The sequence below is a fragment of the Callorhinus ursinus genome, unplaced genomic scaffold, assembly GCF_003265705.2.
Source record: "Callorhinus ursinus isolate GAN/ISIS: 27379988/994484 unplaced genomic scaffold, GSC_fseal_2.0 scaffold24, whole genome shotgun sequence".
Taxonomy (NCBI): Eukaryota; Metazoa; Chordata; class Mammalia; order Carnivora; family Otariidae; genus Callorhinus; species Callorhinus ursinus.
The window spans coordinates 5,003,988-5,066,618 of record NW_027397086.1 but is presented as its reverse complement, the minus strand read 5'-3'; the positions used below and the strand labels follow the sequence as shown (position 1 = coordinate 5,066,618).

General features: G+C 43.6%; 2 protein-coding genes, 1 long non-coding RNA gene and 1 other non-coding gene across 10 annotated transcripts in view; 3 read left to right on the top strand and 1 right to left on the bottom strand.

Moving 5' to 3' along the window:
* Positions 1-5,222: 5,222 nt before the first annotated feature.
* LOC112836801 (U6 spliceosomal RNA) lies at positions 5,223-5,329 on the top strand. The gene has a single exon (XR_003211569.1). It is a non-coding gene; the product is annotated as a U6 spliceosomal RNA (small nuclear RNA).
* Positions 5,330-7,492: 2,163 nt separating this feature from the next.
* Positions 7,493-9,730, bottom strand: LOC141369950 (uncharacterized). Its single transcript, XR_012373559.1, has 2 exons — positions 9,651-9,730; positions 7,493-7,830 (listed from the first exon to the last, which is right to left on the bottom strand). It is a non-coding gene; the product is annotated as an uncharacterized lncRNA (long non-coding RNA).
* A 9,244-nt stretch (positions 9,731-18,974) lies between these two features.
* Positions 18,975-44,661, top strand: ZBTB43 (zinc finger and BTB domain containing 43). 3 transcript variants are annotated; one of them, XM_025888228.2, is made up of 3 exons: positions 18,975-19,098; positions 22,866-22,987; positions 39,230-44,661. In XM_025888228.2, the coding sequence occupies exon 3, from the start codon at positions 39,253-39,255 to the stop codon at positions 40,654-40,656; it is 1,404 nt and encodes a 467-aa protein (XP_025744013.1). In that variant the 5' UTR covers positions 18,975-19,098; positions 22,866-22,987; positions 39,230-39,252; the 3' UTR covers positions 40,657-44,661. The 3 variants fall into 3 exon arrangements, with proteins under 3 accessions (XP_025744013.1, XP_073761840.1, XP_025744015.1); XM_025888230.2 differs by lacking the exon at positions 18,975-19,098 and adding an exon at positions 19,107-19,399; XM_073905739.1 differs by lacking the exon at positions 22,866-22,987.
* A 10,255-nt stretch (positions 44,662-54,916) lies between these two features.
* Positions 54,917-62,631, top strand: part of ZBTB34 (zinc finger and BTB domain containing 34) — a 33,029-nt gene continuing 25,314 nt past the window's right edge. For 2 of the 5 annotated variants that reach the window (XR_012382197.1, XM_073905737.1), the window contains exon 1: positions 62,550-62,631. The gene's annotated coding sequence lies outside the window, so the exon portion shown is untranslated. Of the gene's footprint in view, positions 55,222-61,988; positions 62,010-62,379; positions 62,460-62,549 lie in introns of those variants that run through there. The other 3 variants (XM_025888225.2, XM_025888227.2, XM_025888224.2) reach the window with 3 other exon arrangements.

Sequence of the window (62,631 nt, the reverse complement as noted above, 5' to 3'; positions counted from 1 at the left end):
CCCCCCCCCCAGTCAACTCATGTGAGGAGGTGGCATCTGGCCCAAGGCCTTAAAGCTCACCATAAAAAGAAGGTGGGGGGCAGGAGGACCCTTCCTTTAGCAGGCTATCAAGGTTTATCTGCAAAGTCCTGGAAGCCTAACCCTGAAAGCTCCCCACAGAGCCCAGATTTTTACAAAACAGTGTCCTGGAGGGGATATGGTCTCGCTCCTCCCTCTGGGAGGGGTGAAGAATGGAAGGCAGGTTTCCAAGCCCAGGACAGTGCTCTCCTGGCAGGCGATCCATGCCCCTGCCTTCTTCCCTGCTCTGTATTGCCCTGGTCGCTGGTGAGCAGGGCCTCACCCAAACCCGGAAGGGCCCTCCATCAGCCTCTGAATGTTCTCCCACCCCAGCCTCACTGGCACAAACCGCTCACCTGTCCCAGACCCGCTGCAACAGCGCCACCTTCAGGCCATCCTGGAGAAATGTATTTTCCGAACCCCACAGGGATCCTGGATTATAATCCTTCAGGCAGGGAGACAGGATAGCGGGGGCTGGGTTTATGTTGCAAACTGATGGTGCTCGGCACCACTCTGAGCCCTAACTGTAAAATGGGCATGGCAACAGCTCAAGGAGTGGCTCTGAGGATAAAGTGAGGTAGTCACATATCACATCTAGAATGCCCCTGACACCCAGCCAGAGCCCAGTGACTAATTCTCAGGTTGGATGACATGCTTATTGGCTTGGTTTTGAAAATCACCAAACAGCCAACAATTTTGGGGTCTTATAAAAAACTTATAGAAGTCCTTGGCCCCCTTTTCTGTCATTCCTTGCTTTTTTTGCTTTGGATCTCAGAGGCACAAAATTCGATTGCTCATGTAGTCAGTTCAGCTCAGTCATCATTGTCCACACATGGGTCTTCTTGTGTATTTATTTGCTTTGTTTTTGTCTTTCTCATCTCCCTTTTCCAAATGCCTCCCCTCCCTTCCCCATCTCCCCACAGGCAGACATTCTTATGTTGTCAATGTGTGAGTGTGTGTAGCATGAAAATATGTATTGCAACATATATAAGCAGTATTTGCCAGACATCTTTTTTGGCATTACATTTTTACGATCTGCCTGGGTTAATACACGTCATTCTAATTCATTCCATTGAACCGCAGCATGATGTTCATCATTTGCATATGCCACCTGTGATTTGTCTATCCCTTTATGAGTAGGCATTTCAGTTGCTTCCATCCCTTGACTATTACCAGCAGATGCTTCCAGGAATATCCTTGGGCAAGTCTCTTTGTCTACCTGTGTGAGAAATGTTCTGGAGTGTTTGCTCAGAAGTGGAATTGCTGGAGTGTGGGGTATATGCTCTCCACAATGGTCCCATCAGTTCATATTCCTCCTAGGACAAAGGTTCCTTCATCCCCACATCTTCACCAGCACGTGCCCATCTGATGGTTATAATGTAGAGCTTACTACCACCTGCCTCCCCTTTCCCACCCTGCCTGTTCCTCCTGGGTGTGCTGCAGAAGGAATTGAGGAGGCCTCCTGTATGCCACCGACTCTGTTACCTTTTAAGGCAAGTGGCTCCAGCTACTGAATGTGCCCACACCCCATCACTGGCTGTCATCCATGCACAAGGCACCAACTTGGTCACAGCCAGCTGAATAAGGGATGTTGCATGAGCCCAAAGACATAGGAAGATGAGTGGCCAGGCCCAAGATGGCCCTAGAAACCCCATCCATATTGAGAGTGCCAAATTAACCTGTCAAATGCAGCATGCATGCCCACTACCTCTCTCTAGAAAGTAGAAATGTGGGCCAAACAACAGTGGCATGGGTGGTTTCATTTGGACCTCTGTCCTGAGTCCCCATTAGCAATTTTCTTGGTTGTCTCTGAGACATGAGGGGCCATGGAAGTATAGGACAAACTAGGGTCTGGGACTGGCTGGCAGTGTCCCCTTCAAGCTCACATTTCTCCAAATTTCTGAAGTGCTTTTACATATAAGCTTTGAGAGTCATTTCCTCGGGAGTCAGAATGTCCTGGGTTCAAGTCCCAACTTAGCCACTTCATAGGGCCGTTGTGGGTGACAAAGGCATGGTACGTGTAAGGTTCTTAGCAGGGTTCCAGCCACTTATGCAAAGCCTCAAAAATGTCCATCTATTATTAGTAACAATTCATAAATAGGAAATACACCCTCCACTTTTAGAATAATACAAAGGACTCCCAGAGAGGCTGAGCCACTTGCAGGAAAGCAGAATTCAAACTCAGGTCTGTCTGTCTCTACTTGTTAACATCTTCTCAGCTGCCTGAATTCACTGACTCTGGTTCTCTGCCAGGACCTTGGGCCGGGTCCAGCACTAGATGCCTTCGGGAGTCCTCCTCAGGGTGGGGAACGCCCCTCCCCCCTCCCGGGGCCATATTGGCACGTGTCCCTCAGGGTGTGGGAGGCCCAGGGCAGGCCTGGGCCCAGGCTGAGCTATAGGAGGCTCCCAGGTGTGGGGGAAGGAGGCAGCCTGGCTGTTCTCCAAACACATTCGGAGCCAACCCAAGGGAAACCCCAATTCTGTCAGTGCCTGTATGCCTGGGGCACAAGTATTGGAGACATTAAATATTAAACATGTCGGCTGGCTTCCAAGCTTGGTAATTAAAACTCTTATTTCATATTTTACACAGGATGGACGGGGAGGTCATGGGGCTGCTCTAAGAGGCTTCATAGCTCCCTTGCTCACAGATGAAGTGGCTCTTCTGAGGAAAACCTCCCGCTCACTCGGGACCCATGCTGCCCTATTTATAAAGTGATTTCCTGAGAGGGTGGGAGTGGAGGTGGGGAGGTCTCCAGGGCATAGGAACCATTTGGGGCTCTCAGCAGGGTCTTTCTACTTCTCCAAAATGGGTCTGTGTGCCCAGGACCCTGCAGAGGGCTCGGCCTCAGACCCCTCGCCCCTGCTGCAAAGGCAGCCTGAGCGCTGGAGAGGACTCTGGAGATGGGGAGAGAGATGAGCTCCGAGGAGGGAACTGGAGGGAGGGCCGGAGGGAGGGGAGCCTTCCCTTAGCTTCCAGCGCCATCTGCTGACCATAAGCTGAACTGCAGCTCTCCCAGAGGCCGGCTGGAGACCAAAGTAGTTTGCACAAGAGGAGGGAGAAGAGGGATCAAGGAAAATCAGACCCGGTGCTTCAGGGAACAGTTTTAAAACAAAATTTAGATTTGTGAATTGTCCATGCCATCATTCTCTGGAGTCAAGGAATAAGCAAGACTCAGACTTGGACCTCTGGGGACCCAATCCAAGCATGATAACAGGATGTACGTGGTAATTGTGGCAGCTGGTCCTTTGTGTGTTCACTGTGCTGAGCCCTAGCCTACATGATTTACACTGGTTATCTCACTGCTGCATGCCCATTTTACAGATTCAAATACTCAGGCTGAGAGAGGACACCAAAGCGAGATTACCTCCCTCGCCCTCACGCCCAGAGTCATTCTTTCTTCAAGGCTCCGCCTTTCCACCTCCAAACGTATCAAAAGCCCTCTTCCTTGTCCCATAGTCATTGTTACCTCTCAGCTGTCCCTGGACCACTGCAAAAGCTTCCTACCAGGATCTTCCCACTAGCATTTTGGTGCCTCTCACCTTGCCTTCTACAATCTATTCTTCACAAAGAGCCAATATGATCTTAGGACCCAAATTGGATCACATATGTCCCTGGCTCAGAAACTTTGATGGCTCAGGCTGCATGGGTGGCTCAGTTGGTTAAGCATTCGACTCTTGATTTCAGGTCAGGTCAATGATCTCGGGGTCTTTAGATTGAGCCCCACATAGGGCTCCACACTCAGCGTGGAGTCTGCTTGAGAGTCTCTCTCTCCCTCTCCCCCTGCCTTCCCCCACCCAACTTGCACTCTCTAAAAAAATAAATAAATAAATATAATCTTTTAAAAAATGCCACCAGAGCCTGGAGGATCTGGAATCGGGAACAACAGATCCACTGGGAAATGAGTGGTGTCTCCTCTCCTTTCTACACCCCTCCCCTGTCTAAAGCCTTTCGGTGACTGCCATACACATAGACATATAGTTCAATGGACTAGAATTGAGAGTCGAGACATAAACTTACATATTTATGGTCAAATAATTTCAAATGATGGTGCGAGGACCATTCAACGGGGGAAAGTTGAGTCTTTTCAACAAATGGTGATGGGACAACTGGATATTCCACATGCAAAAGCATAAATTTGTACCCCGACCTCACACCATATACAAAAATTAACTGAAAATTGATCTAAGACCTCAAAAGAGCAAAAACTTTTAGAAGAAAATGTAGGTGGGTGCCTGGGTGGCTCAGATGGTTAAGCGTCTGCCTTCGGCTCAGGTCATGATCCCAGGGTCCTGGGATCGAGTCCCGCATCGGGCTCCCTGCTCCTTGGGAGCCTGCTTCTCCCTCTGCTTCTCTCTCTCTCTCTCTCTTGCTCCCTCTCTCTCCCCCTCTGTCTCTCGTGAATAAATAAATAAAATCTTAAAAAAAAAAAGAAAATGTAGGTTTAAATCTTCATGACCTTGGATTAGACAGTGGTTCCTTAGATATCACACCAAAGCATAAACAACCAAAAGAAAAACATAAATAAGACTTCATGAAAATTAAAGCTTCTGTGCTCCAAAGGACACCATCAAGAAAGTGAAAATATTTGTAAATCACGTAAATGATAAGGACATAGTATCAGAATATTAGAATTTTTACAAATCAACAAAAAATGCAAATAAATCTCTTTTAAAATGGCCAAAGGATCTGAATAGACATTTCTCCAGAGAAGTATACAAAGGCACAATAAGCCCATGAAAAGATGCTCAACAACATTGGTCAGCAGGGAAATGTAAATCAAAACCACAGATTACACCCACTAGGCCGGCTACCATAAAAAAAGACAAAAACAAATGTTGGCAAGGATGTGGAGGGATTGGGACTCTTCTGTTTTGCTGGTGGGGAAGTGAAATGGTGCAGCCACTGCAGAAGCGTTTGGCAATTCCTCAAAAAATTAAACGCAGAGTTACCATATGACCCAGCAATTTCACTTCTAGGTGTATAGCCAAGAGATTTGAAAACATATGGTGTCCACACGAAACTTGTAGGTGCCAGTGTTCATGGCAGCATTATTTATAACAGCTAAGAAGTAGCCAAGCGTCCATTAACAGATGACTGGATCAACAAAATGTGGTATGTCCATGCAATGAAATATTATTCAGCAATTTTTAAAAAAATACCAATAGTGCTTGTTTCAGCGGCATGTATACTAAAATTGGAACAATACAGGGAAGATTAGCATGGTCCTTGCACATGGATGACATGCAAATCCATGAAGCATTAAAATAAAAAATAGTACCAATATATGTGACAACTTGGATGAAACTTGAAAGCCTTATGCTAAGTGAAAGAAATCCGACACAAAAGGCCACGTAGTGTATGAGTCCATTTATGTGAAATGTCTAGAACAGGCATGTTCAAAGAGACAGGAAGTAGATTAATAGTTTCCAGAAGCTCGAAGAAGGAAAGGATGGGGAGTGATCGCTAATGACATGGGGTTTCTTTTTGGGGTGATGAAAGTGTTCTGGAATGAGATAGTGGTGATAGTTGCACAATTTTATGAATGTGCTGAAAACAACCGAATTGTACACTTTAAAAGTGTACTTAAAAAAAAAAAAAGGATGATGCTTATAGTATGCAAATTATATCTCCATTAAAAAAAACTCCAATGGCCCCCATGACTTTTCACCATCTAACACTTGCTTATACTTCTAACCCTACCTCTTGCTAGTCCTTCCATTGAACCCTTTGCTCAGAGAGGCAGAGACGCTAGGAGTGATTTTTTTTTAAGACTTTATTTATTTATTTGAGAGAGAGAGAGAGCTTGAGTAGGGGAGGGCAGGGGAGGGACAGAGGGAGAGGGAGAAGCATGACCTGAGCCCAAGGCAGATGCATAACCCACTGAGCCACCCAGGCGCCCCAAGAGTGACTTTTTTCAGGAAAGGATTTCACTCTGGGATTTGACCTTAGACTGCAGGTGTGGGTGAGCAGTTTTCCTGAGTCTGTGGCCGGCATCCTCATGGGAGCCAGAAAAGTGCCTGAGTAACCTGGTAGCTGCTTCATCTCCGCCCTTCTAACTTCACAGAAAGTTCTGGAGGAGCCGGCCTTGTCCCGGAGAATGCAGGGAAGGGCATCCTGAGAAACACAGCTCCAGCTTAGCTAAGCCAGCCGGCACGAAGCCACCCAGCTCTCTTCTCAGCCACTCATCTGTACTCAGCCTTCAAATCTCAACTGCCAGCACATAGTGTCTCCAACCCTTCCTCCAGACTTAGGCAGGACCCTGCTCCGAACGCCATTCCATCAGGGATATGAATCCTTATGTGACCGTTTTCCCAGGACGGCAGTAAAATGGCTGGAGCAATGGACACCTTTTCCTGTTCTGACAAAGGTGTTCGTTCGTAGCCTGTCACAGGGCTGGCTGCGCTTCTTTTTCCTCTCAAGGCAGGGTGGTACTTGACTGCTCAGCTGTGTTCCTTTCCGGACAGTGGCACCCATTGGCAGGGACCACATCGGGACAACTCAGTGTGGGGTCCCCAGCATTTGATATAGGGCCTAGCATACAGCAGACACTTAATGTTCATAAAACAAAGGAGTAAATAAATACCTAGGAGATGAGCCAGGAGCAGCAGAAAGATGGATGAGCTGGGGGCTTTAGGCAGATAGAAGAGGCAGCTCGGCAGGGTAGTTCAGAACAGTTTTCAGAGCCAGGCTTCTATCTCCATCACCTACCAGCTGTGTGATCTTCACCTCTCTGTGCCTCAATTTGTTCACCTTTGAAAAAGAGGTAAGAAGGGGTGCCTGGGTGGCTCAGTTGGTTAAGCGTCTGCCATCAGCTCAGGTCATGATCCCGGGGTCCTGAGATCAAGTCCCACATCCGGCTCCCTGATCAATTGTGGAGATCCTGCTTCTCCCTCTCCCTCTGCTGCTCCCCCTGCTTGTACTCACTCTCTCTCTCTGTGTCAAATACATAAAACCTTCTTTAAAAATAAATTTAGAAAATAAAAAAGACATAAGAATAGCACCTCCTTCAAGGGGTTAGTAGAATTCATCAGGCTCATATTTGCAAAATACTTAGCAGTATGTAAGTGCTTGTTGATAGATCAGTAGATAAAATGAAAGAAAGATCAATCATCCTGTTTCTCTTTCAAAACCAGGGTGAAAGGCAATCCCTCCAGAGAAGCCACTGCTGGGGGTCCCCATTTGAGTAGCTGGAAGGCAGTGTGGCACATCTACTGTAAAAATATGTAGGTTTAAGAGCACCAAGACAAATGCCTGCACTGGTGAGACAGTCTAGACTAGAGGGGAGTGCATTAGCATACTGTTAGTTAAGGAATTATAGCGCTTAGGGTACCAGTTTCTGCACAATAAAATGATTTTTAAAAAACAACATTTTAAAAAGCTGATTAAAACGTAATGCTCCGTTTAGTTACTGCCACAAAATGTTTCGTTCGCAAATTATAGCCTAGCGGATTTAATTTACTTTCTGCTGACACCCATATTAGATGTGATGGACCGGGCAGGCTCAGCAAGGCTGCAGGCTCCCGAGAGGCGGCAACATAGGGATGTGAGCTTGTGGCCTCCACCGCTGAGCGTTTTTGGAGGAGGTGGCATGACTGGGTCTCCTCCCCACCCCCAGGGACCTGAGGGTCTCCCAGAGGCTGCACACAGTGGTCTTCCCCATGGAGAACCTGGGGCTTGGCAGAACACCGTGTGCTGAGAAGAGAGTTTGAAAACTGGTGCTCCGACGACCAAGTTCAGCCAACTGATGGTTAACCGGGCTCACATTGTGATTTCTGGGGGAAAAAAAAAGAAAAAAGAAAAGGCCAACATTTACAAATCAGGAGATCGCACCTAAAAATCTGGTTGTTTTGCTACTGAAATGGGAGGAACTAGCAATAATGGACTGGTGTTGTCATGGCAACAAAAGGCTGGCCTTTGAGAGGTCACGTGCTTTCCAGTTTCTCACAATCCCTGCCATTCCCTACTGCCTCCCTGGCCTCCAAGCCCAAGTGAGGGGCCTCCTTTCTGCTCCCACAGCCCTCAGCTCCCTCCCTGGACTGAAACTGCCTTTTTACCTCTCTTTTCCTGCTGTACTACAAACTCTCTTGAGGGCAGGTACAGTGACTGTTTCATTCACCCTACATCCTGTAGGCTGGCTTGGGGCCTGGAATACTGCAGGCCCTCCAAAAACATTTACTAATCGTATTGGTTTCCTTTTGCTGCCACCACAAATTACTGTGAATGTAACAGCTTACACAACACAAATTTATTATTTTACAGTTCTGTAGAGCCATCCTGTAGAGAACGGGTATAGGTCAAAAGTCTGACGTGGATCTTGCCCTTCCTAGAGAAGTTCAAGGGGAGAATCCATTTCCTTGCTCACTCGGGTTGTTGGTGGGATTCAATTCCTGGCAGGTTATGGGACTGACTGTTTCCTTGATGGCTGTCAGCCAAGGACCATTTCTAGTTTCTGGAGGCCACCCACATTCCTTGGCTTGTGGCTGCCTTCCCCCATCTTCAAAACTAGCAAAAGCAGTTTGAGGCCCCTCTAAATGCTGCAAATCTCTCCTTTTTCTTCCATCTCATCTCAGACCCAAGCAGGAAAGGTTTTTCGCTTTTAAGGGCGCATGTGATTAAATCAGGTCCACCCAGATAATTCAGGATAATCTTCCTACCTCTGGGTCTTCAACCTTAAATCACATCTGCAAAGTTCCTTTTTCCATGTAAGGTAACATATTCACAGGTTCTGAGGATTTGGACATAGATATCTTTAGGGAGCTATTATTCTTCCTACTATACTAATGAATGAAAGCTATTGACAAATCAGCAGGATGGAGAACAAGCATGGGTGAGGGCAGGCCACCCACAGCTAGAGAGGTGTATCTGGCAAGGTGTCTGCCACCTGCTGCCAGGAAGGTGGAGAAGCTGAGTTGGTGGTCCACAGGGAGGGGGGTCCTACAGGAGGCAGGAGGGAGCTGGAAAGGAAGACTTCTCCATCAAGGGAAGGGTTAGGGTAGAACACTTTGGGGCCAGTGAGGATGCTGGGTGGGGAAGAATTAAAATCCCAGGCAGAAGGGCAGGGGTGTGGGTTTGATCTCCCTTGGACTAGAAATTGATCTTCCCAGTTATAAACCGGATTTCAGCTAGCCTCCTGACCCTTTAAATACAAATATGATCGGCGGAGAAAGCACCACCTCTTCTCCTGAGGAGAGCTCAGTGTGCCACCAAGATGCCTGCAAGTAGCCAGGGTATACCTCTAACTAGTAACCTCTGGATCGAAGTGCCAGCTTATGCTGAATTTATTCTCTTTCTGTCCCTGGACCTCACTGTCTCTAGAGGAACTTGACGCTTCCTTTGATGTACACACACAACACAGACACACACACACACACACACACACACACACACACACCCCACTCCTGCAGGGCCTCTGTGTGTATAACAGCCTTTATTGAAAGACCAGGATGCCAGAGGGTGGGTGAACATCACAAGCATCCAAGCCAAAAGCTCCTTAAATGCATATATTAAATATCCTTTATCTTAAGTGAACTTTCATGCTTCCTGCATCAGAGATTTCTCACCAGCCATGCCACAGATCCCCCTGGGATCTCACCATCTTGCTGGCTTCTCTAGTCTTTCATTCTTGCTCTTCACCCCCTCTCCCGATGGGCCCCTCCAAATTCTTCTCGTTCTAGGATACAGAGTAATGACAATATATTGAGTGCTTGGCCTTAATTCTTCACCCCTCCCTTACAGTTTTACCAGGTGACTCTGCAGTTGCCCTCGCTAGAAGGGGAGTGTACTTTCCTTCCCCTTGACTGTGGGCTCAGCCACATGACTTGCTATGGCCCGTGGGATGTGAAAGTAGAGGATAGAAGCAAAAACGAGAAATGTGCTCGCACAGTGCAACTTGATCTCTTGCACCTCTGTATTTCCTGAGAAGAGTTTCCCCTGGGTCGCTCTTCTCCCTTCGGCCAGGTGCAGAATGAAAACACATGGGCAGACCTGAGCCCAACCTGTAATGAGGAGCCAAACCCAGAGGGACCCACAGCTTGAAGCAGAGTTGCCCACTTGAGCTCAGCTTAAATCAGCCACCCCACTGTTGACTTCGGACACACGAGTGAGAATAAATAATTGTTGTTTTAAGGTACTGAGTTTTGGGGTGAATCATTTTTGCAATAATAGCAGACCAATACAGTAATTAGTGCTGGAGGTTGGGGGCAGGGAGGTTACCAACACAAAAACCTCAACTCCGAGGCGTTGAGTTTGGGACCAGGAATAAGCAGCAGGGAAAGGTTTACAGGGGGCTTGAAGGTGGTGGGGAAAGGGCCGTAGGGGGCAAGAGAAGACACCCTGTGTTAAGCAGAGAGAAACAGCTCATAAAACGGTTGTGCATGACGATGCAAATAGCAGCAAATTTGTCTAATGAACTTTTAGAGTTGGGGGAAGACATCTAGGGGCAAAATGTTGAAAATATGATTTTCTTGCTACTAGATAAGTGTGAAAAGGTACTACTACAAGAAAGAGACACCCAGCAGCCTGTGGTGCATCCATATAGTGAGATACCACTTAGCAAAAAAAAGGAATAAACTGCTGAAGGCACAGCAACCTGGGTTAATCTCAAATGCATTATGCCAAGTGAAGGAAGCCAGATCTAAAAGGCTGCATACGCTATTACATATGATTCCATTCTGGAAAAGGCCAAACTATAGGGATAGAAAACAGATTGGTGGGCGCCTGGGTGGCTCAGTCGTTAAGCGTCTGCCTTCTGCTCAGGTCATGATCCCAGGGTCCTGGGATGGAGTCCCACATCAGGCTCCCTGCTGGGCAGGAAGTCTGCTTCTCCCTCTCCCACTCCCCCCGGCTTGTGTTCCTTCTCTTGCTGTGTCTCTCTCTGTCAAATAAATAAATAAAATCTTTAAAAAAAAAGAAAAAGAAAACAGATTGGTGGTTGCCAGGGGTAAGGGGCCGGCTACGAAGGGGCGCCAAGGAATTTCTCCAGCTGCTGGAACTGTTCTGCATCTTGATCTTGGCAGTAGTTACATTACTGTATGCATTTGTCAAAAATCGTAAAGTGAGGGGCACCTGCCTGGCTCAGTCAGTAGAGGATGCAACTCTTGATCTCGAGGTCGTGTCATGAATTTGAGCCCTACGTTGGGCATGGAGCCTACTTAAAATTAAATTTAAAAAATTTTTTTAATCATCAAGCCATATTCCAAAAAGGATAAATTTAACTATAAGTTGTACCTTCATTTACAAATGAAAAGATAGGGACGTCTGGGTGGCTCAGTCCCTTAAGCATCTGCCTTTGGCTCAGGTCATGATCCCAGGGTCCTGGGATGGAGTCCTGCATCGGGCTCCTTGCTCAGCGGGGAGCCTGCTTCTCCCTCTCCTTCTGCCTGCTGCTTCCCCTGATCATACTCTCTCTCTTTCTGACAAATTAATAAATAAATGAAATCTTTTATTTTATTTTATTTATTTATTTATTTGACAGAGAGAGACACAGCAAGAGAGGGAACACAAGCAGGGGGAGCAGGAGAGGGAGAAGCAGGCTTCCTGCCAAGCAGGTAAACCAATGCGGGGCTCGATCCCAGGACCCTGGGATCATGACCTGAGCCAAAGGCAGACGCTTAATGACTGAGCCACCCAGGCGCCTCAATAAATGAAATCTTTAAGAAATAAAAAAATAAAAATAAAAATGGGACGATATATCTGCACTAGTCATGGTAACGTAGGTTCTGCTAACATAATACCCAACTCCAAAGTCTCAAAAGCTTACAGCTTTCAAAACATATCTCTTTATTTTTTTTTTAAGATTTATTTATTATTTATTTTGAGAGAGTGAGGATGAGACAGAGAGAGAGAGAGAGAGAGAGAGTACATGAGAGGGGGGAGGGTCAGAGGGAGGAGCAGACTCCCTGCTGAGCAGGGAGTCCGATGTGGGACTCGATCCCGGGACTCCAGGATCATGACCTGAGCCGAAGGCAGTCGCTTAACCAACTGAGCCACCCAGGCGCCCCAAAACATATCTCTTTATTACTCTCTGTTTTTATCTCTGGTCAGCCTGGGGCTCTGCTTCATGTTACACTGAAGGACTCTAGGGCTAATTTTGATGGGCCAGCCACCTTCTGGAGCATCGCTGGTCTCTGTGGCAGAGAGAAAGAGGAAAGAGGAAAATCATGCCCCAGCACTTAAAGCTCCCACCTGGAAGTGACACATGGCACTTCAGTTCCTTTTTCTTGCTGGTCAAAGAAAGTTGCATGGTCATATCTATGTTCAAGGACAGGCTTACCATACACCCAGGAGAAAGTCTGCAAATATTTGGTAGATGGCACTAATGAATTCCACAGTCTCCCCTGATGGTGAATTTGTCAATTCCTTTTTGTACTACCATGAATTTTTTCTCTAGACTATCATTTGAAGCTATAACATTATGTGGATACAATTTAGAATTATTATGTACTTCTGGTAAGCTGAAGTCTTCTCATTATAAAATAGCTTCATTTTATTAGTCATCTTTTGCTAAGTTAGGCAAAAAGATAGCATGATGGCATGAATCACACACTCACTCTTAAAGTTACCCACCTGGAAATGACACTTTTCATATGACTTGAGTCAAAGAAAGTCACATGACCACACCTAACTTCAAAATGTCTTACATCACAATAAGGGTTACAACAATAAGGGTTACATTCCACACTCAGGTTCCATGTCCTTTGTGGGTGATGGGTAGCACTACCCATTCTTCCTTCTGTATCTTCATTCAAGGACCCAGGCCACAGCATGCCCATCTGGGACATAATCTTGTGACAGAGGCAAGGAACAAGGGTTCATAAAGCTCTACTCAGGAGTGCACACACAACTTCCATTCACATTTCAATGACCAAGCCTGAAGTCCATGGGGTGGGAAATACAGGCCTCTTACAGGGAGGGGCTGTAAATTATTGAAAACAATACTGCAGCCCATAACACTATTTTTGGCAATGCCTTTGCCTTAAAGTCTATTTTGTCCAAAGTTAATAACCAACAGACTCAGCATGAAATCTTTTACCGTTCTTTTAATTCAAATTTTCCATCTTTTTGTTTCAAATAGTATATACCTTAATGTTTTATTTATTTATTTATTTTCCATGATTTCCCATCTCAAGTTTTTTTTTTTTAAGATTTTATTTATTTATTTGACAGAGAGAGAGAGACACAGCGAGAGAGGGAACACAAGCAGGGGGAGCAGGAGAGGGAGAAGCAGGCTTCCTGCCAAGCAGGGAACCCGATGCGGGGCTCGATCCCAGGAACCCGGCATCATGACCTGAACTGAAGGCAGACGCTTAACGACTGAGCCACCAGGTGCCCCATCCCATCTCAAGTTTTTAATGAAACAAGGAACTAAAGACATTTATGGAACAATCTGTGAGCAGAATCCTTCCAGACATTTGCAGACTTTTTCCTCAGTCATTTATAGATGCTTTACCTAAAATTAAACTGGTTAATTTTTAGTGACTCTCCTTTATCAAGTTTTTTCAATAATGTTACATAGCAACACATTTTCTTTTTGCACTTATATGTAATCAGTTTACATATATTTTTTATTTCACGTTTTTATTTAAATTCCAGTTAGTTAACATACATGGTAAAATTGGTTTCAGGTGTAGAATTTAGTGATTTATCACTTACATATAACACCCATTGCTCATCACAAGTGCCCTCCTTAATACTCAATCACCCGTTTAGCCCATCTCCCCTCCCACCTCCCTCCATCAACCCTCAGTTTTGTTCTCTATAGTTAAGAGTCTCTTATGTTTTGCTTCCCCATCTCTCTTTTTCTCCTTCCTCTATGTTCATCTGTTTTCTTAAATTCCACAAATGAGTGAAATCATATAGTATTTGTCTTTCTCTGACTGATTTATTTTGCTTAGCACAATACACTCTTGTCCCATCCATGTTGTTGCAAATGGCTAGATTTCATTCTTTTTGATGGCTGGGTAATATTCCATTGTATATATATACCACACCTTCTTTATCCATTCATTAGTCGATGGACATTTGGATTCTCTCCGTAATTTGGCAATTGTTGATAATGCTGCTGTAAACATCAGGCTGCATGTGCTCCTTCGAATTAATATTCTTCTATCCTAGTAGTACAATTGCTGTGTTGTAGGGTAGTTCTATTTTTAACTTTTTGAGGAGCCTCCATACTGTTTTCTAGAGTGGCTGCACCAGTTTGCATTCCCACCAACAGTGTAAGAGGGTTCCCCTTTCTCCACATCCTCAGCAACATCTGTTGTTTCCTATGTTGTTAATTTTAGCCATTCTGACAGGTATGAGGTGGTATCTCATCCTGGGTTTGATTTGTATTTCCCTGATGATGAGTGATATTGAGCATCTTTTCATGTGTCTGTTAGCCATCTGGATGTCTTCTTTGGAGACATGTCTGTTCATGTTTACTGCCCACTTCTTAGCCGGATTATTTATTTTTTGGGTGTTGAGCTTGATAAGTTCTTTATAGATTTTGGATACTAACCTTTTATCAGATATGTTCCCCATTTGCAAATATCTTCTCTTTTAGTTTTGTTGATTGCTTCCTTTGCTGTGCAGAAGTTTTTTATCTCGATGAAGTCCCAATAGTTCATTTTTGCTTTTGTTTCCCTTGCCTCCAGAGACATGGCTAGTAAGAAGTTGCTATGGCTGAGGTAACTTGATGTTTTTTTAAAAACTTGGTGTTAGGGGGCACCTGGGTGGCTCAGTTGGGTGGGTGTCTGCCTTCGGCTCAGGTCATTGTCCTGGGATCCTGGAATCAAGCCCTGCTCGGTGGGGAGCCTGCTTCTCCCTCTCCCTCTGCCCCCCAGCTCGTGCTCTCTCTTTCACTCTAACTCAAATAAATGAATAAAATCTTAAAGAAAAAAAAAACAACTCGGTGTTAGACTCTCCTTTAACTAGAAGGTTTAGGGCTTTTAAAAATGTATTTATTGTGATTACTGATACATTTGAATTTCTTTTTCCACTTTATTTTGTGCTTTGTATTTTTTCCATGTTTTATGTTTTCATTTCTGCCTTTCCCCCCTTCTCCCTACTTGCCTTCTTTTTTAAAATGTTGTTTTTCAGGGTGCCTTGGTGGCTCAGTCAGTTAAGCATCTGCCTTTGGCTCAGGTCATGATCCCAGGGTCCTGGGATTGAGCCCTGAGTTGGGCTCCCTGCTGAGTGGGGAGCCTGCTTCTCCCTCTGCCGCTCCCCCCCCCACTCATGCATGCGCTCTCTCTCTCTTACTCTCTCTCTCTCTCTCAAATAAATAAATAAAATCTTTTATAAAACATTTTAAAATGTTATTTTTCTTCTTCTGGTTTGGTCTGTAGCTCTATTTTTATTCTTTCAATGGTAAGCCCCCAATTCTAATGTTCATATTTAATTAAAGTCTAATGCTAATCAATATTTTTCTGGACAGTACAAAGACCTCGAATTAATTGAACCAACGGCTCCAACTCTTCGCTTTCTCTGTATGCAAACCCTTTGCCGTGATCCTTCATAGCTCCCTCCTGCTATAACACTGGACTCAGTCATGTGATTTGCTTTGGCTAATTAGATGTAAAAAGAGTCTTGAAAATGTGCTTGTACATTTCCATTGCTCTCTTTTGTGTCCCTGCCACTGCCAAGAGAACTTATCCTGACAGCCTGGCTGGTGAGTGAGACACATGAAGCAGAGTAAAGGCCCCAAGCCAAGACCATTCTAGATTAGCTGAGCCCAGACATGTAAGCAAGTCCAACCAAGCTCAGTAGAGCTTCCTAATCCACCCCCAGCTGACACCAGATGTGTGAGCAATAAACAAGTATAGTTGTATCCCTCCGAGGTTTTGTGGCTGTTTGTTATGCAATAGATAACTCATGCACACTTTATAACACTTTACCTTCAGTTATCCTTTTATACTTTATATACAATCACTCCATTATTTCTGTTTTGCCTTTCTGAATCCCACAAATTATAAATTGTTCTTATTTCTTGTCCTGATATTTGTTCATATTTACTCATGTTTGCCATTTTATTTGCTCACCAATCTTTATTGTTCCTCAGGTCTTCCTCCTGGGATCATTTCATTTCTTCCTGAAATATATCTACCAGAAGTTCCTTCACTTAAGTTTTGTTGGTAGAAACTCTTAGGATTTTAACTTTTAAAAAATGTTTATTTATTTTTGAGAGAGCACGAGCAGGGAGAGGGGCAGAGGGAGAAGCCGACTCCCCGATGAGCAGGGAACCCGATGTAGGACTTGATCCCAGGACGCTGGGATCATGACCTGAACTGAATTCAGATGCTTAACCAACTGAGCCACTGAGGCACCCTGAAACTCTTAGTTTTTGTTGATCTGAACGGTACTGTGTTTTTATTCTTGAAAGACTAAGTATAAAATTCTAGGTAGACAATTATTTTCTCTCATCAGAGAGAATAATCATTAAGGTGATTATTTCATTAATGATATTATTTCACGCAACTATTATTATCACAGCTCCCATTAGTGCCACTGAACAATCAGGAGTCATTTCTCGTCAGTCCATTATAGATTATATGACTTTCCTCTCTGCTTTTAAAATCATCTCCTGGGATGAACCTGGGTGGTTCAGTCGGTTAAGCATCCACCTCTTGGTTTCGGCTCAGGTCATTATCTCATGGTCGTGAGATCGAGTCCCATGTAGGGCTCCTCACTCAGGTCGTAATCTACTGGAGATTCTCTCCCTCTGCCCCCACCCCCCCAATGCTCATGTGTTCTCTCTATCTCAAAATAAATAAGTCTTAAAAAAAATTATCTCTTGTGCTTTGGTGTTGTGCAGTTTCACCAGAATGGATCTAGGTTTCTATTCCCTTATCATACCTGGGAATTCAGTGTGTTTCATGAGGATTCTTATCTTTCATCAATTCTGGAAAATTCTCACTCATTATTTGACAATTGCCTTGCTCACATTCACTTTATAATTTCCTGACATAAGTAACAAACCTCCTCACTGTTTTCCATTTCTTTGTCTCTCTGGGATGCTTTTTGGGTTATTTTCTTCAAATCTATCTTTTAGGTCACTAATTTCTCTTCAGCTGTATCTAATTTGGTGCTTAAACCTTCCAATGAGCTGTTCGTTTAAAACAGATCTTGGGGCACCTGGGTTGCTCAGTCAGGTAAATGTCTGACTCTTCGCTTCAGTTCAGGTCATGATTTCAGGGTGGTGGGATCAAGCCCTGCATCAGGCTCGGTGCTCAGAGCAGAATATGTTGGAGAGTATCTCCCTCCCCTCCCCCTCTCCTCCTCCTCCTGTTTGTGCTTGCTCTCTTACTCTAACATAAATAAATAAAATCTTTTTAAAAAGAAAAAAAAGAAAACAGATCCGTCTCTGCTGCTTGACGTCTCTGCTTATTTCCTTATGGGTTCTGTGGTTATTGATTGTGAGTTCATATTCATTTGGAAGCCTGAGGGAATTCTTTGAGACCTGGGTTGACAGTGAGTTCTTCTAGACAGGACATGTGTTTGTTTCAGCCAAGTACCATAGGTACTATCAACTCAGGTCCATTTTAAATTGAAATATTCAGCCTGTGGGCTTTTGGACCATGCAAACATTGTGGCCATGTAATGGCCAGACTTTAACCACGCATCCATTAGGGGTAAAATGCATTGCCTCTCTACCTAGAGCCAAGGCAGAGAGAGAAAACTTTCCTTGCTGCCTATCTCTGCCGGGCAGATTTTTTTCCCCTCTAGTTTATCCTTCCCCTAAAGATATATCATTTCTTGGGTCCCAACCTGATATTCCAATTTGGCTCTCATCTTGCCTGGACCTTGGTAGATGCCCCTACAGCTAGTAGCAACATCATTGTTTACCTATCTCCAGAGATGATTTTTTAAAAAATATTTATCAGTATAACACACATGCTAACCATTCAGAACAGATGCAAACTGTGTCTCTGCATAACTTTTGAACATCAACTCGATCTAACTTCCTAGGCTTGTATTTCTGCTTTCTTCCTGGTCTCAGATGATTTTTCCTGACTTTCTCACAAGCTTATCTATGTATTGAAAAGGGTACTTTCAATATTTCTCCTAGCATTTTAATATATTTTGTTGCCGTTATATTTGAAGAGACTACAATATTGCTAGAAATAAAGTCCAAGTAAGAAATGTATTAGGCTTATCCAACGAAACATCCAGAGGTAAGCTAGAACTGTAGCTTAATGTCATATGAGACCTAGGCTCTTTCAATCTTCTCATTTTGCCAGCTTTAGCATTTGCTTGTCACATTATAGGCACATGATTGGGACTGAATTTCCAAGCTTCAGTCTGTTTAGAGGAAGGAAGAAAATAAAAATGGCAAAGCACTTAAGGAGCATACTCAACCAGAAGTCTTAGTGGACTTTGCTAAAAAAAAAAAAAAAAAAGGGGGGGGGCCAGAAGTTGGTCACATGACTATGCCTCGTCTAACCACTGGCTAATGAGATTACCATGAATAGTTTGTACTAATAATGAGTCATTCCTTCTAGCAGCAGTGAAGATCTACCTCCCCTGGGATCGAAGGATCTCCTCTGGTACCTGAATTCAAAATAGGTCCTTGGGGGGACCCAGCACAGCGCCTGCCACACAGAGGGAACTGTTCCTTTCGTTGTACATTGAGCATCCACTACGTGCGAAAGGCACTGTGGAGGCAAAAATGGATCTGACACGATCTCTGCTGGGCAGCATGAGAAAGATAAAGTTTGAAGGGGGTTGGGACTTGGTATCCGCTCCCTCACGCCCAGCAGCGGCCTCACTCCTAGTCCCCAGAGCCGATTGACCTGCGCCAGGTTACCACTGCGCACGAGCCTGCTGCAACGGCGCGCTCTCCTGACGCCCCGCCCCCGAAAGCGAGTCCCGCATGCGCACACCGCTTTCGCTCTGACGCACCCCCGGAAGCACTGGCAGTTTCGGGGGCGGAGCCGGGAAGCGTTTCCGGGGGCGGGAGGCGCAGGCTGAGGCGGTCGCGGCGGCGACGGCTTGAACGGGCCTGACGCCGGTGGTGGAAAGTGTCCTGCGGGCGGGTTATGTGAGCGCGGAGCCCTTAGCAGGTACGGCGGAGTCGGGACAACAGGTAGCGAGAGGGCAGGGAGGGAAGCCGGAGAGGTTTAAGGGTTTCTCTGCAGGTCCTGGCGCGTGCGCGGCGCCGGCCCGGCAGGCCCATTCCGCAGACCGGGATGCTTAAGCCATGCTCTGGCGGTTGGAGTCCCGGCACCCTGGTCCGACTCTTGCGGTCTCCAGCCAGCCCGGTACGCGGACCGCGACACCAAGGCCCCCGAGGCAGAGTCTCGCCCAAGGTCACCCCGCGGCGGCGGACCTCGGCGGGCCAGAGCGCTTAGAGATCCCGCCCCGGTACGTCCGCCGGCCTTTCGGGGGCGCAGTGTGGGTGCAGCGTGGCGGCCTCGGGTTCGAGCCAAGGCCAGGAGAAGGGCTGCGCCCGGACTTTGCTGGTATCTGCCTGTGTTTACTTCTAAGTAGTGTTTCACCTCTGTTGCGGTCTCTTGTCACCTGTTGTCACCTGCCCTTTCTGCCTCTCAACTCTGCCCCTGTCAACTTTGTATTTCTCTCCAGTTTATCTCTCTTGAGCCCATCTCTATCTGGACCTTGTTTTTATTTCTGTCTCTACTTTGCTTGTGTTTCTTAACCCTGTGTTTCCCTCTCAATCTTTACTCTCATTCATGGCCTTCCTGTCAGCCCTGCTCTTTGGCCATCCGTGTTTCTGCCAGTTTTGTGTCTTTCTTGTTTGTGCCTCTCCTAACTGGGTTTGTCTGGGCGGGGCAGGGCAGGCTTGCCCGGACCTCTGAGCCATGCAAAGTGACTCATGACCCCGTGAAGCTTCCTGCACTGGTGACATTCTCAGTGACTAGACTGCAGTCTAGCCTCAACTCTGACAGGTGTCGCCCAACATAAGTGTCTGGGTGCAGGAGCTCCTCCTGGCAAGCAAACCAGAGACCATCTCAGGGCCAAAGTAGCTTGATAAATCCTTGCCTTTTCATACCCATGGTTTTTAAGCCTCCACTCCACTTTAAGCCTCCATCCACTTACTCCAGGATGGCCTCCAGGGCTCTCAGGAGCCAAACTCTCTTTGAGTTCCAGCTGTTTAACTAGGCCTGTCTGCAGGCAAAGGAAGGGTCAGTCTGAGAGTCTCTGCCTCTTGGGGCTCATGGAACAGCAGGATTTCTGGGAAAGCTGTATGCTTAGTTCAGAGATTGTATCAGTATGTGCAGTTAAATTATTAAGAAACCTAATAATTTGGGATTTCATTCTTTGCTTTACCAAAGTACTCACTGGAGAAATAAGCCAGACACATAAGAACAAATATCGTATGAGTTCACTTATGTGAGGTATCTAAAATAGGCAAATTCATAGAGACAGAAAGTAGAATATAGTTTACCAGGGGCTGGTAAACTATATTCACAGGAGGAGATGGAGCGTTATTGTTTAACCGATACAGAGTTTTAGTTTGGGATGATGAAAAAGTTCTGGAAATGATAGTGGTGATGGTTGCACAACGTTGTGAATGTGCTTAATGCCACTAATTGTACACTTTAAAATGGTAAATTTTATATTAAGTGTATTTTACCACAGTACAGGGAAAAAAAACCCTGCTCATTGGAGAAGCTTGAAACTAACCAGATCTTTGGAAAATGTGATTTTAAAAATTTATTTTGTGGATCTTAGAACATTTAGTTGCGCCTACATTAGTTGATGCCTGCTCTTATCACAGCTGATGTCCTTAGAAAAGGAGTTCGGCTAAAAAAAATTGGCTAAAATCTTCCTTCAAGTTTTCTACTTGTGGCAGATTCCTGCCCTGGCTCTTCTCCCTCCATGTTCCTTGGATTTGGTGCAAAAATCTGCATACCCATGGGAAATTTGAGGAAGATTTTGCTTTTTACATGAAGAAAATTCTTAGGGTTGGAAAAACAACCCTTTTATTATGATAATGCAAAATTATGTGTCATTTCCTGTGTGTTTTCTGATGGAGGAGGCTTTTGTATTATGTTCTGTTATTTAAGCTATCAGGTTGCGAGTATGGTAGTTTATCAAGCTTTCTTGCGGGATGTAGCAGATGAATTACTACTGTATTGAATCTTAGATACCATCGATTGTTTTCTCTACCACCAAAGGAGGAGAAAACACTGCCAATTAAGCTATGATAATGTGCTTTTTTAATCATTTAGGCTTCTAAAAAAATTTTTTTTAAAGATTTTATTTATTTGAGAGAGAGAGTGAGAGAGCGCAAGCAGGGCGAGGGGCAGAGGAAGAGGGAGAAGCTGGCTCCCGGCTGAGCAGGGAGCCTGATGTGGGGCTCAGTCCCCCCACCCTGAGATCATGACCTGAGCCGAAGGCAGCCGCTTAACCGACTGAGCCACACAGGCGCCCTAGGCTTATAAAAGTTCTTATTGAGAAAACATTTTTAGACTTATTTAGACATTTTTAAATGACATCATTCTAAAGCCTAAATAAAAAGAAGAAAGTGAAATAAATTGGTTAAAGTGTTTGTTAAACTTTTAACATTCCTACTCTTGAATACTTTTCAGTTCAGAGTTGGGTCCATACTTTTCCACAATGTCCTCCTTTGTGCCTTCAGAAACACTGATGAGGCTCTCAGGAATGCTCTATCATTGTCTCAGGCAGTGACAAGCATTAAAATTTCCACTTGGCCATCACATCCTGATTGCAGAAATTTTGAAATATGCCTCTTAAAATCAGTTGAATGTACTCTTATCATTTTCATGAACTTTTCCTTTTTACCTTATTTATATTTACAGTTGAAATAGAAAGATTTTTGTCTTATTTGTAACATGTTTAGGACAAAAACTTTATTTTGTCCGTTTGTAGCTAATCATTTTCCTGAAACTTAGTGCTGTTTCTGCCTTTTGCTTTTCTTGATTTGAGCTTCTTACCCCGAATGCTAATGAATATGAGCATGCATTTAAAACCATTTCCTTGGCTATATTGTAATGTAATGGCAGGATCACTGATAAGTGGGGAGTTAGTGGTTAGAACAATACCTTCTCTTTTGAATCTCAGAGTTTGCCACAATGGAATGTTTGCCCTGAAGCTTTAAGTAAAACATTCAGCAGTGGCTTAAAATTAAAGGGAGACAAGAATCAAACCTCTTCAAGTAGCTAGCTCATTTTTTAGAAAATGATAAAATAGGTTTTACTGAGTTCTTTGGCTAAAGTCTTCCAATTCGAACCTGTGGGGTGCTGATTGGCAGTGGTCTGGAGGCTGAAAACACTTTTCCAAAGGATATTTTAATTCTGTAAAGTTACGTAGACATTTATCATTGTTGGTTTTCTATTTTTAACCAATGTGCCATGGTATTGTAAGATGTTATTAAAACTGGGCGAGGGGTTGAAGGGTGTTCAGAACTCTTGGCATTTTTTGTAACTTTTCTGTAAATCTAAAATTATTTCAAAATTAAAAGTCTATTTAAAAAATACAACACAGGGGGCGCCTGGGTGGCTCAGTAGGTTAGGCGTCTGCCTTTGGCTCCAGTCATGGTCCTGGGGTGCTGGGATCGAGTCCCACATCGGGCTCCTTGCTCACCAGGGAGACTGCTTCGCCCCCTGCTTAGGCTCCCTCTCTCTCCGTCAAATAAATAAAAACCTTTTAAAAAGTAAATTAAATTAAAAATACAACACAGAAGCAAAGAAGGTACAGAATAGAAGTTAATATAACCAAAAATACTAGTGTTGGTTAGTTTTCTTTCTGCTGCTCACACACCTGTGGTATTTATTAGCAAGGCGCATGGACACGGTAAATGTCACCAGCATCTCTTTTACATTTTGAACACAATTTTTTCTTTCAGAAGTCAGTGCAATTTTAATTTGAAACAAAACTGAGAATGGGTTCCCCTTCCTCATTCATCCATACTGCTTTGTGATGGCCATGGCATAACGGGCTTTTCCCAGGAATACAGCTTTGCATTAGGTAAGCTATGAACTTACTAAAAAGACAGTTTTTTAAATTGTTTACTAAAATGGTTTCTTTTTCAGCAGAAATAATGATGTAGTTGTATTTAATTGCTCTAGACCACAGTTTCTTTTGCTTCTCTTCTGGGAAGGAGCTCTTGCGTATTTTAAGACCAATCACTGCTTTCTATCATACCCTTACAGCTTTTAACTTCAGAGAAATTTCTCTGCTGAGTTACTTTTTTTTAACTTAGAAAAATAATAGAGTTAAATTAAACTGATTTGAATCCTGACCTACCACTTCTGAGATATATGACATTGGGCAGGTCTTTTAACCTTCCTGAGCTTCAGTTTACTCATAAATGAGTATGAGGATTCAGGGTTATTGCAAGACCCAGGTTTCCATAGTCTGCTTTGTGAACTGTAAAGCATTTGACTAATACAAAGAATTTTGGTAGGCATGGGGTATTGGTATTTTTGTACATTTGTGCCAGTCTTTAGATTTACTAAAGTGGTATTTACTGTGTTTAAATGTGCTCCCTACAGTAAGCATGCAAATTACCCTCTGTTCTGATTAAGAAATCTCTGGAGGGCTTCAAGACTGATGGGTCTGCTTCCCCTATTATATTGCTATCTGTGGTTTTCAGACATGTAATTGTGTTTAAATAATGTGTAAAACTTGACATACTGTTCTTTAGCTGTGTAATAATTAAATACAGGCTACTGTTAAACTCATCAAAGTTGGAAGAGACCTTGAAGGTCATCTAGAGCTTGGTGATTCTTCAATATTTCCCTGTTTTTCCCTGCTTTTAAAAAAAGCCAAAGAGCCGGGGCGCCGGGGTGGCTCATTTGTTAAGCCTCTGCCTTCAGCTCAGGTCATGATCCCAGGGTACTGGAATCGAGCCCTGAGCCCTGTGTCGGGTTCCCTGCTCCGCGGGAGGCCTGCTTCTCCCTCTCCCACTCTCCCTGCTTGTGTTCTCTCTCTCTCGCTCACTATATCTCTGTCAAATAAATAAATAAAATCTTAAAAAAAAAAAAGCCAAGGAGCCTCCATAAACTATGGAGGGAATGAGCGGGGATAGGTGTGCATGTTTTAGAACTGTTACTGTTGGGTTGGTTTTGTTTTGTTTTTGTTTTCTGTTTTTTTTTCTTAACTATGTGCAAGATAAAATCGCTAGTACCTCATTAAGTCTGAGGATGGTAAATAATTTGCTCAGGAGTTTAGGAATGTGTTGTATATTATAGATTACTTCAGTTGTTTATTTCTGAAAATAGTATTCACCTTTACCTTCATACCAACATCAGGCTGTATTGGGCCTGAGCAAGTGTTTTGAATTTGAATTCCAACTTCACCACATTAAGTAGTTACATGACCTTAAGCAAGTGTTTAGCCTCTTTGTCTGTTTCCTGTTCTATACAATAGGAATGAAAAATACCTATCCAGTGGTTTATTTTGAGGACTAATGAGATAAAATACATACAGTGCTTTCGTACAGATTTTGGTACAATGCACACATTTAATAAATAGTAGATGCTGTTATTATCTCTACTAATTACAACATTTTCCTAGTTACCCAGTTTGGAAGCTTCATAGTCAGTATAGGTAACTAGTTTACTTCACATCACTTTATTTTTTCAACCACTTTATTAAGATATAATTCACGTGCAATTAAAAGTTTTTTAGCATATTCAGTGGGTTGTATAACCATCACCACAATCTAATTTGAGGATTTTCATTCCCCACCACCACCAAAAAAACCCCACAAAACCCCAGTTAGCAGTCAGTCACTCCCGTTTCCTTTTCCCATGGTTTCTGGCAGCCACTGATTTACTTTTTGTCTATAAGTCTTTCTATTCTGGACATTTCTTATAAATGGAATCATACAAGATGTGGCCTTTTGTATCTAACTTCTTTCACTTAGCATAATGTTGTCAAGGTTCAGCCGTGTTACCATATCTGTCAGCACTTCATTCTTTTTTATTGCCAAAAGATTGCAATAAAAATCCAGGTATAGAATATAGGTTGACAGGTTTTTCTTTGAGTACTTTGAAGACATCTGTCTTGCATTGTCTACTGTCTCCTGACTGACATTGTTTCTGACAGAAAGTTTTAAGAATAAAGAATAATATTTCATTGTATAGATATACCACCTTCTATTTATTCAGTCATCAGATGAGGACCTTTGGGTTGTTTCCACTTTTGGCCATGATGGATAATGCTGTTGTTGATAATCCTGTGTAAATTTTTGCGAATATCATATGTTTTCAATGCTCTTGGGAATATATCTATGAGTAGAATTGTTGAGTTACATGGTAGCTCTATGTTTAATTCTTTGAGGGACTGCTAAACTGTTTTCCAAAGTCGCCACATCATTTTATATTCCCACTAGCAATGTATAATGGATCCTTCTACATCTATATCAATACTTGTTTTGTCTGTTTTATTTATCATAGCCATCTGAATGGGCAATATCTCATTGTGGTTTGAATTTGCATTTCCCTAGTGAATAATGATTTTTGAGCATTTTTTGTGTGCTCATTTGTATATCTTCTTTAGAGAAATGTCTGTTAAATCCTTTGCCCATTTTTCAGTTGTCTGCTACTAAATTTTAGGAGTTTTTTTTTATATATTCTGGATATAGGTCACTTAACATTTACGTGACTTGCATATATTTTCTTCCATGTTGGAGGTTACCTTTTCACTCCCTTGATGGTATTATTTGTGCCTTGCACTACCTTGCATCTTCCTGCTTACCAATTCTACCTTTTCCATACTCACTGTTATTTCATTGCCTCAAACCTTGATTATATTTGCTGACATCTTTTTTTTTTTTTTTTTTTAAGATTTTACTTATTTATTTGAGAGAGAGGGCAAGAGCTGGGTGAGGGGCAAAGGGAGAAGCAGACTCCCTGCCCTGGACTCTGGGATTATGACCTGAGCCGAAGGCAGATGCTTAACCAACTGAGCCACCCAGGCACCCCTGCTGAAATCTTATAATTAAGCCTGTACTTCACACTTACTCCTGCTTTTAAGTGCATCAGCAGATTGTCTTTCCTGAACATATTTCACAGCATATCACTGAGAAGTTTCCAGTGCTGCCCCCAGTGCCCACATTTAAAGTTCAGATTGAGCCTTTAGCAGGGTAGTCCCAGCAATCCTGTCCAGGTTTATCTCCCACCACACTGACACTTGTAGAAGGAAGCGCAGGAGTGATCTTGAATGGAAGAGAGTGCAGAGAGAGCTTGTGAGCTGGCATTCTAGTGGTAGTTTTACCATAGGTGAGGACCTTGCCCTCAGTGGGATGGGAGCAATAACTCAGTTTTTTCAGTGTGCCATACTCACAGTGCACTTGACCCACAAGAGATTAAAGAAAACAAACCAGAATGCCATGTGATTTATAATTTTTCTTTCTATGTTAGTAAGTGAGGTGGGCTTACAGTTTTTTCATGTCTAATTTTGATACCAGGGTTTAAGTAAAAGTAATTAGTAAGTTTCCTCCCACCATTATTCCCTTGCTCCTCTTACCCTCTGAAACAGTTTATACAGCATAATAATTTGTTTACAGAATTTTCCCATAAATTATTCTAGGCCTTGTGTGCTTTTGGAAATCATTTGAACTGTTTGGTAATTTCTCCACAGTTACTGTTTAGATTTTTTTTTCCTTCTCAGGTCAGTTCTGATAATTTATATTTTTCTATAAAACTTTTTATCCGTGAGATTTTAAAGTTTCTTAATGTGGAATTGTCTAGGGTGCTTGGGTGGCTCAGATGGTTAAGCGTCTGCCTTCGGCTCAGGTCATGATCCCAGGGTCCTGGGATCGAGTCCCATATCGGGCTCCCTGCTCTACGGGGAGCCTGTTTCTCCCTCTGCCTCTCTCTCTGTCTCTCATAAATAAATAAATAAAATCTTTAAAAAAAAATGTGGAATTATCTAATTGTCTTCTTTTTTAAAAATTGTTTTATTGTTATGTTAATCACCATACATTACATCATTAGTTCTTGATGTAGTGTTCCATGATTCATTGTTTGTGCATAACACCCAGTGCTCCACGCAGAACGTGCCCTCCTTAATACCCATCACCAGGCTAAACCATCCCCCCACCCCCCTCCCCTCTAGAACCCTCAGTTTGTTTTTCAGAGTCCATCGTTTCTCATGGTTCGTCTCCCCCTCCGACTTAATCCCCTTCATTCTTCCCCTCCTGCTAATCTTCTTCTTTTTCTTTTTTCTTAACATATCTTGCATTATTTGTTTCAGAAGTACAGATCTGTGATTCAACAGTCTTGCACAATTCACAGCGCTCACCGTAGCACATACCCTACCCTATGTCTATCACCCAGCCACCCCATCCCACCCCGTCTAATTGTCTTCTGTCTTAAAGTTTCTATATGTCATTATATGCCATTTCTTATTCTTAATTTTGTGAATTTGACATGCCAGTTTTAATTTCTTCATTGTTTTAGAATTAAGAATTTTGTTTAATTATTGGGTGGGGTTTTTAAGATTTATTCTTCAATATTTCTGGACTTATACATTGTGTAATCACACGTAATCACATGTGCTCTGTGTGTGCATTTCTGCTTTGGGGATAACTGGTGCTCTCTGTGCCCACTCTTTTTTTTTTTTTTTTTAATGTCCTATAAAAACCTAATAAAAGATGTGTTATTTGTAGACTGTAGAGGTTGTATGTTTCATTTAAATTAGCATTACCAGTGATACCAATCTAAGTTTCTATATCCCAATTATCTTTTGCCTACCTGATTTAAGGATTAAAAAAGGAAAATTTATATTTCTTACTACAATTAGTTTCTGTCACTCTTGTTTCCTGAAGACTATATTACATTTACACATAGTTTGAGAGATAACTCTTACTGTGAATTAATGGTATTCATCGACTAACAATAAACTTGGGGAAAAAAATAAGAACAGTAAGCTTTTGTCCCATTTAGTGCTATTTACATCGAATCTTATTTTGATATTAATAGTGTTGCCTGGTTTACTGTTGTTTTCATATACCCATTCTTTTGACTTTTGACCTTCTTGGTGATGAATTCTATTATTGTTTCTGTATCTAAACAAGTATTTTGCCTTACTTTGAAAGCTATTTTGATTGGGTATAGAATATAGGCTGACAGGTTTTTTCTTTGAGTACTTTGAAGACACCTGTCTTGCATTGTCTACTGTGTCCTGACATTGTTTCTGACAGGAAGTTTGCAGCCTTTTTATCTGTGGTTCTCTGTACAAAATGGCTCTTTTTTCCTCTGGCTGCTTTTAAGAGTTTTCTTATTACTGGTTTGAAGTGATTTGATTATGGTATGGCTTGGTGAAGTTTTTTTTATGCTTCTTGTGCTTGGAATTTGTTGAGGTTCTTGGGTGGGTGGGTTTGTTGTTTTCATGAAATTTGGAAAGATTTTTGATATTATTTCCTCAAATTTCAGTTTTTAGACCCTCCACCTCCTCTCCTTCAGGGATTCCAATTAGGTGCCTTGAAGTTGTCTCAGGGCTCACTGATACCTTGTTTCCCCTTCCCCTCTTTTTTTTTTTTTTGGTCCCTTTTTTTCCCCCTCCCTGTTTTATTTTAGGTTGTTTCTATTGCTGTGTTTTCAGGTTCACTGATCTTTTTTCTGCAGTGTTGTTATTCCTCAGTATTTGCTTATTTGTGTTTAATCTGTAGAAATTTGATTTGGGTCTTTTTTTTATAGCTTCCCTGTTTACCTACTATGCTTAATTTTCCTCTATTTTCATAAACATATGGGATACAGAATTTTCTACCAGTTACATAAATTTGTCATTTCTGGGTTTGTTTCTGTTGATCAGATTTTTTCTTTCTTTATTATGAGTTATATTTTCCTGCTTCTTTGCATGCCTGGTGATTTGTCATTGGATGCCAGGCATGAATTTTACTTTCCTGGGCTCTGAATATTTTTGTACTATGTAAATATTCTAAGTAGTTTGATCCTTTTGAGGCTTGTTTTTAAGATCTGTTTAACAGGACCAGAGCTGCATTTTGTTCGGGGCTAATTTGCCCCCACTACTGAGGCAAGACTTCTGAATACTCAAGATTTTTCACTCAGAAATTTTCTATTAAATATTTTATTTGATTGCTCCTTGTACTCCATTCAATTCTGTCTTTAGTACACTAACTAGCCGTACTTTGGATCTCTATTCCCTGTTCTCCTGTTCTATTCTCTTCTCTCTTGCTCTTTTCATATTTTTATCCTCCTCCTGCATTCTGATAGAAGTTCCCCCAGAGTGCCTTCCACATCACCGATTCCTTTTCTGCTGTTGGAGTTCTGCTCCTGATTGCCTGTTTACATTTCTCCTGTGTTATTAGTTTCTATACATCTTACTTTAAGTCATCAGCTCGTTTTTCATAAAGACCATGTTTTCATAAGTTTGTGGAAACATCATTTTAAAAATGCTATCTAGGGACTCCTGGGTGGTTCATTCGGTTAAGTATCTGCCTTGCGCTTAGGTCATGATCCTGGGGTCAAGCCCCACATCAGGCTCCCTGCTCAGTGGGGAGTCTGCTTCTCCCTCAGCCTCTCCCCTGGCTTGTGCACACGCTCTTGCTCTCTCTGTCTCTCTGTCAAATAAATAAAATCTTTAAAAATAATAAAAATTTAAAAAATTAAAATGCTATCCAGAGGGACATCTCGGTGGCTCAGTCATTTAAGTGTCTGATTCTTGGTCTCAGCTCAGGTCTTGATCTCAGGGTCGTGAATTCAAGCCCCATGTTGGGCTTCACACTGGGCATGGAGCCTACTAAAAATTAAAATAAAATAAAATAAATAAAAATAAGAACACTGTCTAAGCTGTGCTCTTTAGGGGCAGGCACCTGGCTGGCTCAGTCAGTAGGGCCTGTGACTCTTGATATTGGGATATTAAGTTCAAGCCCCACGTTGGGCACAGAGCTTACTTAAAAACAAAAAACTGTGCTTTGTTTATCCCTTACTATTTTCTTCATTTTTGTTACTGTAGAATGTATTTACAGACTCCATGTACTTACAGAATAAAACTAACCGGGTTTTTAATTCTTTAGAGGGAAACATTCTGCTTGGGTCTGAAAAATTCCCCCCTTTGTGGGTGAGTTCTTTGGGTTTTTTTTTTTTTTACCATATACCTGAATGCTGTTAGAATCAACTCTTAGTTCTTTAGCTGGAGGACAGGCTGAACCATCCTGACACCAGGGGTTAACTTGAACTGAATGGCTGGGGCCAGAGGCTGGGTCTTAGATACTCTTAGGAGAGCTTGAGCTCTGTGCACTTTCTTCTGTGTTATTGAAATTGTTTTTTAAGATTTTACTTATTTGAGAGAGCGCTCACACAGAGGGAGAATGAGAGGGAGAAGCAGACTCCCCACTAAGCAGAGAGCCAGATGCAGGGCTTGATCCCAGGACTCTGAGATCATGACCTGAGCTGAAGGCAGACGCTCAACCGACTGAGTCACCCAGGCGCCCCAGGTGTTAGTGAAATTGTGATTCCAGGGACCTACTTTAGTCTCTTTGGCCCAGCTAGCAAATGTCTCTGCCTCCTTCCTGGGGCTACTGCTGAGCCCCACCCTCTCATGTCATGTTTTTAAAAAATTTCTGCTGAGGCACTATGCAACCTCTGGTATTCCAGTGCAGCCAGCAACGCATGTTGCTAATCTACAGGACCTGTCCCATAGTCCATTCGGAGATTTTAGCCATGGATGGACCCTTCCAAATGAACAGGCATTAGTGTTTTTCTCTCAGGATTGCTGCTACTATATCAGGATTGTCTGGGGTAGTAGGTGGATTTGCAGGGGTAATGTTTCTTTTCAGTCTGACCCCATCTCCACTCTGTCATTAATTAAAGTTTAACCAGATAACTCTGGTCCCTAGTTTTGAGGACTAAGGCCAGTTTTTTCATTTTTCCTAGATTATTTTGGTTAGGATATGGTAAATGGGAAGAATTAAATATTGCTCTCAAGTCTTCCTCTTTTACTGAAAAGATATATGACTGTAGGATATACCAGGTCCCCTCCTGAATTTCTCTTGAGTTTATAATTCTCTTGTGTTTTTATCATGCTTTGCCTTGAATAAGAGTTGTATGCATGTTTGTTTGTTTGTTTGTTTTTAATCTCTCCTACCAGATTATAAACTCTGGACAGTGAGACTCCTTGATCGTTTTAGAAATTCCCTCACAGTACTTTGCATATATAGTATTTTATGTTGGTTTACTTAATTTATGTGTTTATTTTAGTGAGTTAATTACTTCTGTGGAAGTTTTTTTAACAATTGGAACAGCAGCTATACTATAAATATAGATCACAACTGCTTGTGAGCTTATAAATAGGCTTATATAGCAGGAAAACTTGAAGGAGAGTTTCAGGCTTTACATGTTAGTAAGATCAGGGAATATGTAGAAATACCACACTCACCCAAAGTTAAGGGCAGAGGTCAGATACTTGCATTTTATTTTTATTTTCTTTAAGATTTTATTTATTTATTTGACGGAGAGAGACACTGAGAGAGGGAACACAAGCAGGGGGAGTGGGAGAGGGAGAAGCAGGCTTCCCACCAAGCAGGGAGCCCAATGCGGGGCTTGATCCCCAGAACCTGGGATCATGACCTGAGCCAAAGGCAGACGCTTAAAGACTGAGCCACGCAGGTGCCCGGTAACTCCCATTCCTAATTCCCCTGAGCCCATGATAACCTCTAATCTACTTTTTTGTCTCTGAATTTTCCTATTCTAGATATTTCACATAAATGGAATTATACAACATGTGTCCTGTTGTGTCTGGCTTCTTTAAGTTAACATTTAGCATGATTTAGCGTAATGTTTTCAGTGTTTATATTGTAACATGTATAAGAGCTTTATTACTTTTTATATTCTGTATTCTATCTTTTAGGTGTCATTGATTAGTTGTAATGTTGTTTAAGTCTCCTATTTCCTTATAGATCCTGAGTTTGGTTTTTTCTATCCATTACTAAAAGTGAGGAATTGGCGTCACTACCTGTTGTTGTAGATTGGTCTGTTTCTCTCTACAACTTTGTCCATTTTTGGTTCATATATTTTGTTCCATATATATTCTCTTGTTAGGTACATATATGTTTATGGTTGTTACATCATCTTGTTAGATTGAACCTTTAATCAATATATAATGTCCTTTGTTCTTGTAACCTGACTTAAAGTCTATTTTGTCTGATAATAATATAGTCACTCTAGCTCTTTGCATGGAATATCTTTTCTTTCATTTTACTTGTCTCTTATAGACAAGATATAAATAAATCATATGTTTTTTAATAAACCATTCTGCCAATCTCCACCTTTTAATTGGAGAGCTTAATCCATTTACATTTAAATACTGGTAAGGAAGGATTTACTTGTACCGTGTAGCTGTTTTCTGTATATCTTGTATGTTTTTTGTTCCACAGTTCCTCCATTACTACCTTTTAAAAACAGTTAAAAATAAAATAAAAACATTTATTTACTCTTCTTTTGGTATGCCATTTTGATTTTCTTCTTTCCTTTTCATGTATATTGTTTTCTTAGTAATTACATTGAGTTTTACAATTAACGTCTTAAACTTAGCAACAACCTAGTTTGACTAATTCAAACTTAGTTCTTTTTTTTTTTTTTTTTTAAGAGAGAACACAATTGTGCGCTTGAGTGGGGATGGGGAGGTGTGGAGAGGGAGAGAGAGAATCTTAAGCACGCCCCACTTGGGGCTCCATCTCAGGACCCTAAGATCATGACCTGAGCCCAGATCAGAGTTGGACGCTTAACCAACTGAGCCACCCAGGCACCCCAAAACTTAGTTTCAGTAGTACACAAACACTCTGCTCCTTACGTATCCATCCCTCTCCCTTCATGCTGTTATTGTCATGGATTACATCTTCAGACCTTGTCTATTGACATAGACTTAAGATTTATTGTTTTATGCATTTGCTTTTTAAAGCATACGGGAAAAAAGGAGTTATAAGTCAAAAGAATGATAACAGCTTTTATATTTATGTTATTAACCTTTATCAGTGGTCTTTATTCCTTCATATGCCTTGGAATTATTACCTCGTATTCTTTTATCTCAGCCTGAAAGGACCCCTTTTTATCATTTCTGGTAGAGGAGGTCTACTGGTAATGAATGCCCTTAGCTTTTGTTTATCTGGGAATGTCTTAATTTCTCCTTTATTCAAGAAAGGATAGTTTTGCCAGATAGAGAATTATCAGTTGACAGTTTTTTCTTCTAGCACTTTAAATTTTATACCACTGCCTTCTGGCCGCTACGGTCTTTGATGAAAAATTAGCGTGTGATGAAAAGTTAGCGTGAATCTTATTAAAGATCCTTTTTTATGTGATGAGGCACTTCTTTCTTGCTCCTCTCAACTCCCTTGTCTTTGACTTTCTGCTGTTTAACTTCTAGTGTGTCTAATGTGGAGCTCTTTAATTTTACCCTTCTTGGAGTTTTTTGAGCTTCTTGGATGTATGGGTTTGTGTTTTATCAAATTTGGGAAGTTTGCTACCAATATTTCTTTTAATACTATTTCTACCTTTTCTTTCTTTGGAGACCCACATGGTGTGCATGTTGGTACATTTGATGGTGTCCCACAGGTACCTCAGATTGTGCTCATTTCTCTTCATTTTTCTTTCTATCCCTCCAACTGGATAATTGCAATTGCTTTGTCCTTGAGTTTGCTGATTGTTTTTCTTTTGCCTATTTAAATTTGCCATTGAACTCCTCTTGTGGATTTTTTCTTTCAACTTGTATTTGTTTCCTATGTCTTTCAAACAAAATATCACAGACTAGATGGCTTAAATAACAGGAATTTGTTTTTTTCACAATTCCAGAGGCAAAAAGACCAGGATCATGGTGTTGGTAGATTTGGTTTCTCCTAAGGCCTTTCTTCTCAGCTTGCAGATGGCCACCTTTTCATTGTATCTTCACATTGTGCACACCTCACATGTTTCTCTGTGTGTCCAAATTTCATTTCTTAAAAGAATACTAGTCAGATTGGATTAGGGCCCACCCTAACAACCCTATTTTAATTGCCTCTTTGAAGGCCTTACGATCCCAAAACTGTCACATTCTAGGGTACTTGGAGAGTTGGGGCTTCAACATGAATTTTGAAGGGATACAACGCAGCCCACAACACAGCTATTACTCTTCTTGGCTCCAGAATTTCTCTTTGGTTCCTTTTTATAATTTCTGTCTCCTTATTGACATTTTTCTCCTGATTTCCTTTAGTTTGCCCATAGTGGGTTTTTTGGGTTTGTCTTTTTTTTTTAAAGCAATTTGAGCATATACAAGGCAGATGTTTTTAACAATTTTGGCTAGTAATTCCAATGTATGGATTCTTTTTCTTGTGAATCCTCCTGTTTTCCTTTTTCTTTGTATACTTTGTAGTTGTTGGTTGAGAGCTTGAACATTTTATGTATTCTAGTATGGTAACTCTTGAAATCAGATTCTTCCCATCCTATGGGATTTCTTTTGTTACTTGTTGAGGTCTGCAGTTGTCTGTTTGCATGACAATTTTTCCAAACGATTTTGCAAAGTCTGTATCACCTTATTGCTTGTAGTCACTGAAGTTTCATTATGTGTTTAGCCCGTGACATGACAGACTTCCTTAAATACTTTGACCTAGGTCCTGGGCGTGGATGGGCAGGGGAGTGTGTTTATATTTTTAAATCTTATGATCAAAAAAAAAAAAAAATTAATGATCAGTGCCACTGGGGAAGCCACTGCAGCTTGAGCAGACCAAAACAAAGCTATGTGGATCCACCATATTGGCCAGAATGCAAACCCCCCAGCTTTTGAAGGACATAATCCCTGTTGTCCTCCCTGGCATGAGCCAGCCACTTTAGGAATGTGGGCCACTATCCCACAGGGTGGTGCAGGGGTAAGGAATGGGGATTATAGTTGGTCTATGCTCTTAGTGAGGTTCAACAGCCTCTCTCTCCAGCCAGCATTGTCTTGGTTGCTACAAGCATCTGATCAGATTCCAGAGTTCTGAAATAGTTGATTCTGATTATTCAATAGCTTACTGGTTGTTTTGGTGGAGGGACTGATCCCTAGAGCTTCCTAGTCCACCATTTCCTCTATACTACTTAATGACATTGATTTTCATAGAACTGTATTTAAAAGTCTTGTTCTCAGTCACTTAAGATTCCATAAAAGATACTTGAAATCTTGAGGAAAAGATTAGTATTCAGTAACAGTGTTGGAAAAATAGGCTAGACATTTTGGAGGGAAAAGGGCTGGATCCCAGCATTACTCCTTATGCCAAAACAGACTCTTTGTGTATTAAACATTTAAATGCTTTTTTAAAAAAAATAATACCAGGAGGAAAAAACTAAATCTTTTTACTTTATAAAAATAATCTTGGAGTGGGAATGCCGTTCTATGTCTAATACAAAACCCTGGAGCCATAAAAGCAAAGATTGGGTAATTTGTATACATTTCAAAGTTAATTTCCTGCATTTATAAAAAAACTACAAATCGGTAAGATGAATTGCCCAATTTATTTGAGCAAAGAATATGACTGATAATTTATAGGAAAAACAAATGACAGTAAACATGAATAAAGAATATCATTCTCATTCATAATTAAAGAAATGTTGATCAAAACCACAATCATGGATTATTAATTTAGGAGATTTGCAAACTTTTTCTTTCTGGTTTGATAATGTGTAGTGTTAAGAGTATGGGGGAGTAGACACTTGTTTATTGTTGGTAGGAATGTGTCTTGATGCAACCTTTCTGGAAAGTACCTTGGTAATACACATCAGAATGTCAAATGCACAGCCCTTTGACCCAGCAGTTCCACTGGTAGAGATTACCTTATAGATATTTCCAAAGATAGGCCAGGATAGTTATGCATAGATGTATAATTATATTGTGTATATTATAATAGCATTGCTCATAATTTCAAAAGTCCAGACGTGAAATTCTGTAAGAATAGAGCTGCTTAAATTAGGATATGTCCATATAGCAGGAGCTATATAGTCATTAAACAGAACTGAATTAGCTCTTTCTGTGCTAATGTGATACATTAGTCCATTTGGGCTACTATAACAAAATACCATAGACTGGGTGGCTTATAAACAACAAATTTATTTCTCAGAGTTCTTGAGGCTAAGAAGTCCAAGGTCAAAGCGCTTGTAGATTCTGTGTCTAGGGAGGACCCACGCCCTCATTCATAGATAGCTCGTCTTTTCCATGTGTCTTTACATGGCCAAAAAGGCAAAGTAGTCTCTGTATCTCTTTTAATTTTTTAATTTTTTTATTACACTCAATGGGGGCTCGAACTCAACTCAACCCTGAGATTGAGTCACATACTGTACCAACTGAGCCAGCCAGGTGCCCCTAGTGTCTCTTTTATAAGGACTCGGCCCTTGTGACCTCATCACCACCTAAAAACCCTCCTCCAAATACTCTCACATTGAGGGAATAGGTTTATTTGTTGTTGTTGTTGTTTTTAAGATTTTATTTATTTGACAGAGGGAACACAAGCAGGGGGAGTTGGGGAAGGAGAGGCAGGCTCCCCACTGAGCGGGGAGCCCGCTGCAGGGCTCTATCCCAGGACCCTGGGATCATGACCTGAGCGGAAGGCAGATGTTTAATGACTGAGCCACCCAGGCGCCCCGAGGGAATAGGTTTCAACATGAATTTGGGGGGACTCAATCAGTCTATACGATGTTAGAAGTTCTACAAGATCTATTAAGTGACAAAAGCTAAATGCAGAATAAAATGTAGGTAATGTCTGAAACAAATAATACACGATATGTTAAAAAAAAGATAGCAGGAGGGGAAGAAGGAAGTGGGGGGAATTGGAGGGGGAGACAAACCATGAGAGACTGTGGACTCTGAGAAACAAACTGAGGGTTCTAGAGGGGAGAGGGGTGGGTGGATGGGCTAGCCTGGTGATGGATATTAAAGAGGGCACGTTCTGTGTGGAGCACTGGGTGTTATATGCAAACAATGAATCATGGAACACTACATCAAAAACTAATGATGCAATGTATGGTGATTAACATAACTAACAATTTTTAAAAATGTAGGTAATGAACCCATTTGGGTAAGGATTTTTAAGGCTATATATGATTTATTCTGATATATGCACATAGAAGTTTCTAGAAATATGTGAGTTTGTTAATGGTGATTTTCTTTGGGAGGGGGAATAGGAATAAATGGTGAAGAATTTTTTTTTAAACAACTTTCTTTAAATGCCTTTACATGTGTATTATTCCCCCCTTTTCTTCAAATAGCTAAAACCCAGATTCTACAGTGGTGTGATCTAGTAGAGAATCTATTTACCCAGATACAGTTCTCAGAATTTCCATACTTCTAAGTCTTATGTTTATATACTACTAAACTTCTCCTTTTGAAATTGCAAATAACCTGAATAGTTTATTTCCTAGTCTATTTTTGTTTTAAATTATCATGAAATGTTTTAAGAGGTATAGCCGTAAATTAATGCTTTTTCTAAAAACACTTATTTTACCTCCAAAATTTATTAATGAATAACCTGGTATTTTGGCATCTTCCTAGAAGAGGCAGGATGATGTTTTAGAAAAATAGCATAGGCTTTGAAGTCATAGAGACCTAGAATCAAATCCCAATTTAATAAAAATTAGCTCTTATTTTAACCTTGGGAAAGTTACTTGAAATAGCCAAACCTGACAATATCAATCTCCACATTTGCAGAGTCATTATAAAGATTAAGTGAAAACAAGGTGTACAGGGGTGCCTGGGTGGCTCAGTCGTTAAGCGCCTGCTTTCAGCTCAGGTCATGATCCCAAGGTCCTGGGATCGAGCCCCACATCGGGCTCCCTGCTCCGTGGGAAGCCTGCTTCTCCCTCTCCCTCTCCCTCTCCCTCTGCTTGTGTTCCTTCTCACTGTGTCTCTCTCTGTCAAATAAATAAATAAAATATTTTAAAAAAGAAAAGGTGTACAGTCCCTGCTATATAGTAATTAGTTTCTTGGTCTTTCTCCCTGTCTCTCAAAGATGACTTTCAATCTTTGGGTTTGTTTGTTTTTTTTTTTTAATCTCATACTTAGAGAATCTGGCTTTTTTTTTAAGATTTTATTAAATAAATAAATAACTTATTTGACAGAGAGAGAGAGACAGTGAGAGAGGGAACACAAGCAGGGGGAGTGGGAGAGGGAGAAGCAGGCTTCCCGCAGAGCAGGGAGCCCGATATGGGGCTCAATCCCAGGACCTTGGGATCATGACCTGAGCTGAAGGTAGATGCTTAACGACTGAGCCACCCAGGCGCCCCAAAAATCTGACATTTAACAATGTTTGGATATAGTATTAGAGCCAGGTGACAGCGCCAATAAATCTCTTGGGTTTACTGGTTTATTTTAATTTACTATGGAATTATGGGGCATGAGCAGGATCTCTAACGGAGTTTATCTTGTTAATTGTTGCTGTTTGAAATTTTCTCTAATGCTTGACTATCCCACAAAATATATTTACAGTAACAACACAGGCAATCCTTTATTCTTTGTTATAGCTTTATCTTCGGATTGAGTTCATTTAGTAACAGGGACGATATTTACTATGCTCTTTGGTCTATAAACAACTTGGAGACCATCAGATAGAAGGAATACCTTGCCTTCCCACTTAATTCTGCTTCACATCAGAGGCTCCTACAGGACTAAAATTCTGATGGCCACCAGAGAAACTCACATTGTTTGGGGCTTTGGTGAGTTTGCCCCTGTGAAGGGGCAAAGGAAGGACCTTTGCTGAAGGACCAAAGGCAGGATTGTTCTGGCCACTTCAGCCCCTTTTCCCCTCACTCCCAGGCTGGTGTATAGCCTAATGGTCTTGCAGTTCCTTACAGTTGCTGAGTTCATTCTTGTCTCAGAACCTTTGCATAATTTTTCCTTCTCACAATTCCATCCTCACTTCCTCACCCCAACTTGGCAAATGTGGATCGAATCTGAGGTCTCAAAAATTCTGTCATTTGGATAGGTACTATGTTTGTTTGAACTAGAAATATGTACTTTGTTTTATTTAGGAGATTTGTATAGCTTACAGATCACATCTCTGTGGATTCTATTCTCTCATTCAGACAGGCAAAATCAAGAGTTAATACCATGAAGAGTGGTGGGTGGTTCCTGTTTTTGGCATACTCACACCTGCAAGCCTTGCTCTGGGGGATGAATGCTCTGCTCACTAGTGCCCACAGGCAAGGGGACTTGATGGAACTATGGAACTTGTCTTAGTTTTCTTAGTGATCAGTAAGTTTCTCTTTGGGCTGGAATTAGTACTAATTTTTCTTTCTCTTACTGTAGCACTGAACAAGATTTGTGATGAAATGGAGCCTGGAACAAACTCTTTTCGAGTAGAATTTCCTGATTTTTCCAGCACCATTCTGCAGAAACTGAACCAGCAGCGCCAGCAAGGACAATTATGTGATGTCTCCATTGTTGTCCAAGGCCACATTTTCCGGGCACACAAAGCTGTTCTTGCTGCCAGTTCACCCTACTTTTGTGACCAGGTACTCCTGAAAAACAGCAGGAGGATTGTTTTACCTGATGTGATGAACCCAAGGGTATTTGAGAACATTCTCTTATCTAGTTATACAGGACGTCTAGTCATGCCTGCTCCAGAAATTGTTAGTTACTTAACAGCAGCAAGCTTCCTCCAGATGTGGCATGTAGTAGACAAATGCACTGAAGTTTTAGAGGGAAACCCTACAGTCCTTTGTCAGAAGCTAAATCATGGCAGTGACCACCAGTCTCCAAGCAGCAGTAGTTACAATGGCCTGGTAGAGAGCTTTGAGCTGGGCTCTGGGGGCCATGCTGATTTCCCTAAAGCCCAAGAACTGAGGGATGGAGAGAATGAAGAGGAGAGCACCAAAGACGAGCTGTCATCTCAGCTCACTGAGCACGAATACCTTCCCAGCAACTCATCCACGGAGCATGACCGGCTGAGCACGGAAATGGCAAGCCAGGATGGGGAGGAGGGGGCCAGTGACAGTGCCGAGTTCCACTACACCCGGCCCATGTATAGCAAGCCCAGCATAATGGCTCACAAACGCTGGATCCACGTGAAGCCTGAGCGCTTTGAACAGGCATGTGAGGGCATGGATGTGCACGCACCCTATGATGAGCACCAGGTCACTGAATCCATCAATACCATGCAGACAGAGCACTCGGTCCAGCCTTCGGGAGTAGAGGAAGACTTTCATGTCGGGGAAAAAAAAGTGGAAGCAGAGTTTGATGAACAGGCTGATGAAAGCAATTATGATGAGCAGGTGGATTTCTATGGCTCTTCCATGGAAGAGTTTTCTGGAGAGAGGTCAGATGGGAATCTAGTTGGGCACAGACAGGAGGCTGCCCTAGCATCAGGCTACAGTGAGAATATTGAAATGGTAACAGGGATTAAAGAAGAAGCTTCCCATTTAGGATTCTCAGCCACTGACAAGCTGTATCCTTGTCAGTGTGGGAAAAGTTTCACTCACAAGAGTCAGAGAGATCGACACATGAGCATGCACCTCGGTCTTCGGCCTTATGGCTGTGGTGTCTGTGGTAAGAAATTCAAAATGAAGCATCATCTCGTGGGCCACATGAAAATTCATACAGGCATAAAGCCGTATGAGTGTAATATCTGTGCAAAGAGATTTATGTGGAGGGACAGTTTCCACAGGCATGTGACTTCTTGTACCAAGTCCTACGAAGCTGCAAAGGCTGAGCAGAATACGACTGAGGCTAACTAAAAATAGGATCTGGCCCTTGAGTGGCAGGCACAAAAATAAACTATGGTAATTATGCAAATCTGGGCACAGATGATGCGTGCTACTTGCTATTATGAGAGAAGCTTAAAAAAAAATGGAAGATATTTCTGAAAGACCAGCTCTAAGTAGGCCAATTTAAAAATCTAATTCCTCAAATTTGTATGTTCCTGTCCAGGCCTGGAGTGGGTAATGGGGAGAAGTTAACCCACCTCCCAGCTGGCGAGGTAAAACTTCAGGCCCGTTGTTGTGATGGAGGCAGGTGGACTTGGTGATAGAGACACCTGCACTTGGAACTGGACTCCAGCCTACCAGTTCTGTTTCAGGTGGCAGCAAATTTTGATCACTCGTTACAAGGTCATGTTGGAATTTTATTTAGCTCTCACCATAGATAACTTAGGTAATGTGGATTTGTTTTGGTAGCTGCCTCACTGAATGAAATGCTACTTAATGTAAAAGCTACAAATAATGTGATTCCTAGGATGCGAAAGTGATTAACAGAGCTCTCTTCTCTGGTTTTATTTTCTCTAAAGGGTATTTTAACTAAAAACTATGGAGATGCTAAGAGGGTGATATTCTAAGTATAAAACAAATAACTTACGGTACAAGCTTCAATTTCTGTTAAGATGCCACTGTCACGATGTGTTTCAGACTCTTGATAAGGCAAAGTTTTGTATTTTAGTACTAACATTTAGTTTGGACAATTGTATCTAATTGTAATTCTCTAGGGTGCCAGAGATAGGTATTTCTAATTGGTTTGCTGTCCCAAATCCTGTTTAATTTTAGCATCCACACAGTGGGATCTGCTCTATGGCTAGTAGGCGTCTAGCCTGCTTTGACTCTGACCATGGTACCATTGGCTGCAGCCGTTTCTCTCTCAGATTATGATGCTTCCTGAGGAGGTCAGTCAGTGACCACAGTTAGTGGGAACGAGCCAGAAGTCATAGCTGAGAGTTACCTGTGCGCAGAAGTTGATGGAGGGCTACAGTGACACTCCCAACTGTCAGTGAGAGTTGCTGAGTAGCAGAATTTTGAGCGGCAGAAGAAAACAACTGCCCAAGCAAGAAGAGTCTTGAAAATACACTGGTGGGGGAGGTAGTCTTAGTGGGGCACGCTGAGCTAATGCTGCCAGTTCTTCGGAGTGCTGGAACGTGTTTTCAAAGGGGGAAAGAAGAATCCTAATTTTAGAAAGTAGTCTACAGATTTCATGCTCCCAAATTCTAGGTAAAGCTGCATAAATTTACAAGTCCACGTAGCTGTACACACCAGAAACCAGCAAGAAAAGCAGCTGTTCTTGGCGATCTTTTCTGCAGCTCGGGCAGATGTTTTAGGTTAAAAAGGAAGCCTCTGTTCGGGATGCTTTCAAGCTACGTCAGGTACCTGAAGTTCTCACCAGGGTAGGACAGGGTGCTACTCTTATGTCAGCTTTTCCACAGATTACTGGTCTTTTACTTCCAAGTGGAAACTTTTTTCCTTAAAATAAAAATAACTTTTCCTGGATTTGAGGTGAAATTTTGTTTTAAAAGTTTGGCTTTGCTCCAGTGTGATAGACATTGCTGGCAATGGCCTCTGGTCCTCATGCTCCAACCACAAAGGCATCTACTTGTTGAACGTTGTCTGGAAAGGGGAAAGAAAGTACTTATTTACCAGTTAACTCTTGCAATCTACATTACAAAACAGGGATCTATTCATTAACACTGTATCATTCTCGATATATAAAAAGCACTTTGTATTTAAAACTTTATTATATATATATATATATATATATTGATTTTTTTAACCTAGAAACTAGATATTACCTCTTGGTTGTTTGCCACATTAATACTCTTTGTGTCGAAGTTTCACCGGTTAACAGTCCTTTCTCTGCATACCTGACAGATGTGTATAGAGGTGACTGTGCAAGCAGAGCTCAATTGCTCCTTCTCTTTTGTTTTTTTCATGTTAGAAGCCAATGGGTTTTAGGGATGATCCTAGCCATTACGTGTGAGAAGAAACTTTTTTTGTTCCTACTGATTTCACTACCAAGGCAGTGAAGCCATTTTGTTCTGCCAAAAGCTGATCACCCTCTCCCATGGTATTAGCAAATCATTTTCTAATGATTTGGAAGGTTTGATGTGGTGTTTCCCATTAAAGATTGTATTCAAATGAGCATTGGGACATTTTGGGAGAAGAGTCTGAGAGGTAAAATCAAAATATTCTAGAAAAATCATGGTTCTTCAGTTATGCTGAAATTAGGACAGCACCTTTGTTATGAGTAATGTTGAAGAACTCTTTTTTTTTTTTTTTTTTTTTTAGCCAGGAGTGGTGGGCAGCCCTTTGGTGGCAATTTGGGAAGTAGTCAGTTGTGCTGGGACTTAATCTCATGTGTTGTGAAGAAAGGTGTCTTTTATCAAAATCCTAAGATGTACATCAGCTAAGTATAGAATTTAAAGTGTAAGTTCCTCACATCTGCTGTTTTAAGTTGTTTATGGTAGTTGGGGTTTCCTTTAAAATTTGGGTTGCTAATCGGGTCAGTCAGACCCTGCGAGGTGGTTGGGCATCTGAAATGCTGGCCATGTTCAGAGAAGTGGGGGACAGAGATTGCCTTAGTTTGGATAGTGAAAGTGAATTTTTATAAACTTTGCTTTTTAGGATTAGGAGATTGTACTGGATTACTACCTTTTTTCTCCTGCCCACACTGGGTTGGATTGTCTCTCTCCGTAGCCTCAGTATAGCTTTAGAAAATCTTTATCCTTCCAAATGAGTTTGGATAGTTGTGGGTAACATTTTCCAAACAGTCTTTCAGGGATCGTGTTAATGGCCTACAACCAAGGTATTTGTCCCCTACTTTGAGTCTTCACTGTGGTTCTTCTCCAGTCCCAGTGGGAAAGGGCTTCAAGGCACCATCAGTAGTATTTAATATTAGTATTTATACCTAATGCCTTTAATTTTAGATCTACACATCACAACAATCCACTTGGTCAAGTAGGGATCACCATCTAGGGAAGGACTGCGGTAGCCTTTCCTCACGTGTTGAGGGTTACCCTCAGGCGCTCCTGGGCCCCAGCCTATTGATTCTGATTTCTAGATCTCACCTTCCTCTAATCCCTTCTGTAGGCCACGGCTTTCAAAGAGTCTACCCAAAAGGGTCTTCTCCATTTTAGTGGCCATTTGCTGAACCAAACTGACCCGGCGCTGGCTTCTCGCGGTTTGGGAGAGCTGCTTGGTCTCAGTGACCCCTTGCTGCAGAGGCACGTGCATCCCCAAACTGCTGCCTAAGTGACATGGGGGCAGAACAGAAGCAGCTCAGTTGTGTTTGTCCTGGGGAGGGGGATTTGCTGCAGCCCCCTGCATGAGGGTGGGGAGGGCTTCACACCAAATCCAGGAGTTTGTCTTTGTAAAGGTCTCATTTAGGAATGCTGGAAACCAAGCAGCATATTTACCCCATCTGTGCCACACTAATTTTGTGATTTAATTGCTTTCATGGGTCACTAACTTTGTTGAGTAAAACCAGGGTTTGTTTGTTTGGGTTTTTTTCTTTGCTACTTATATATTTAAAGGTACATGTTTCTTATTTCAAATCTCTACTGATAGTGCCCGATGGGAAGATGCTGGAACACGTTTTGCAAATGTGACTTTTTTTTTTTTTTTTTTAGTGTTGCTTGAAGCCTGTGTCATATTATGTCAGTGCTGCTGCCTTCTTTCCTTTTATGAGGTTCCCAATGTTTCTTCCAGAAAATTACTTTATTTATGCAAGTCAGGTGACTCTTAGACCACAAAACCATTTGATGATAAACATTATCATTAGGTGCATATCTTATTGATATTTTGTGAAATGTTATGCCTGTGTTGCAAAAGTTGAATAGTTTTGTCCTTATATATTGCTGTCTTCAGTGTACAGCATGGTTTTACTTAATTGAATGTTACTGTTTAATATTTTCTTCTTATAGAAGAGACCATGCCCTTTTGTATGACATGTTTTAATAAATGTTATCCGTCAACTTTGTAAAAGTTTTGTTTTTCACTCTGGTTATACGACCACATGTCTTTGTTTTCATCCTGGCTTTTGCCCCCTGAGAATAAAAGTTAGGTTGTGGCCTTTTGATAAGTAAATGCCAAATGGATAGTCTGACCAAATTGGTAGTGACTGAGCATTTGCCGCATCAGGCATTTATGATGATTATTTCATTTTAACCTCCCATCAGCTCTATCAGGTATCTAGGTGTGCTAGATATTCTGTTGGCTCCTCCAGATCCCCTACGTAGTCTGTACTTCGCTCTGGAGGTTGGCCTCTGCAGACCTATCCTGTCTTCTGGTCAGGGTCCACAAGAGATGCTCTGGAAGGAGCTTGGTGGATTAGAGGTGAAGAAGTCGGTGAATTCATTCCCCTGGCTCCTTCCTGCCAGGTGTGGGTTGACAGTGGCTGGGCTCCTCTGCCTAAGGCCACAGCTCCTGTCTGACAGCTTCAGGGTTTGGTGACCACACCCTCTCCTTGTCCTAGCCAGCAGAGGATTGGTCCTGACTCCCTGTTTTGCTTCACTGTCCTCACAGAAGTTCCCTAACCCTGCCCACACCCTTTATAAATAGCCCCTTTATGAAACTCAGTCACGCAGCTGAGTGTGCCCTTTGTTTCACACCAAAACCCTGACTGATTCTTTAGGTACATTCATTTCACATATGAGCCTGTTGTGCCTGAGAGATGTGTTACGGTGGAACAGTGGCTGCAGAGTGGAGCTGGGATTCATGGCTGCAACACTTAGAGATGCTTCTTTCCAGTGCTCTGTAATGCTCCCTGCTCTTTAGTTGGGTCTCTCCTTCACCTCACTGTGTCTTCCCCCACTCATCGCCCCCCCCCCCCGAAAAAACCCTCAAGAAACAGCAACCGTGCTCTTTAAAAGTGCTGCAGGCACTGAGGGGGCCCACGTATTTCCTAACAACAGCTCATTACCAGAGACACTGCTTGTTTTAGACCAAACTTAACCGTCTTCCCACACAAACCTTCTGTTACCACTGTTTGTTGTGAGGTTTCTTTTCCCCTCCCCATTGCTGATTTTAAAGCCAACTACAGATTGCCTTAGATAGCTTAGCCATTCTCTGTGTGGGAAGAAGTCCAGAAGAACCATTTCTAGCCCTTTTTGAGGTGGGGCCTGTCAGCGCTAACCAAGGGCAAACAGCTCAGGCCCTGCGGCATGGTGACCCCCTGACCCCCATTGAGGCCCCTGGTTACCAGCAGTCCAGCCCACCTGGGGAGTAGGCTTTCTTACACAGCTCCCGCAGGGGCGGAGACCTCTAGGGTGTGAAGATGAGAAGCACTGTGTTCCTTATCAGGAGATAGCAAAAGATGGAAGTGGTTCGTTTGTATTTGGGAACAGAAGGGGGGTGGGATGTGAGGGGTGTAACCCAGATGGAGCATATAACACCTGTGCAGTTTATTTAGATTTCCTCATAGTCAATTCAGGGACCGCTTCCCACCAAACCACCGGAGTGTTCCTTGAGACAAGTCTCCATGCCTGGGCATCTTGGAGGGTACACAGCTCTAGAATTTGCCCACAGTCAATGGACCAGCTAGCAGGTCAACAACAGGAAATGAGGTAAGCTTGAGCTTGATGTAACAGTCATTTATTACTTGGTAAATGATTTTAAGTATGATCTTTCTCTGTGCAGAAAGTGAAAGATAAGAACTCTGTGCCCTTTATAAGAAAACTTGGTTAGCGTTCTGTTCAGAGTTCAGTGAATGGAGATGGGCACGGACGGCATTTTTTTTTTCCCCTTAATGAGAAACCAGAAGGGGGCTGAGAGTGGGGAAGGAAGTCTCAGTCTCTGAACTGGTCTGACTCGTTTGAATCAAAACCAAGTAATGTGATTTTATAATCTACCACTTTTCTTGTGGCCTGCTACAATTACAGGAGAGTCACAGTGTCCTTTGAGGGAGTATGTGGGCTCTAGAAAAACAAGGTAGTTCATAAGCAGTATTGTAGGTAAATACATGTTATAAAAAATAGTGGCATTATACTTAGACTCTAATGATTATGAGTTCTATTTTTTCTTCTTTATATTCCAAAATAAGAAACCAGTACTGAAGCCGTTAAATGTATTTATAACTTAATAAGATACTAGTTACTCCCCAGAGTATACTGGTCTGCCTAATGTAACAGCTAACCTTTATTAATGGAAGCCAAGGAGTGCTTCTAGAACTGCCCCTGTCTTGTTTGGGGGTCAGTAATGCTGTGATAAAATCTCACTTGTTAGGGTTCTCTGAAAAAATCCTCACCTGCATGACACTCCATGATGGGTGGATGCCAAATCAGCAAACGCTGCTAGGATTCCTGCAGGGTCTGGCTGAGTAGAAATTGTAGGCTTTAAAATGACAGCAGTGACCTTGAACCAAACTAGAAAGGATTAATTTTTACATTATTTATGTAGTGTCTCATAATGTGGGAAGTATCGTTTATCTACTCAAACTATGAAGACACAGAATTTTCTCGGAGAGAATTTTTGTTGTTGTTGCAGTTCTGTATATTTATCGGGCTCTGAACATCCACTCAACCCACTGAACACCATACCTACTTTAATAGGTGTAAGAAGAATTGGGATTATAGCCTAAAAATAACAGTACTAAGCGGAGGCTCATTGTACACTTAATATGTGCTAAGTACTTGCATGAACTCGTTTTTTCTTCCTAACAGTGCTGTTGAGGTAGAATTTTATTCCAGATCACTCCATGTAGCAGGAAAGGATGACTGCTTCCTATTCTGTTTTACAGGTGGGTTTTTTTCTCCCTCAGGGAAACCTTTCTAAACCCTACTCCTGGGACAAGCTGTCTGTGTCTGAGGGTGAGATTCAGAGAATCTCAGAGAGTGGTCCCTCTCTACCTGCAGGACACTGGGCATGGCTTTTGATGCTGGGGAGCATGTACCTGGGCTGGATTATCCTTCCAGCACCTTTAGGTGGTGGGTGACTCACCCAGTACTCCGCAGGCTTTCTCACTTTGCTATCTTTGGAAAAATAGAGACTCTATGCAGAGACTGTTCCAGGTCTGGCATCAGCAGCTAACCGTACCTGAACATCTTGGGCTCGAGAATTACAGGTAGAAATTAACCCCAGGAATAGGGGGAGTCCAATACTTTCCCAGCTGGTAGAAAAGTTCTATCAAGGCTTACTCCACGGAATGGGCAGGGAAAAGGAGCATGACCCCACCCCCAGCCCCTCTGACCAGAGCAACTTTCATTTCACATGGTCTAGCCGAACAACTGCACACTCCATAGAGCTCTCATTTGCCCAGAGCCCACTGTGTTCCACACCGTTCTAAGCACTTTCCATGGATCAGCTCTTCACTCTGACACCAACCCTGCAAGGTAGGTGCTATTGCCATCCCTGTCTAGCAGGATGCTGACAGCAGAGCCAGGATTCAAACCCAGGCAGTCTTGAGTCCTGGGCTCCACTGAGCTTTACATATGTACTCAATTACTGTCCCATGACTGCCGGCCCAAGGGTTCATTTCAGATCATCCAGAGGAAATCCCACTCTGCGGGCTGATGCTCCAGGTGTTAAATTTGAACGGAAATAATCTAGAGAGAGGTTCCGAGGGCCAAGGGCTTATCTGGGCCCCCTGACCACTGCTCTGGTGTTAATCACCAGGAGATGTTGGGTTTTGGCACAAGTAGCACCTGCTTATCTCTCAAGTTGTCCCACCCTGTCCTCTCAGCTTCTGGGACAGCCACTCCTTCACAACAAGTCTCCACTCATGACATATTCTCCTGCCACTTGACTGCCCCAAACCCTCCTCCTTCCTAAGCAGACCTACTCCTGTCGCCTCCCATGATCCGCCTGATGGGCTCTTCACTCAGCATGGTACCCAAGGCCCCAGTCTGAGAGTAGCCTACTTGTCCATTCTTATCTGCCGATCCCCACTTGGGCTATGGCTGCTCTCCTTGGGCTTCTCTTCGTCCTTGCATGGATGATTTTCCCTGCCTTGAATACTCATCCTTTTCTTTTCCAACCACAACTCCCTAACATTTGTTCTCCTGGAAAACTTTTTATTGTTCCAGGTTCTGTAAAAATAATCTCTGTGGCGCCTTCCCTGAGCACCCCTGGAAATTGTTCACACACTCAGTGATTCCATTTCATTTTGAACTTGGTTCTGCTGCAGCATTTGTCATTGTATTGTGATTTCATATGTACTATCCATCCTTTACACGCACTCGCGTCCCCTGCTAAACAATGAGCTCCTCAGAAACAGGAACTATGTCTTAATTGTCTCCCGAGTGGCTGTTCCTGGCACAGTCCTGTTCCTGGTACAGTCAAGAGATACTGCTGAATTTAAAAGATAATAATCAATGCAGATTCATTGGTCAGTCTTTATCCAACAGTTACAGCCAAGGACTTTGTGCTTCATCAGAGACCTTTCTTAGGAAGCACAGGCACCCAGCAATCCTGCAGTGCCCTCTTCCAACAAATGGCACCTAAGTGTCACTGAAATCGCCTATAGCTGAGAATTCTGAGATTAAGTACAGGTCCTCTTTTCTAACCCAAAGGAAAGATTTTATATCTGAGCAGCCACTTAGTTATCATACTGCACACTGGTTTATTTCAGTAAAGTCAGGCAGAAGAGGACATTGGGACTTATCAAACAATGATTTCTGATAGAACAGTCAATGTCTGGCTCAAACCAGAATGTCAGGAACTTAGAGTTGACAACTTGCTTTGGAAGCAGAATAAAGTGAATCATCACACTCCTTGTTAAATATACCAGCTCGACAGTGAAGAAAAAGTGACTGATTTTTCGTTGTTAATTTCTGCTGAGAAGCTTGTTCTAGAAGAGGGCATATTTTCAGTGAGAATTTGGCACATTCTAAACATGTTACATGTTATTGGTTACATGTTATTTGGTGCTTCATCTAATACTATAATTTGTGGCAACTGATTAACGACCAAAAGTTGCTTTTGGACAATATTCAAATTGTGATTGTGGTGATCTGAGCTTTAAGGAACAGTAGAATGTTACAGTCAGGAAACACAGAATCTGGGCTAGACAACCGGGGGGATTATATGCAAAGAAGACAGTTTGTTTCGGGTGAATCGGCTCCAAGGGAGCATGGCGTGAGACTTTTCTGACCATCTGAAAGTAGAAAGGGCAGCAGTGAGCTTGTGACTCACAAGGAGCTCTGCCAAGAAGGTGTCAAAGAGTTCTGCTGGAAGTGCTTTCAAAAGCATCTTAGGCCAAATGTCTCTAATCTTTTCAAGTAGAAGGATCATTTCTGAATATTAGAAAATTTTGCAGAACCCTCCCACCCACACACAATAATAGTTGATCAAGAAAAATTTAAAATTTCAGAACACTAGTATGGCTTCAGTAATGCTTAAATCCATTTATATATTTCCTTTCTTTCTTTCTTTCTTTTTAGAGAGGGAGGTGTAGGGGCAGGGAGCAGCAGAGGGAGAGGGAGAGAGAATCTTTTAAGATTTTATTTTAGAGATTAAGAGAGCAGGAGAAGGAGCAGGAGAGGGACAAGCAGACTCCGCACTGAGTGTGGAGCCCGAGGTGGGGGGCTCGATCCCAGGACCCTGAGATCATGACCTGAGCCGAAATCAAGAGTCAGATGCTTAACTGAGCCACCCAGGTGCCCCTATATTTATTCTTTAAAAAAGCATAGTTGAACAGTAACAGTGCAAACATGTGGGAGGTCTCAAAAGGAGCTTTATATCCTTCCAGGGTCTGTTCTTTGGTTCATTCACTCATTTATTTACCAAATATTTATGGACCACCAGCTTTCGCCCTGGCCTGGGCCTTCAGAAGCTGATTTTCTTGTCTTTAGAGGTCGTGAAAAGCACTCCAGGAGAAAAAGAAATGAACATTTCAGGATAGGTCCTTTGCTGTCTATGTCACATAATTGATTAAACCTTATGGATCCAGACCTGCAAATAAGACTTAACCATCAATTTCAAGACAACACTTATCAAAGAAACCTAACTGTGGATGGCAACCGGGTCACTCTTTACTATGGATATGGTGTGAGCCACTGAACTTAATTTATCTGCAGGCCAACCCCAAGTTACAACCATTTCCTGTAATAGCTACCGTCAGTCTCACCTGCTTTTCTGGGTTTCCGGTTGACTCCTCACTGTCATCTCAAGGGAGAAAGGGAGTAAAACTTCCCCAATTGACTCCTATTTCTGCCTCCCAGGATTTTCCCATTCCCCCTTTTTGAGCAGAATCCTTTTCTCATAATTTGCCCACCGCAGTTCATCACAACTGAATTCACAAGGACAATATGGAAGCTATGGAATAAACCAGTAACAAGTCCTTCAAGGGGACACTGTCTAATAGAGTCATACTTAAAAAAAAAAGTAAGAGATACTACTAGGTACTGGACATATAGCAATAAATAAAACAAAAAATTCCTGTTCTCCTGGAGTTTCCATTCTGGAGGCAGGTAAGCCTGGTATCACTAACAGACTCACGGGGACAGAATGACCAGGACACGCAGGAAGCCTTCCTAGTGCTGGAAGCCTCTGACCAGAGATGGGTGGGATTCCGATCCCCCGAACTGTGGATGGGAGTGAAGAAGGGTCCCCCAGAGGGACAAGTATGAAGAAGGGCATGGAGGTGAGCAAGTGTGAAAGGTAGCTTGTGCAGCCAAGTTGTTCCTCTATGGTAATGGATGTCAACTACTGTGCATTGACTATATGCCAGGCTCTGTGCTACATTCTTTACATGTACGGTCTCCTTAGATCTTTACTATAGCCCAGCAATTCTAAACTAGGTCATTGGACTCTGGAGCCCAGGATCATGGCAGTTACACCGTTGGTGCCCAAGGTCACGAAGGGCCGCAGATCTCAGGCTAAGGAGTGTGGATTTGATTTCATAGGCAATGATCAGAGGTGTCAGGAAGATGAACCCAATGCAGTGAGAAATGACCTAGGACATAGTGTTTGTGCTGCATTCCGGACATGGGCTGAGTGACAGATAATAGGCTTGCCAATGTGGTCTCCTGGGTGTGGAACAAATGCCTGGAGGGAGGAGCCACCACAAGCTCAGGTAGGCCAAGTTCAGTGTCGGGGTGAAATGGAGCCAGCTGTACTCGTAGCCTAATGGGGGGCTGTTGTTAACCTATGTGGGTCCATCAGAACAAGAACAACAGAGGTTCCTTCTGAACTTGGTTTTCTTCCATGGGATTTTTGCCTCTGGCACTGGTCATGTGCCCTCCAGTCATGCATGCCAGCCAAATTCCTTTAATGTAATTGAGAAATGTCCTCAAGAATGGGCAATACCCAGCCTCTTCTCTCCATGAAGGTCATGAGGGGAATCTCAAGAACCCTATCCCCATACAAAATTACATCCAGTTCTTTAATGACAGGAATGTAGCCATCACCACCCCTGTCCTAATTACCTCTCACCTAGGTTGTTGCACCAGCCTGGTCTCCTCACTCCACTTCATCCTACACACACCTGTCAGCCTCAGTCTTCCACCCTGTCGCCAAGCTGTTCTAAAACCCCCAACTCCCGTCAAAGTAGGCCGCCAACTCTCCAGACTGTAGGCTTAGACTTCCTTTCTGGTTTGTTTCCACTATTTCTCCATCCTGTTCTACCTATTCTACTCTCCAGCCAAATCCCATTTTCCTTGAACTTGCCCTCAACTTCCCTGTAACCACAAGCATTGCTAATGCTCCCTCTCCTCCTGCCCAGAATAAATCCCATTTTGAAGGCCACCTCCTCTAAGTTTTCACTATCCTGCCCAGTTCAGTCCGTGCCCAGTTGTGTCACTCACGCAGGCATCATTTGTACGCACTTTGCTAAGCTCTGCAAGGACCAGCGGGTATAAACACCTTGTGCCTGTGTCCATTCCATTTCTGTGTTCCTGACAGCATAGGGCCTGCACCTAGCAATCCTGTTCAGGTGAAGTCAGAACTGTCTCCTGCGTCTTTAGGAAGGCTTGGGTAGCACAGTAGCGAGATAAGAGACTGGGGAGACCAAATAGTGAGATAAAAAGACATTAAATTCTTGTTCTGGTGAGAGCCGGAAATGTGTGACACTGTGCCATTACTGGTCGTATTCCCTCTCGTAAACCCAGTCACCCAGCAAATGCAGATTTTTTATAACCAGCCCCCCCCCACCCCCGCCCAAGCCAAGAACTGCTTCAGAAATGACTGGGTGTTGAAGGTCGGCTTTATCACATTCAAGTTGCTCCCCTCTTCCGACTGAAATGTACTGACTCACTGAGAGGACCCTGCTGTACCTCCACCAGCCCCTGACCAGCTGTCACAGCCTGGTGCCTGGAACCAGGAACCGACTGTGGGTCTCAAACCAGGTCAAGTACAACAGTCACACCCACAGCCGAGCTGCTTCTGTGCCTCCTAATCTCTCCACCCTCTACAAACGGAGGCTGACAATAATTCAGCTGTATTTGCTTTTTGAACTTAGAAAAATGACTAGCTTGGCTCACTTTAAAAACAGCCTCTTCCTTGTTCTTTGAGTAATCTTATCAGAGTCACAAACTGCTGCTTTCAGAAGTCGACCCCAAAGCACCCCACCCCCACCCCCCCACCCCTGCCCTCAGGCCCTGAGCACGATGAAAGTCAACTTGCTCTTCTGTAGAATGCCTGGAAGGCGGCTTGTCCCGTGATCAGAGTGGCACTGGGCGGGATTCTGCGCGGCGCATGGGCGGTCTCAATCTCTGCTTAGGAGCCCCTCCCCAGACGGGACCCTGTCAGCTCCAGGCGAAACTGTTAACATGTTTTCTCCAGACAATAGCTGTGCTTTCTGGCAGCTACTGACCCCTGGCCCCCATTAGGGGTCATGATATAGAACGTGTACAGACAGTGATCAAGGAGGAGACTCTGGATGAGTTCCTTTCCTGCACCAGGAAAAGAGAAGCTTCTCTTGGTAGAGCTGAATGACCCCTGTGGACATAAGCCAGCTGGGCTGGGCGTGCTATTCTTTTCGTGGTTCTGTGAAGTAGTTTAAACTTACGAAAATGTACACAAATACTTGCATTATCATTGTGTGATTCAGTCCTGCATCTCAGGATTTCCTGCTGGGCACATGCGCTTTTTTTGTGTAACTGAAGTATGATCAAGCATGAAAGCACAAATCATAATGCACAGCTCAATGAATTCTCATAAAATGAATGTACCCATGTTGCCAGTAACCCGATCAAAACACCCAGGGCTCAAAATTCCCTTCATTCCTCTTTCCAGGAGTAACCTATCCTGACTAGCAGTAGCCCCATTAGTTTTGCCTATTTTTGAGTTTTATATAAATGGGATCATACAGTATATATCCTAGTGGCTTCTTAAGCTCAGTGTTGTGTTTCTGAGCTTTATGCATGTGGTTGTGTGTGATTATAGTTCTCCATACTCCATTTTTCATCATTTGCTCTTAAAATTGCAGCTCAGACTCCATCAGAGCACCATACCCTGCAGCAGACCGTTTCAGCTATGAGTGAGATTGTCACACATAGCCCTCATCTGCTAGAAACCGCATTCCCAACTAGAGGAATGTGACGCAGATGAGGGAGATGATGGGAATTTGGAGAGATTCCTGGGTCAACAATATGGCTTGAACTCTGTTAAGCAAAGAAAGGGCCCGGCTTGCTCTTGTACCTCCAACTCTTCCTCCTGAGTTTCGGGGCCTCCCAGTACAGAGGGCCATGGTCAGGCTGTCTTTGCAGTGTGGCTGAGAATTCAAGAGGACCTTTCTGCCGAGGAAGTTCAACTGAGAGAGGGACCTAGAGGCTGAGGCAGCATCAAAAGTTAGAGAAGAGCTCCACATAATTTACTGAAATGAATGGCTCTCCCATGGGTGGGTTTCTAGAACACACCATTGGTTGTTTTAGGGGACCAGGGGCGCCCCCACTGGGAGAGGGAGCAATGTCAGTTACACACTGCTCTTAGCACCTGGGTTATCACTGTTGCTCACCTCTCAGAGGTAAACTGCCTGTTTTTCAGCTTTCTCCGGAAAGGCAGGATGAGCAGCAGTTCTGAGAGGTGGCTGGAGTGATGACTCTGGAGGGCTGGTGCAGCAGGGGGCGGTCTGCCTCCAGGCAGGGCAGCTGGACCGCTGCCCACTCAGGAGGGCTCTGCAAATCGGTGCTTCCTGGTTCGGAGCCATCTCACCCTAGTGGGATCCAGCTGGAGCCTGACCTCTTTTTGTCCTAACTTTGTTCCTTGTTTTAAAACATTTATTGAGCACTTGCCTTGTTGCCCAGCTTGGTGCTGGGCACAGGAACTACAGTGAGAAACAAGACAGGGTCCCTGCTCTTGAGTCACAGGAAGCCCCTGACAACAGGAAATGCCGGTGACTTCTAAGAATTGCAAGAGGGCAAGACAAGGTCTCCATCGTGAAGCTGCTTATGCCCGACAGAGGAGGCAGCAGATGCTCAGGGCTCAGTGTGATAGCTCCCAGGTAGCTGGATGGAGTAGAGAAGCCTCAGCAGGAAAATGAGATTCATCCTAACAAACCCCAATTTGGACATATGAGCTACTGGGTTTTGTGTGTTTATCATACACGAGACACTTTGTAAGAGCTTTATGACCGTGATCGCGTTGTACTACTGCCAAGAAGCCTTTGAGGTAAGAACACTTGTTCTCTCCCTTTTACAGATGAGGAGACAGGTGCAGAGAGTTTTCCCATCTTCCCTTTGTTCAGTGAGTTTTTTTTTTTTAAGATTTTATTTATTTATTTGAGAGAGAGAGAATGAGAGAGAGCACGAGAGGGAAGACAGTCGGAGGGAGAAGCAGACTCCCTGCTGAGCAGGGAGCCCGATGTGGGACTTGATCCCGGGACTCCACGATCATGACCTGAGCCGAAGGCAGTCGCTTAACCAACTGAGCCACCCAGGCGCCCCTGTTCAGTGAGTTTTAACCATCGGCACTGTGTCCTTAATTTATTGCTTGACCAGAAGTTGAACCACCCCTAACAAGACATCAGGCCCACAAGGCCTGCCTAAGAATCCCAAGCAGATGAGCACATCCAACTCCATCGAAACTCTGGGATTCCAAGGAAAAAAACGAGGAGAAGCTTAAAGGAAGAGGAGAATGGGCAGAGGTTACTTATTTGAGTGTCATGAGTACTGAGGACAAGTAAAAAAAAAAAAAAAAGTGTTGCGGTATAAATTGTCAGCTAAGCCCAGCTTCCACATTGGGAAATAGCACAGGTGCCCTGGTTCCTGCCAGCAGAAGGATCAGAGCAGAAATTTTGAGAATCTCCCTGGGCAAAGGAGTACCCTGGACAAATTTAACGCACTGACTAGTTCAGCAATGAACGCCAAGGTTGCTGGGTGTTCTGAAAGGCTACTTATTTTCAGAGAGGAGAAAGACGTCTTACAAACCAGATCATTAGGAATAAAGAAGGGGCCAAGATACCACCATCTTCTTGAGTCCTGACTGACAAGAAAGGCATCATCCCCTTTGAACAGAAACTGTTCTTGGGGGGATGAGAGTGGAGGGAGGGAGGGAGGGAGGGAGCCGATGAGTTGAAGAGTTTTTCTCTTTTAGTGGCCAGAGGCAAAGATTCCAAGAAGCTAAGCTCCATGATGAAAGGGGAGCCGAGAATGACAGTGTCCAGTGGGGGGAAGGGAGGGGAGATCTGGAGGGAGGGGTAGGGGAGACAAAGCCAGGGTGCACCTCCATACTGCGTTCCCCCTTGCATTGCTGCCATTGGTTCAGTCCCTCATATGTTAAGAGCTCCTGCTGATTCAGCACCCACCAAGTACGAGGCTCTGAGAACCACCTTTCCTCGTATTTCATGGGGTTCTCATAACCATCTGGATCAGGTACTATCGTCATGAGAAAACCGAGGTTTATAGAGTCTGATTATCCTTGCCCAGGGTTCATGGTTTTTTACCATGGGACCAATCTTGGAAATATGAGGAAAGAAGCACTGAATCTGAAGACACAGTCAGCCCAGTTCGGGGGATGGACAGAGATGGACAGAGCTGAGACCAGTGGACAGAAGAAACATAGGACCTAGTGAGGAGCAGATCCTAGAGGAGCCCAGCAAAAGAGGACTGATCAGAGCAGGGCAGGTACACAGGTTTCAAGCAAGCCCCAGCTCAGGATCAGCAGAGAGGAGGAAGATTAAGTTCAGGAAGGCAGGTGCCACGCAGGATGCTGCTCACTCTGCACCTGGGAGCACCCTTTTGTTTGATATAGAGGATGAGAACCTCAAACTAGTACCAAACTCTCTCAATGGGTGATGTATGGTCTTCTCCCCCTTTCCCTTCCCTATTCGTTTTTTCCGTAGCCCTTCTCCCCATCTAACACACTATACATTTTGTTAGTCTATGCCTCTCTTTCCCTGGCTGTTCCTGAGAGGTAAGGGTTGCTTCCCCCTGTCCACTGCTATATTCCCAGGACCTCGGGCCATGTTTGGCACTCAGCACTCAATAAATATTTGTTGAATGAGTAAATATGCAACAGTGATAGCATGCCAGGGTCCCTCAGGCATTGTATGCCTCCACTGTCCAGCTGATCTGCTTTGAGCATGGTGATCTCACCTCCCCTGTTGGGACTCCCTCGGCTACTGATTCCTACAGTTGCACAAGCGAGGCCAGGATGCACAGGGGCTCTATGACGCAGGATCAAAAACCAAAAAAGGAAAGGTTGGGGTGGCAGTTAACAAATGTCTACATTGGCCAATCCTCATCATACCTCATTAAAGTTGATTGAAAGAAAAAGAAAGATAGACTGTCCTCCCTCCACAACGCCTGGGACCATCCCACAGACCCACAGTCTGGGGACTCTGTTCCCAAAGGGCCCTCCTTCATTCTGATCCTATTGTAAGGAGAAAAGGACTAAAAAACTAGCACAAGGGAAAAAGAGAGCGAGAGATGAAAGAGACACCCCCTCTCCAGACCCTCATACTTGAAATCGTTAGTGAAGCCTTCAAACAATCAGATGCCATGACTTTTATTTTTAAATAGCTCTCAACTCAGGAAAGCACTGAAGTCATGTCGAAGGTCAATGGAACTATTTGCTCTAGGGAAATTTACTTAGGGAGGAAAGGTCCACCTCCCCGGGTATATTTTAAAGAGTCTTGGTCATCAAAGTCATCCCGCAAAGCCCTCTGACTTCTGAGCGACGGCAAGCAATGTTTCTAGTCTCGTGTTTGATGGACAGGATGTTGGCTTTACATTAAACACATGTGATGGCGTGAATACTCTTCACGTGCGGTTTGCTCCTTTCATTGAAATCCAAGGCGTGCCCAGCGGGTTTGTGCCCGGTTTCTAACACTGAGAGCACAAAGTCACCTTTTAAACCAGGCTAGATCTTTGCAGATGTCTCCACTTTACTGACTTTAGTCAGACATGTGCCTGTGAGTTACAACAGGGCCGTGTCTTGGGAGACATAGCTCTCAAGAATGCTACTGATTCTGAGATATACTCTGGATTTGTTGATTTGCGTTTGGAACAAAAACAAAAACACACACACAAAACACAACCTGATTAAATATACTCATTGATTGTAAGATGTCTTCTGATTCCAAGAATGTTTAAATGTGAACAAGAATGCATCCTTGATTAAAAGAGGAAATTCGGTAATATTAGGTCCCATATTCAGAGAAATAAGAAAAAGCAAAAAGTCAAAAAGATAAGTGATTCACCCAAAGCAACTCTAAAGACTCCCCCACTCTTGGGGCATTTGGCTGGCTCAGTCAGTAGAGCCCACGACTCTTGAGCTCAGGTCGTGGGTTCAAGCCCCATCTTGGCTCTAGAGCTTACGTTTAAAAAAATGACTCCCCCATTCTCTTAACCAGAATCCAGCACTGCCTACCATAGCATGTGAGTGTGAGCATGAAACTTTGCAGTTAACAGCTTTGATGATAAGTGGGGGGCAAATGCTCTGGGCCAAAGGCAGTCCTGTATGTATTTGTGTACCCTCTCCTGAGTACCCTCTCTTTTGACCAGGTAGGTGTGTCCTCCGCAAGAAGCAGGGCACAGAGAGGACCCATGCAGATTTCCCCCAAACTCCATTTTTCAAATGAGAATTCCCTACAAATGTGGAAGGTCTTTCTCATCTATCCTCATCATGGGTCAAGGGAAGCTGCAAAATAGAGGCTGGTTAGGACCAAGGACTTTTTACACAGATGGGGAGACTTGGTTGTAAGGTGTGTTGCAGGGAAAAGGGGAGGAGAAAGAGGGGTTCGGTCTTCATTCATTCATTCATTCATTCATTCTTTGTCTCACTCAGCAAATATTTGTTACTGCTCATTCAGGTTCTCCGCAGGATGCAGAGGAAATGGGTCAGTTAAATAGTCCCTGTCCTCAAGGAACATAGTTAGAAATCAAAACAGGTAACTAGTCATTATCTATTAATGTAACAGATACTTATGGAGTACCAAGACCTGGAGAAACAGCAGGGAAGAAGTCAGACAAGGTCTCACCCTCATGGAGTTTATAGGCTAGTGGTGGGGGACACAGATATTAAGCTCATAATTGTGCAGATAATTAATTAATTACCATTGTGGTGCCTACAAAGGAGAAGTACAGCGTGCCAGCAGAGTCGGTTAAAGGCGCAGTGTTGGAAAATCAGCAGGAAACTGAGAGGGCAGGAAGAAACGGGCAGTGAGGAAGGGCTCCAGAGGGAGCATCTGTGCTCCCTCTGTGGGTGTCAGCAGGGCTCAGGTCCAAAGGAAGGCAGGCCCACTCAGAAGTGCAATAGCTGAAGCGGGAGGAGAGCAGACAGCAAGCCATCTCTCCCGGAAGTAAGAAAAGGCCTCATGGAAATGGGCGGGGGCTCTCGAAGCCAGACTTTCTCCCTCGCTTTCTTGTTGATCAAGAATAATTCTTGAGTGTGCCATGCTGGAAGCATTGAATCATTACCTTATTTACCCGTGAAGGTAGGTACTATCACCCAGTACGCAGATGCAGAGGCCAGTGCTCAGAAGGATGAGTGCCTTGCCCTGGATCGGATCATGGAGCTCTGTGGCTGAGCAGAAACGGAGACCCGGATCTGCCTCACTGGTTAGCCACAGCACCCTACTGCCCAGCCTTGGCGGTGGGAAGTGAGACTATGATTCACACCTCACCGTCCAATCACCACTGAACAGATGAAGAAGAGAGGTTCAGAGGCGTGAACCAACTACCTGGTCCCTGTTACACAGGCACGGGGGATGAGGGGGGTGTCCAAGGAAGAGGGCTCTTCCTGGCCCGGTGGAACACTGACGCTACCCTGCAGAGGTGGTCAGGTGGAAGGAACCCTGACCGTCTGGGATGTTCTAGAAATCAGTGGACATCTTGGGACTATTTGGGGAGACAGACGCCCCCTGCTGGCCCAGAACTAGTAGGTAGTGAGGCAGGTGGAAGGGGCATACACCCACATCCTGGTGAGGGGAGCGGTAATGAGGAAAGCCCCAATACTTCATACAATCTTCGTGTTTAAGGGATACTCAGACTCTTGTGTGTCCTGTAAAGACTCTAACAGGTGCCAACACAGACAGATTTTGCCGAACTCTGGGGATTTTATGTTTTATTTATTAATTTTGTTTTTAAAGATTTTATTTTTAAGTAATCTCTACACCCAGCATGGGGCTCAAACTCACAACCCCGAAAGCTCCACTGACTGAGCCCGCCAAGCACCTCCAAACTCTGGGGATTTTTAAGTGGGCCAGAGCCACATAGCATAGCCTGACCTCTGGCAGAAAGGGTCTCCTTGTGGGAACCGGAAGAGGGACAGGCTGGGATCAGATAACCTGGCTATCAGTGCTCAGGAATCTGAAATAGGTGAGAACTGAAGATTCAGTGCCGTCTGTCCTAGGAAGGGAGAGGAAGAAAGACAGGGAAGGGAATTCACTTACAAGCACTTCACACACTATCTCCACTGACACGTGATGAGGAGGGCAGGCAGGGAGACGTGTTTTAGCCACGTGCCTCAGAAGAGAAGGAGGAACACAGATATCAGCCAACACCAGCTGTCACTCTCACAAATGCTGACCCCCATAATGGCAAAACCACTCCTTGACTGGATTGAAGGTTAAGCCCAGACTTTGATGAGATGTGAATTTGACCATTTCATAAACACTGCTGGCAAGGCTGGATAACTGTGGAATAAATTAAAATGAGGCCCATACATCACCCTCTAGCCTCTTTTTGATTTCAAATGGGCTGAAAAATCACTTTGAAAATGCTACCAAGATTATGGGAAAACAGAAACACATACATTCCAATTGTGGAGAAGCGACGCTTTTCTAACTACAACAAATTAGTGAAGATTATGACACATAATCAGCCAAATGACAAAAATAAAAGCAGGGGACTGGAAAAATCTAGGAATTTAGTGGCCCAAGTAGGTGGGCAAATAAAAATATATCTGTGAGGGAAATACCCAGTGTCCAATGGACAGATGGCCAGTAACTTTGAGAGACACATGACAAAAAGGTGAAACACTTAGGAACATGTTACAGTCCTTAATGACATGCAAATACTGTATTACAGCCAAGAAGACCCCAACTCCTACCAACAAATTTAGCAACAATCAAGTTAAAATGATGAGGCCCACAGCTGCTCTGAAGGGAAACAGGAACTCACTCATGTGGGCTTGTGAGTCAGCCCAGTCAGTGGTCCTGAGGAAACCTGGTGTGACAAGAAGATGCATTCCTGTGCCCTTGAGTTCACTGATCTCACTCTTGGGGACAGATCTCAAGGAAATAGCTCAAGAGGAAGAGTAATTAGAGAGTGACACTGCCCAGGTGCCTGCAGTTAGAAACTGGTTACCTAAAATTCTGTGTTTGGAATATTCTGTTGCCATAAGAAGTTCCTGTCTGGAGTCAAGAGAGATAGGGAGCTCATCCCAAGTCTGCCATTCAGCTGTGTGACTTTAGATACGTCACTTAACCTCTCTGAGCCTCGGTTCCCTCCTGGATAAAATGGAGATAATAATTGATGGCTACCCCCTGGGGTTGTGCATTAAAGGGGGTCATGTCTATAAAGTGTCTGCACAGTGCCCTGCACAGACTAACAAAGGGTAGCTGTTGTTATTGGAAGATGACTATTTGATAGAACCCAGAGAAAGAGTTCCTGATTGCAAAGGATGAAGTAGCATCAGAAGTCCCAGCTTTGTATCTTGAAGAAGAGCTGGTATCTTGACTCCTGGTTTATTTTTATTACAAATTCAGAAAAGGGAAAATGAACTCTGCCACTACTATGGAGGAATCCGCCAAAATACAAAGGGGGTAAACCTCTTCAAAGGGGGTTAAATTCGCCCAAAGCCGAGAGGAAAATGCTGGCCAAGCTCGCACTCGCAGCCAAGTATCAACATTGGGGTGTCTCCAAGGATCAGGAAATGCACATTTTTTGAGGCCTGCTCTGCGGCAGGGGTTTTATAACCGCAAGTTCGGAATTTTCATCTCCCGCTTTAGGGGGGTAGGTAATCTTCCCAAGGTCATACGTTAAGTGACCCGATATGGCAGGTCCCCAGGCCCGTGCTTGTCACCACTGCACCTTACTGCCTTCATCTGTCCCGCCGGGAGCGGTTCGGGTGAGGGGTAGGCGCCCGAAGGGCTGTGGGATCGAGGGTCTCGGAAGGGGAGGGCTGGGCCACCGGTGGTCGCAGGCCCCCCGGGGGTGGCGGGTCGAGGGTCCTGGCCTACCCATTCCTCTCCGCTCCGGGAGACCCGCGGCGCGCCCCGCTGCGGAGCCCTCCTCCGGCCAGCAGGGGGCGCCGAAGAGAAGGCGGGCGGAAGGCCGTGGGGCGCAAAGCCGCCGCCGCTCCTTCCCGGAGTCGGGACCAAGGCCGCCGCTCGCCCACGCGTCCGCCGCGAGGCTCCTACACTCGGCCGAGGCGGGATCCGGAATCCCGAGGCCCAGCGAGAGGTTCGTCCCGCAGCGCCACCGCCCCCGTCCGCGCCTGCCCGGAAGCGCTGGCGCCGAGGGGGCGGGGCCGGGAAGCGCTTCCGGGGGCGGGGGGCGCGGGCTGGGGCGGCAGCCGGAGCGGCGGGGACGGGCCTGGCGCCGGCGGCGGCGGTGGGGGCGCCGCGGGCGGGCG

Coding starts and splice junctions, on each gene's coding strand:
- ZBTB43 (XM_073905739.1), top strand. CDS start 39,253: ATGGAGCCTGGAACAAACTCTTTTCGAGTAGAATTTCCTGATTTTTCC.